We start from the raw sequence: 72,089 nt of genomic DNA, 5'->3' as shown, positions 1-72,089 counted from the left end.
AGTTGGGGTAGATGAGTCAAGGACAGAGGGCAGATGGGGGTGTTGGGGTGTTCAGGGCAGCAGGGAGAGGGGATGGAGGGGAAGATGGGTGGAGGAAGGAGGGGGAGGATTGAAGGCAGGTAGAGGGAGAACAGAGAGGAAGGAGGAGGAAGGTAGGTAGCATGGAGAGGGGGCAGGAGGAGCTGGAGTCGGGAGGGAAGAAGGAATGGGAGGATAGAGGAGTAGGATAGGGTTGGAGGATAGGGGGGGACCAGGAGGGGAGGGCTGGGGGGAGAGGGAGAACGGGGTGGGGGAGGGGAGAATGGAGAGGTATAGAGGAAGAGAAGTACAGAAGAAAAGAGGTATAAAGGAAAAAAAGTATAGAAGAAAAGAGGTGTTGAGAGAGAGATATAGAGTCTGGCCCAGCCATATCATCCCATCCCCTGGGATTGGCAGGGCTGGCACTGCCTCAGGTTGTGATTGGCTGGGCTGGCCAGGCCCTGGGGCATAAATAGCGTGCCCTGAGGGGGTGCAGGAGTTAGTTTGTTGGCGGGGCTGAGGGCAGCGGTTGGAGCTGCGTGGTCCGAGGAGCACCGCTGTGCCAGGACGGGATCCTCGCAGCAGCCGATCAGGATGTGACCCCCGTGTCTGCCTGCGCCAGCATCTGGGGGCCGGAGGTGTCCTGGGGCAGCGGTGCCAGCCGTGCCCAGTTCTTTCCTCGGCACCCTGCACGACTTGGGCGGCCAGAGGCTGGTGCAGGGCCTGGTGCAGCACAGGGGGACTGGCTGCTGCTACCAGGGGCCAGGGAGAAGCGCTTCTGTGGTTTCTGGATTTCAAGTAATGTTTAAAATATTGGGAATAAAGCTGCATTTTTTGCAGTTTTAGTATTTTATTTTGCTTTTATAAGAAATAACTATGTTTTCTTCTTTGTTGCATCGCTTCATTATTTTGCTGGATTTGTGTCATTACTGTTTACAGAAAGCAGGAGAATAATGACATCACTCTCAGCCTACAGCAAATGAAAGCAATCTTTATTCTTCAAATCCTCTTTTTATACAGTACTTTGGTACAATGAATATGACTGGTCATTCAGAGCCTACACCTCTTTGTAAAGATCCTTGCCAGTAAACTAATTAGAGAAACACCACCTGCTAACGGTTTTTCACCTCCCAAGGATTGTTTGGATTCCTCCTTAGGAAGAGTTGCTCGCTTGTCTTTCACACAGACTCTAGCAGTGCCTGAAGCCTAAATCTGACCACTGTCAGTACCCACAGCTTTGTTACATTATTTTGGTTTGTTTTTGTTTTCTTTGGCTAGATATATAATGTTAATTCAGTGAAGGTTGTAGGGCTGGTGTAACTGAATTTCTTAGAGATCACGGGCATGATGTGTTGTGGAATGAGATTTGAGCTATCCCAAACTGGGCCTCAGATTTGGGCCTGCTAGGCCTCAGATTTGGGCCTCTGTAGAAGTAGATAAGCCTGTGGCGCAGTTAGAATTTAGGTTAAGATGTGTGTATGGATTAGATAGGATAATTAGAGTAGAATTATGGTAGCTACCTTAAACTGAAATTGTTTGCATTCTTTTTTTCATGCTGAATACCAGTTAGAAAACACCTGTAACTGTAAGTTATCTGAAACTGTATATAACTGGCCATTTCGAGAATAAAGAGGAGAACGTATGATCTGACCATATTGGTTGTGCTCTTTGTTGCTCGGTCCAGCCTCCATTAATAGAGCCCTGGCAAAACCGTGGTGCCCGGAAGCAGGGACTCTTTTGTTTGCTTAGATGGAGGATTTTATTATTTTATTACGCTTTGATGCGGATTTTTTGTTTATTTCTTTTTGCTTAGATGCAGAATTTTGAATTTTTATTTTTTCATTTAAATATGAATTTCGCTTGAATGCAGTGAACAGACTCTGCGCTTGGTCTGCACAGTGTGCAAAGTTCGGACTGAATATCCGAACTGGCCACGGAGAGGTGATGAGCTAACAGAGCTGGGGGCTGGAAGCGTGACCCGTCTGCTTAACCTGGAGGGGAACAGAGGCATGCAGTGGAAAGGAGAGGTAAGGGGCCGTGCGTGAAACAAAGGAATTTAAAGTAAAAAATGGAGAAGGAGTTTCTGGCAGTGATGCAACTTCTCACGAGCATTGCCTCTAAAAGAGGCAAGAAAATAAAAGGAACTGATATAGAGTAATTAGCCCTATGGGCGAGGAAAGAAGGAAAGTTAAACCAACCATTGCTTCTTTTTAGTGAAGCAGAATGGAAAGAAATAGGTGACCTGTTGTGGGACAGCTGTTTCAGGAGGAAAGGACAGCAAGGTAGCGACAGATTTAGGTGTAACTTGGAAAAAGGTTATAAATACCTTGCAAGACTTTGCAGCCGAGCGGAGGGCGGCTCAGGAAGGGATTCAGGCTCTGGAAGGGGTGGCACTGCTGGAATACAACCAGGAGATGGCTGCTGACGACCCAAAAGAGCTGCAAAAACCATCTAGACTTGCGAGGTTTTTCGGTATTAATTCCACACATCCCGTGAAAGGAAACACGGCCCTGGTGTGCTCGTCCCTGTGCGATGTGGTAAATACAAACACGAGCCATGCGAGCCGAGCGCCAGAAGTGCTCCCGTCAGCACTCGGGGAGACTGAGAGCAGACAGGAAGCGCCCCAGTCGCCAGGCTCAGGGGCCGTGGTGAAAGATGAATAGACAGGCAGAGCCGAAGGCAGAACGGGGCCAAGACAAGTGACGCAACAGAGAGGCGGAGTTCAGGGCAGTGATGAGAGCGGGGCGACGCTGGCACCCCCTTCACCGGAAGGGAAGCCGATGATGCAGGCACATGTGACCAAAAAAAACATGGCGACTTCCAATGCCACGTCCTGGAACTCAGACCCGGTCCGGTCCGATGTTCCCACACCACCACAGCTGGCAACGATGCAGCCAGCCGCCCACCCACAAGCAACCCATTGCCCCCTGCCAGAATCTGACTCAGACGGAGAGGGTTCTGAGCCCAACGTTTGTCGTGCACTGCAGCCGCAAGAAAGATTACGGCGTTCAGATGAATTACAACAAATAACAACTAAACTTGCCGAGCTTTCCAATCGCCAAAGCCAGCTTGAACAGCAAGCAGTTGTGGCATCCAGAATTTCTCTGCAAAAAATGCAAAATCTATCAGCTTTGTCTTCCCTACAACCTGACCAGGCATTGCAGCCTGCTGCACAGCAGATGGCACTGCCTGCCACCCAACAAGATCCATTTCAAAAGCCCTGGGCTGGCGTTTTAAAAGATGCTATTTTAGATGGTGATTTTAAAGTTGCCAATTCCATTTTGCCCAGTCATCATAGAACAAAATCAGGCTCAGTGGGAGCCCCATGAATGGAAAGTGTTAAATTCAGCCAAGCAAATAATCTCAACATATGGTATTAGATCTGAAGCAGCACGAAAAATAATACAATACATTTTTACTGCTGATCTCCTTTGTCCAGCAGACTGTTCCAGCATTGCATCTTTACTATTGACACCCTCGCAGTTTCTTATTTTTGAGAGGATGGAATCCAGCCAGATATGTTGATAGGGCAAGGACCGTATGCCACAACCAATGTACAACTCACATTTCCAATTGAAATCCACCAGCTGTCTCAGGCGTTGGCCCACAAGGCTTTGCTACTGGTTCCAGACAAGAAAAATCCTGCATCATATGCGAACGTTAAGCAAGGGGCCACCGAACCATACGGTCAATTTATTGATCACTTGTCTGCAGCTTTAAAAGATGCCCAGGATTTACCCGCAGAAGTGCAGGAACATCTGTTTCTTTCCCTTGCTTTTGTAAATGCCAATGCCCGCACCAGGACTGTTTTAGCTTCCCTCCCTCAAGGCTGTGCAGTTGATCAAATGCTAGTAAGGGCAACCAGAGCAGAACAGAACAACCAAACAGCAGCATTCACAGCAGCTGTGCAAAATGCAATGCAGCAACAGGGACATATCATTGCAGCTGCATTGACCAGAAGAAATGTCAGCCATTCCAGTAACAACAGAAGACCAGCATCTGGCGTTGTTTGCTTCCGCTGTGGTGATACAGGCCATTTCAGACGAGCCTGTCAAAAGACTGTGGTGTCACAAATGTAATGCAGACACCCATGCCTCTGAAGTTTGTAGGAAGCAGGGAAACTTCAAAACCAGTGTGCTAAGACAGCACGCCAAGACACAAATCAACACCTTTACCCACAAGACCCCGAAAGTGGTTTCCTAGTTAATAACAGGCCTGCCACATGGGGAAACCTTGGCGTGGATGTAACAACAGCAGAAGTCATCTTACAAGACAAAGAAGTAACCCTGATTCCCACCAATATGCATGGACCAATGTACAGCACAATCTCTTTAGTTGGAGGTTTGTTGCTGGGAAGATGCTCCACAGGCAAACAAGGTGTATTCGTGATTCCAGGAGTCATCGATGCAGACTACACTGGACAAGGGAAAATATTGGCCTATGCTTTGCAGCCACCTGTGACCATTCCAAAAGGGAACAGAATTGCTCAAATTATCCCATTTGAAAACATTTTGCCACATCATCAACGGCCAAGAGAACCAGCTGAAAAAGAGAGAGGAGATGGAAGCTTTGGATCAACTGGCCACAATGTCCTTTTGACAATAAGCCTGAAAGATCGCCCATGCATCACAGTGAAATTACAACGTGGTAACCAGATCATCACCCTGTCACCACTTCTCGACACAGGTGAGGACATTTCCATCATCAATCAAATGTACTGGCCATCTGATTGGCCTTTGCAGTCTCCCTACACCCACGTTGTAGGAGTGGGTGGATTGAGTGTTCCCTCAATGAGTGCAGATCCTATCAGTATCATCTTTAAAGACAATCAAGTCATTGTGACTCAACCCTACGTTATGCTTTTGCCCAAAAAGCTTCAAGGATTGCTAGGCAGAGATGTGCTTTCTCAACTTGGCATGATTCTAACCACTGACCAGAATTTTCTTTGATGGCCACTGCAGAGCAACCACCCATTCTGAAGATTACCTGGTTGACTTAAACTCCTGTGTGGGTCGAGCAGTGGCCAATGACAGAAGAAAGGCTGCAAGTTACTAAACAATTAGTGCAAGAACACCTTGAAGCTGGACACATTCAGCCCTCAGTGAGTCCGTGGAACACGCCGATTTTTGTTATCCCAAAGAAATCAGGAAAATGGAGATAGTTACATGATCTCCGCAAAGCAATGAACAAATGCAGGCAATGGGTGCTTTGCAGCCAGGCCTGCCAGCACCAACTATGATACCTCAAGGGTGGAACATCGTTATCATCGATTTGAAAGACTGCTTCTTTACCATCCCGCTTCATCCACAGGACATTCAACGCTTTGCCTTCACCATGCCATCTGTCAACAGAGCAGCCCCAGCACAACTATATGAATGGACCGTATTGCCCCGGGGGGGAGAAACTCACCTACCATGTGTCAGTTGTTTGTTGATTGGGCCTTGCAACCCATTTGCCAGCATTTTTCCACTGCAATGATTTATCATTATGTCAATGATATTCTTATTGCCACCAAACAGCCATTAGCAGAAACGGATTTAAACTAGTTGATAGCACAATTGAAACATCTTGGACTGACTGTAGCCCCAGAAAAAATACAGCGGTCTGCTCCTTGGAAATATTTAGGCTGGCTGATCACAAATGCACAAATTCGTCCACAGAAGATCACTTTGCACACCAGCATTTCTACCTTGCATGATGCCCAGAGACTTTTTGGAGATCTACAGTGGGTTCGTACCCTTGTAGGAATCACCAATGATGATTTACAACCATTTTTACCATGGCTTCATGGTGGTGATGCCAGCAGCCCCAAAATTGTACCCCCAAACAGCAAAGAGCTTTAGTTCAGGTGTCAGAAAAGCTACAACGTGGTTGGAGTGCTCGCCGTATAGACGATCTTCCACTGTCACTTTTCCTTTCCAACACTGATGCCTGTCCACTGGCCATTGTCTTTCAATGGCAAAAGAAAAAGGGGGAACACCGATCTAGGTTTGATCTGACCATATTGGTTGTACTCTTCGTTGCTCAGTCCAGCCTCCATTAATAGAGCCCTGGCAAAAGGCTGGGGCTGAAACACCAGTTGCGAGGCCAGTGGAGACATAAAGCCCCAGGGTGTGGAATAAGGACCTTGGCACTAGACTCGGGCCCAAGCCTATGTGGAGCAATGGAAATGCTGGGGCTGGAGCCAGATAAATGCCATGGGAGAAGGGAATTGAGCTGCTGCTCAGGGCCTGCAGGTGGTTCCTGGGGGGTTACCAGCCCCTGCCCTGTGGTACCAAGCAGAGGCTGAGGGTGTGGGGGCTCGGAGGGCTCCAGGACCTGAGAACCAACCCAAGGACACCTTTTGGAATGGGGGAGCAGGGGCTCAGTGGCTCTTCCCAGCCCCTGATGCAGCCTGAGGGAGGTGAGGGGGCCTTTGGGCAAGTGCTGGGCTGAGATCCAGGGAGAGGGGGAAGATAGATGTTGGGCTTCAGGCTTCAAGTGTCCCCAAAGTTGGGAACCCAGTAGGTTGGGTGGTACAGCTCCTAAAGACATGGAAGTGATGACAACTAACTTGTGGCCTTTATCAACAGCTGCGAGCTGCAGTGAGTAGCAGTAGCAGCTTTTAGCTGCAGGCAGTGGGAAGCTGAGGAACTGGAGCTGAGACAGCAGAACAGGAGGAGACACAAAGATGGTAGGGTTTGGGGTGAAACCCCTGTGGGGCTGGGATAGGGAATATGGAGCTGGTATGTGAACTGCATTGCTGGAGCTGAAATCACTGTAAGAGATGGGATAGGGACTGTAGAGCTATTGCTGCAGTAAGGATTATCAGGTTGAGGCTGGAATATGGGTTCAGGAGCTGAGCTGAAACAACACAGCTAGAGCTAAAACAAAAATTGTACCTTGAGAACCAAAAGTAGCATTTATGTGCCACTGCTGGGAAGAGATGGAGGCAGAAGTGAAACAGAAGAGCTGGCAGTGAAATAAAGCTTGTGGGACTGAAGCTGAAATCACTGGGGCCGGAATGGGGACTGCAGTGCTGAAACTGCAATCACTGTTCTAAGGGGATAGTGACTGTAGATCTGGGAAGTGGCCATGGAATGGGACACAAACTGAGGGGCTGAAAATGGAATAAAGATTGCTGGGATGGGGGTGGAATGGTGTTTCTAGAGCTGGAGCTGAAACCTAGCAACGGGAGCCAAAAAAAGACCCTGTTGTCTCAACCTGGAGTAGCTATGATTGGAGGACTAGGAGAAAAGAGGATCTGGAAAAACTGAGCTGGCAGTGAAATAAAGCTCTCTGTGTGACAGCAGTGCCTGAAACACCCTCTGGCAGGTGCAGCTCCCAAACCAATGAAGGGCTGCTGTAAGGGGCCCTCAGCACCACGTGGAGCTGAGATCTGCCTGGCACCCATGGGCTCACTGCAGGGGAAGGACATCTTGCAGGGAAACTCAACACCCAAGGCCTGTTTTGGGACCACTATTGTTTCTTCTGCTTGTGTGCCCAAGGCTCTGTGTTGAAGCTGGTGGGGCAGAAGTCCTGAGCTGGAGGCAGGAACAGAGAGGGTGGGCAGGGACAAAGAATGTTTAGGTAGTGCATGGTGGGAGGTGGCCCTCTGATGCTGGGAATCATCCGTCCCACCCATACGGCACAGTGGCCTGGTCATGCCTCCCCTGAGCAGAACTTGTGGGGTCCTCTGACAGGGCGGGGGGGGGTGGGGGGTGAGAATGGTTGAGGTGAGCCAAGGCTCCCACTTACCCTCTGGGTCTGCCCACATCCCAGGGAGGAGGATCAGGAGAAAGAGGAAGAGGAGGTGAGGGGGCTCCATGGTGCATGCAGCAAGGCTGAAGAAGCAGCAGCAGTGACTGTGGGATCCCAAGCTTCAACCCAGCCCAGCAGTCACTGCGGTGGCTCTCCACCAACTGGAGAATTAATGTGTCAGAGAGGGCCCCAGAGGTCCCAAGCTGAAGGCTGGGGATGTGTGGGAGGGACAAAAGCTGAAATAAGGTCTTGAGCACAAAGTACCGTGACAGGCTGAGGCTGGGAAAAGCCCAGGCAGAAGGAGAAGGCAGGGAAAAAGGGTCCCAGGAAACAGCACTAGGAAAAAAGATATTCAAGCTAGGTTTTTCTGACTCCCTCTCCCCACCAATATTACACTGTCATACCCGTGTTCTAGTGACATGCATCGGCACCAATGCTGTGGGAATACACAAGACAAAGAGTCAAACAGACTTGATTAGCATATCTGGTTTGATAACCAAGATGCCATGGCAGGAACAAACAGAGCTTTGAAGATTACAGAAGATGGGATTAAACCTGCTTATGGGAAGAGAGAAGATTCAATCAACTTCTGCAAGCAAACAATTACTGTAAAATGCATGAGTTTTCTGTGTGATTTTAAACCTGATTATTGTAGTAGAAATTATTAACCTATCTGAAATAGGCTTTTGGGAAACCTGAGTAAAATCGAATTCTGATCACCGAATCAATCTTCCCATCTCTCAGTCAATCGCCAATAAATGCAGGTGACAATGGCTTTTGGATTTCAGACCTGAAAGGAGAAAGATGGTTTCTGTCCTCTCAACCCCTACACAGGGAGAAGGGATACTTTGGGTCCCTCCCCTCCCACTGCTGTCACCTCCAGCTAAGGCTGCTCCTGCATCACTTATCTAATTCTGGGAAGGGGCTCCCAGGGAGGAGGTGACAAGCTGTTCCACCAAGTCCTAAGCTGTCAGACACAGCTGGGGAGCCCCAACTCTGCTCTAAACACCTGGGGGTGGGCCTGGTAACTTTCCTTTCCTTCTCTTCCCACCAGCTTTGGTGAGGAATTTGGTCCCACTCCCAAAGAGCCCCCTGTGCATGGGAACAAAAATGGGGGGAGCCATCCCCCTACTCTGTCCCCACTTGCACCAGTGTCCAGTGCTGGAGGGATTATGGGGTGACCAGAGTCAGCCACTACACCACAACATCCTCAATGGACTGCTCCTCCCTGGCTCCCCCCCTCAACCTGCAAATATCTCTTCCCCTTTTTTGGGTGGTGCCTGCATTGGGGGTGAAGGCAGAACCAAAACCACAAGCAAGGGCAAGTCTGAGGGTCGCATCTCGGTAGCATCCAAACACTGAATACTTATGCTTCCATGGAGCTGTCCCAGAGAGAAGTAGGAATGCTGTGGCAGCCTGGTAGGCCCAGAAATGGCACCAACTTCCCCAGTGCTATGACACAGGAGATGTCCAGCTATGCCACCACAAGGTCCACATCCCTCCCACTAGTCCTAGACCCGGAGATTGTTTGACTGTCAGGATGGCAAAGTGCAGCCATGGGGCAGACAGGGAGGGAAGAGACAAGGGGGCTTTTGTCTCTGCAATCCTGTGAGGTGATCACTTGTCCCCATGGTCTCCCCTGAGATGACTGCTGGTCACTTCATGCTGAGCAGCTGAGAGGCCATTTGCAGCCCTCTGTCCTGTGAAGGTGCATGTGACACTACCGGTGTCTGAGTTGCTGATAGGACAGGATCAGGCACCTGGCTTGTGTGGGTGGTCACAATGTGTTCAGCCCCCTCAGAAATTCCTCCAGATGTCTCCCACTGATGCAGTGGATCTGCTTTAAAGTTCTGCTTTAGCCCTTCCACTTTTCTATTGAATGTACTTCTCACATTTGGAGTTTTTTTTCACTTCCTTTTTTTGCTCACAACTCCTTCCTCTTTCATATTGCCAGTTCTCTGGTCTGAAAATGACCCAAGGTAACGGGGGCTGTTGGTCCACACAGACCACTGGTCTTCAAGAGTCCTCTCAAGTGATCATGGTCCTCAGAGTCACCCCCAGATTACCACTGGTCCCCACAGTTTCCTCAGATGACATTGGTCCTTACAATCCTCTCAAGTAATTACTGATCCTCACATTCCCCTGCCCTAGCGGACTATAGGACTTTGAAATTCTCGTGTCGCCACTGGTCCTCAATGACCCCACAGGTGACATTGGTCCTTGCAATCTCCCCTGAAGTGAAGGCTGCAACCCCCCAAGCCCTGTCTGGGTGAGTTGCGGTGGGGTGGACAGGGATACAGTGCCTCTGGGTGGCATACTTGGGTGGGTGGGTGAGCAGCAGCAGCAACCGTTGCACTGGGCTGTGGTGAGGTGCCTTAAGAATCCTCTAAAAATGCCTGGGTGGGACATGTTATTGTAAAGTCTCTTAGGGGATGTGAGCAAACACTTGCAGACACCTCCCTGGTACCAGGTGTTTGTGGGTGTTGTGCTGTAGCATCTCTTGGGAGGTCATTTTACATGAACAGCTTTCTTCAACATGTTTCCTCACTGGTGGCACCTGCTCTCCAGGTCTGCCCAGTCCTGTGACTGCTGCAGGATGTCCCACTCTGCTTGGGAGAGGAATTGCCCCATTTGCCCTGTGGGTGCCAAAGCTGCAGGGAGGCATGCCCACGCCTAAGAGTTTCATCTGTCTGTCCCAATTCAGCAGGGGCTGGGAGAAGCTTGGTGTCACTCCTCTTGCAGCGAGGTCCTTGAGTCCTGTGATGCCCGCAGGTGACTCTGTCTGCTAGGTCTTGGGAAGGATGAAATAGGAAAGCCTTATAAATATGATTGCTTGGCAAAAGATTTTAAGAATATGAAACCTATAATCGAAGTAGAAATGAAGGCGAACTTTGAGATGTAAGATACCAAGCTGTTAGTTACTGAACAACTGGAAAACAATGGTTTAGCCGGTTGAAGGAGAATCCCTCTTGATTGAACAATACCCTTGGCAAATAAAGGGATGCCAAGGGTCCAAGGGGTGGGGAGACCCTGCCGAAGTGGCAGGGAAGAAAAAAGGGGTCTAGAAACTAGCTTTGAGTTTAAAATGTAACACGGTATGGTAATGTAGTACTTCTAATAGGCTGTATGTAGATTCTATAGGATTTGTGTCTTACTGGTTGGATGATTGTAAATTAACATATTCAAGACAAAAAGAGATGTAATGTAATGAGAACTTAAGCATCATTTCCATCTTCTTCTTCATCTTTATCCTTCTTGCTCTGTCTCTCTTGGGCACACTTCTAGCTGTGGCTGGCAGCTTTAAGCAGAGCTCCTGTACTCACGACCCTATGCAATAAACCGCATGTTTCAAGAGCTGCCTAGACTCCAGAGATATCTCGTGACCATCCCCCGAATCTCCTACAGATTGGCACCCAAAGTGGTAGAAGGCCGATTCAGCTTTTCCACCTGTTGGAGACTTCTCCGTGGACGGTAACTGAACAGACTGGTTTTAGACGCCTGAAAGACATCTTGAGCACGGAATAGCGTTGCTGGACAGCGCAAAGCTGGAGCTCTATAAAGATTTGGCCGCGGCACTCCTGAGCACAGCATGGTGTTGCTAAAGCAGCGCCTCACTGGAGCCCTACGAGGACCCTGCTGTGCAGCTGAGCACGGGCGAGCGTTGCTAGGCAGCGCCTGCACCGGAGCTCTGTGTGGAGACCCAACCCCGATGTCCCAAGCATGGGCTGCCGTTGCTAAGCAGCGCCTGAACCGGAGCTCTGAGGGGGGACCGGGACGCAGTGTCCTGAGCACAGACTGGGGTGCCTGGCCAGCACCTACACCAGAACTCTGAAGAATGAGCCTGCCTCGACAACACTGAGGTAGGCAACAAACCAGTCTAATCATGGGACAGGGTTATTCTGCCCCAGACAGAGATATCTATAAGCAACTAAACCATTTGCTCAAATCCAGCTGAAGTAATTTACCAAAACAAGAGTTAAAAGACCTCCTAGCATGGACTTAATTGAGTTGCCCAAATGCTGACTGTTCAGCCATCTTTACCAGAGATTTTTGGGACACAGTCGGTGTCCTGGGGTGACAGTGCTTTGTATCCCAATCGTGTGCTCTGTTCCCGTGCTCTCAGAGAGGTTTCATTTTGTCTAATAGCCGTGCCCCTCCCCCATTGTCAGGCTTTTTTGGCTGCTGCTGGCTGACTTGCTCGCTTGCTTGCTTTTTGCTTGCCGCTGCTGGTTTTGCCGCTTTTCGCTTTTCTGCTTTTGTTTTTTTCCCCTTCTTTCCTTCCTCCCTGAAAGGAACAGGGCAGATGAAGTTGGGACTGTTTATGGTATCGGAGACCGAGCAAACGTAGGTCAGACCACTATGATCATATCATACGTTTCTCCCTTTATTCCCGAGATGGCTGGTTAAATACAGAAGAATAGTTTACAGTAAAAGGTGCTTTTCCATTGGCAGAGGAACGTGAGCAACTACGTAAACATTTACAACTTAAGGCAGCTACGGTATTTTCTCAGTAATTGTGCTATGCTATTAACACCCATACCTTAACATATTTCCCAGTGCAAAACAAGCTTATCTTTTTCTACGTCGGGCAAACATTTGAGGCCTAACAGGCCCAGGTCTAAGGCCTAGTCTGAGGCCTGGTTTGGGATAGCTCACATCTCATTCCACAATACATTATGCCCACGATCTCTAAGAAATTCGGCTACAGTTCCCGCTCTTTCTTTTTGAGCTATCCAAACTGACGTCAAGGCACGGCTGGCTAACTTTTGAATGCATTGTATTAAACAAGGCACTATAATTAAGATAATTACGATAACAATAAGTACTATTATGCTAAAATGATTTAAATCTTTGATCCACCCAGTAAAACCCCAAGATCCAAGCCACTTGTCAAACGGAGTGTCTACAACTATAAGATTTTTCATGTTCTCCTTCAAATGCCATAACTGCTTGTAAATTGATCACGAATGATCTGAGAGGTTCATGCAGCACATGCCTTCAAATTCTTCACATCCATGCCCCTGCGATAAAAGAAGGAAGTCTATAGCGGCTTTGTTTTGGAGCACAGCATGACGAATGTCATTAACATCTTTGGCAAGCTCACTTAGCAAATTGGATGTTATATTGATCTGTTTTCCTGTCCAGCAGGCTAAATGTTTCAATTGTGTGAGAGCTTGCGCTGAAGCAACTCCTGGGGCAAAAACGGATGCTGAGATTACAGCTGCAGGTTGCCATAGGGTAACTCGATCTTTACAGTCAGGACTTAGTTGAGACATACTTCGTTTGACTCGTCGGGTCGTTTGAGACAATCCTAAAACCTGATGAATGCTAGGAGCAAATAATGTCAATGTACCGAAATAACACGGTCCTCCTATACCTTTTTGGGGCATTGCAGACCAGGCTCTATCTCCACAAATGAGAAAGATTCCTGGTGGCAGTTTCTTAGAAACACCTGTTAATGGTGTCACAGACTTAGTCCAATTGCTGCAATATTCAGTGTAATTGTAGTACAATGAGGAATGAGGAAAAAACCAAGTGCTGTCATCCTTTAGTTGTTGCTTGTTTATGATTAACAAACTTGAATTTATCATAAAATGTCCAAAAATCAAACAGTAAGTTCCTGGCACAGAGCCAAGAAGATCAAGCTTTTGAGGCTGTGCACTAATAACTTTAAGATTTTGCGCAATGACAGCAGCTTGTGCTCCTAAAACACTTTTTGAATTAATTTGAATTCGAGACCAGGCTCTGAACTCTGTCATGGAGCTCACTGGGACCCCAATTAAACAAGTTCGAAAAGGATTAGATGGTGTGGCCAAAGACAAACAAAAGGAATCTTGTTTGTTCTGGTTAGCCCATGTGACCCACATATTTTGCCTTGGGTGGATGTCAAGCACTCCTGATCCCATTTCTATTAAAACACCAATTAAAACAGACATTCTGACACCTAACATTCTGCTCATTGTTTTAGCTGTCTCTTATAAAAACTATATAAACAACACTCGTCTATTACTTAAAATTAAATCTTAACAATAGCTTATCACAACTCTAATCACAAAACTGTAATAGTACAACTATTTATTTTTGCTATAGCGATTAATTTTCAACAGTCTCTGAGTCTTCTTGAGGTGCTTCAGGTAAATCACTGCTATCACCATGGTTATTACTGCTAATTGGTATCTCTGATTGCGGACATGCACGGGTAAATCGGCTCGGCACCCAAACCGGTCCTGCTTCTCCTGCGGAAACACCCATATAGCCGCGGCCATTAAACAGCACAGGACTTAGTCCCTGCCATTCGCTGGTTTGCATATTTTTATGATATACATAAAGCCCTGGAATTGCTTGTGGTCTTCCATCTTTCACTGTCTGATGGTGGATAACAACCGCAGGCTCTTTTCTTCCTTCTGCAAATCACAAATAATTTAATGTAAACAACACTTTAGATAATCGGCTAGTTATGTCTGGTTCGTCATTCTGTTTCTGCCTTGCTAAATATTCTTTCAGCATCCGATTAGCCCTTTCTACAACGGCTTGACCAGTAGGAGAGTGAGGAATTCCAGTGGTATGCTGGACTCCCCATTTCTGCAGAAATCTAGCAACTCTCTGACCAGCATAGGCTGGACCATTGTTGGTCTTAATTTCCGCAGGCACTCCCATTACTGCAAAACAAACAGTCGTCTTTCAACATGCAAACTCTTTCTCCTGATTGTGCTGTGGCCCAGATAAATTTAGAATAGGTATCAACAGTGACATGGACATATTTCAGCCTTCCAAATTCTGGAACATGAGTTACATCCATCTGCCACAATTCCAAAGCTTTCATTTCCCTTGGGTTCCTGCCTAGATCAAGGCCGGGCCCATGATGACTACATTGAGGGCAAGCACGCACAATCCCTTGTACATCATTCATAGATATTTGAAATTGACGACGCAAGGCTCTAGCATTCTGATGAAAACTGTCATGGCTCTCACGAGCTCGCACAAAATTATTTTCAGGAGGGACATGAGCAATGCAACCGACTGCAGCATCTGCTTGTGCGTTGCCCTCTCCTAAGCCACTGCTGCACTGATGACTGCGAATGTGCATAACACAAAAGGCATGCTGACGCTGTCTCAGTATACTTCTCAACTGCAGAAACAGTTCTCCAAGTCGCTGATTTTGAGTAGTCTTGATAAGTGTGTCTTCAATTCTTTGCACGACTCCAACTACATATAAAGAGTCTGAAACAACATTGAGAGGTTCTTTGTTCCAAGTTTGTAAAGCCCAACACACTGCTCTCAGTTCAAGGGTTTGCAGGCTGTCTCCTGCTTCGCTCTGAAGTAAATGTTGCATCCACTCTTCGTGTTGTTGCCATACACACACAGCTCTTTTTATTTTTTGGCCAGCATCTGTAAAAACTGTTCTGCCTTTTACTGGTGTCAAGGAACACAAGGGTCTTTCCAGCCATTGGTAACGTGTAATTAGAGTCCACATTGGGCCTTTTGGCTGCTGGTTGTGAACCACACCTGTAAAGCCTAGCAACGCTTCTTGTAATGCGACAGAATGTCTCAGCTTCCACTCTAAATCTTCACTTCTAACAGGAATGCTGATATCTGCTGGTTCTTTCCTGTCTATTTCTATAATTCTGTCCCTACCCTTTTTTATCAGCGCAGCAAGAGCGTCTGTTCTGGTCAGGACGCGACTCTTTGGTTGTATAGGTAAAAACACCCATTCTATTACACTTGCTGTTGACTTAGACAGGCGTTCCCCCTTTTTCTTTTGCCATTGAAAAACCATGGCAAATGGACAAGCATCGGCATTAGAAAGAAAAAGTGACAGTGGAAGGTGCTCTATCCGACGAGCACTCCAACCACACTGTAACTTTTTGGACACTTGATTCAAAGCCTGTTGTTGTTCAGGGGTGCACGTTCGAGGACTGCTGGCATCACTACCATGAAGCCACGGTAGGAATGGTTGCAAATCATCATTTGTGATTCTTACAATGGTACGAACCCATTGCAAGTCCCCAAAGAGTCTCTGAGCATCATGTAAAGTAGAAATGTCAGCATGTAATTTTTTGTGGGCGAACTTGTGCACTGGTGATCAGCCAACCTAAATATTTCCAAGGAGCTGATCGTTGTATTTTCTCTGGGGCTACAGTCAGTCCACGATGTTTCAATTGTGCTATCAACCAGTTTAACTTTGTCTCTGTCAATGGCGCTTTGGTGGCAATGAGAATGTCATCAACATAATGATAAATCATTGCGCTAGAAAAATGCCGACGAACAGGTTGCAAAGCCCAACTAACAAACAATTGACACATGGTAGGTGAGTTACGACCCCCCTGGGGGAGGGTAACCCATTCATATAATTGCGCTGGGGCTGCCCTGTTGATGGATGGCACAGTGAAGGCAAAGTGTTGAGTGTCCTGTGGATGAAGTGGAATGGTGAAAAAGCAGTCCTTTAAGTCAATGATCACAGTGTTCCACCCTTGAGGGATCATAGTTGGTGCTGGCAAGCCTGGCTGCAAGGCACCCATTGCTTGCATTTGCTCATTGACCTTACGAAGATCATGCAGTAATCTCCATTTCCCTGATTTTTTGGGGATTACAAAAATTGGCGTGTTCCATGGACTCACTGAGGGCTGAATATGACCTGCTTCCAGCTGTTCTTGTACTAGCTGTTTAGTAATTTGCAGCTTCTTTTCTGTCATTGGCCACTGCTCGACCCATACAGGAGTTTCAGTCAACCAAGTGATTCTTAAAATGGGTGGCTGCTCTGCAGTGGCCATTAAGGAAAATGCTGATCAGTGGTCAGGACCATCACCATCTGGGAAAGCACATCTCTGCCTAAAAGTCTTGGAATTTTCTCTGGCATTGGCATAACATAAGGATGAGCTACAATGACTTGATTATCATTAAAGATAATGCGAATAGGGTCTGCATTCATTGAAGGGATGCTCGTGCCACCTACTCCCACTACGTGGGTGTAGGGAGACTGCAGTGGCCAATTAGTTGGCCAATGTAGTTGATTCATTATCGAAACATCTGCGCCTGTGTCGAGAAGTGGCGATCCATCAATGATCTCATCACCTCGCTGTAATTTCACTGTAATCCGTGGGCGTTCCTTCAGGCTCACTGTAACGAAAACATTGTGGCCAGTTGATCCAAAGTTCTTGTTTTCTCTTCCTGGCTCAGTGGGCTGTCTTGGAAATCGACGATTTGGCAGAATGTTTTCAAATGGAATAATTTGAGCAATTCTGCTCCCTTTCGGAATAGTCACTGGTGGCTGCGAGGCATAAGCCATTATTTTTACTTGTCCCGTATAGTCTGCATCAATGACTCCTGGAATTACAATTATACCTTGTTTACCTGTGGAGGATCTTCCTAACAGCAAACCTCCAACTAAGGAAATTGTGCTGTACATTGGTCCATAAACATCTGTAGGAATCAGGGTAACTTCCTTGTCTTGCAGGGTGACTTCTTCTGCGGTTGTTATATCTATAACGAGGCTCTCCCATGTGGAAGGTCTGTTCTTATTTAAGAAGCCATTTTTGGAATCTTGTGGGTCAAGGCACTGATTTGTGTCTTGGCGCACTGCCTTAGCGTGCTGGCTTTGAAGTTTCCCTGTTTTTTGCAAGTGTCAGTGGCGTGGGTGTCTGTATTACATTTGTGACACCACACAGTCCTTTGACACATTTGCCTAAAATGGCCTGTATCTCCACAACGGAAGTAAATGATGCTCGACGGTGATTTTTTGTTGCCATTGGAATGGCTGATGCTTTTCCCTGTCAATGCACCTGCGATATGTCATTGCTGCTGGATTGCATCCTGCATCGCTGCTGTAAAAGCTGCTGTTTGATTAGTTTGTTTTGCTCTGGCTGCTCTTACTAGCATTTCATCGACTCCACAACCTTGAGGAAGGGAGGCTAGTATAGTTTTGGTGCGTGCATTGGCATTCTCAAATGCAAGGGATCGAAATAAATGCTCTTGCACATCTGAAGGTAAACTTGGGACGTCTTTTAAAGCTGCAGATAGATGATCGATGAACTGGCTGTATGGTTCTGTAGCTCCCTGCTTAACATTGGCATATAGTGCAGGCCTTTTCTTATCTGGCACTAGCAACAAGGCTTTGTGGGCTAATGCCTGAGACAGCTGGTGTATTTCAATTGGAAAGGTTAATTGTACATTGATTGTAGCATAGGCTCCGTGGCCTGTCAGCATGTCTGGCTGTATTCCACAAAATGGGTCTCCAACTGTTTGATGTTTGTTGGCTTCTTCAGTCGCAAGGCATCTCCATTCCCTTTCAAAAATAAGAAATTGTGACCGAGTCAATAAAAGCGTAGCAATACTGCTACTATCACCGGGACAGAGGAGATCTGCTGTAAAAATATATTGTATAATGTTCTTTGCAGCCTCCGATTTAATTCCGTGCTCTGTTACAGTTTGTTTGGCAGAGTGTAACACCTTCCATTCATGCGGCTGCCATCTTGCTGTATTCTGCTCAATTAACACTGGACAGGTTATTAAATTTGCAGCTTCAAAGTCTCCATCTATCATAGCATTTCTTTTCGCTGCGGCCCAGCGCCCCTGGATCGGATCTGTTTGGTTGGCAGGCAGCGTCATCTTCTGGGCAGCAGACGGCAATGCCTGCTTGCTGTGTAATGATGAAAGGGTTTGTAAATTCTGCATTTTCTGTGAAAAATTTTTTGATGTTTCGATTGTTTGTTGCTCTAATTGACTCTGGAGATTAGACAGTTCAGCAAGTTTAGCTATTATTTGCTGTAGTTCATCTGCTCTCTGCGTCTTTTTTGGTGATTGAGGCATGTGGTGATCGTCAGGCTCACAAGCTTCTCCGTCAGAGTCGGACTCTGGCAGGGGGAAATGGGATGCTGGTGGATGGGTGATGGGTCTTGCCGATGCAGGCTGCGGAGGCGCAGGGGTCTCAGATTGAATTAAATTTACGTTCTCGGAGTCCAGCATGGGCGCATCCATCTTTGTTGTAATGATGTGTGATGACGTCAGTTCCTTTTCCTGTGAGGAGGAATCTAACACCGCCCTGCTTCCAGCACCGACCTGAGATCCGCCTCCTTGCTGCATCACTTGCGCCCTCCCTGCTCTGCCTTCGGCCCCACCTGCCTTCTCATCTTTCACTCTGCCCCTTGAGTCTGGTGGCAGCAGCACTCCCTGCTTGCTCTCACTCGCTCCAGGCAGCGACAAAGGCATTTCCTGTCCCCAACTCACATTGCCCGCCACATCCACAACGTCACGCAGGGAGGAACAAAGGGGGGCTGCATTCCCTTTCACGGGATGCCTAGAACTGATCCCAAAGAATCTGGCCACCCTGGATGCTTTCTTTGGTTCCTTTATGTCGGACTGGACAACTCGTGGGTCTGAAGGACAAGGAGCTGCTCCCTCTATGGCTAAAATCGCAGCTTGAGCAGCTCTTCGCTCTGCAGCGAACGTTTGCAAGGTATTTATGATTTTTTTCCAAATTACACCTAATTCTGACCAGATCTTTTCTTCTTTCCCTTGCAAGACTACACAGTCCCAAAGCAAGTCGCCTATTTCCTTCCACTCTGTTTCACTAAACAAAAGCGAAGGCTGATTTAATTTCCCTTTCCTCTGAGCCCATTGGGTCAGCTGATTTATATCAGAATCCTTTATCTTTTCGCCCCTTTTAGAGGCAATGGTGGCTAACAGCTGCACAGCAGCCTGAAATTCACGATCCATCTTTTTAAAGTCTTTTGTTCCAAACTGCGAATGTTGCTTACTTTCCTTCCCCACAGCGTGGCGCTGCAAGCCTTCAGGTGAAATCGGGCAACAAACGCTCTCCGATACCAGCCTTGTAAGTTAAGGAATGACTGTTTGTCCCGTCTGAATTGAACCCAGGCACACAAACGGACTTCCAGAACAGCAAGGACTTCAATAATCCACATTTAAGTGCAAAAACATCTCCATTGAAGGAAAAAGCAAAAACACTCCATTTAAGGAAAAATAAAAAAGCAAAAACTCTCCATTGAAGGAATCACCATTGAAGGTATCACCATTAAAGGTATCACCATCAAAGGTATGACCATTGAAGGTAAAAAAAAAAAACAGGTCCCAAATTCGGGCTCCAGATGAAGTTGGGACTGTTTATGGTATCGGAGACTGAGCAAACGTAGGTCAGACCACTATGATCATATCATACGTTTCTCCCTTTATTCCCGAGATGGCTGGTTAAATACAGAAGAATAGTTTACAGTAAAAGGTGCTTTTCCATTGGCAGAGGAACGTGAGCAACTACGTAAACATTTACAACTTAAGGCAGCTACGGTATTTTCTCAGTAATTGTGCTATGCTATTAACACCCATACCTTAACACATTTCCCAGTGCAAAACAAGCTTATCTTTTTCTACGTCGGGCAAACGTTTGAGGCCTAACAGGCCCAGGTCTAAGGCCTAGTCTGAGGCCTGGTTTGGGATAGCTCACATCTCATTCCACAATACATTATGCCCGCGATCTCTAAGAAATTCGGCTACAGGCATATGCCTTTATTAATATTCAGCTCTTTAATAAAGTGATCAGCTCATTATTGAAGTCATCAGCAGGATTGCAGAGTCTGATCGGAGTTTTCCATGCTGCTGCAGCCATGCGAAGGAGCAGGTACTGTCTCAGTGGATGCTGAGTCCTTGTTCCCATAGAAACACCTGGCAGTTCTCTCTGGTCAAGCATCAGAAGGCAGAGCAGTGGCAGTCAGCTCTTTGCCCTCAGGGAAAAGTTTCAAGAGTTTCCCATTCTCTGCCTAAGTCAATTCAGCTAGCCAGTTCCCATTGTATCTAAGCTCCTCATAGGTTATGGTGAATCTTCAAACCAGGCCAGGGGGTGCATCTACTTCTTGCTCGGCTAGGGCACTATCTAATTCTCCTCTGACACACCTAGCTTCTTGTCTTGGGGTGCAGTTTCTCCAAAAAAACCTCTCCCAGGATTCACAGGGGCAGTTTTATTTGCATATAAAAATGCATATGCATTGGTCCTGGTCGAAGCAGAGGTATCCCAAAGCAGAGGTATCCCGGCTGAGGTAGTTACAGCAAACAATGGCTGGGCCATCAAGGCCAGAGCCACTCCTTTTCACATTTTAATGTGGTAGAAGAATGCTGCCTTTCCCTTTGGGGCAGCTTCCCTCTGTCTTCAAACTTGATAGGGTGTGGGGGTTACAACCAGGAAAAACCCCCATTCCTCCAAAAGGCTGGGTGAAAGCACAAATTGGGAGTAGGGGGGCTGCACTCCCAGAGCTCTTTTAACATGCCAATGCGTGCTCTGCGCTTTCCCCGGGGGGGACTGGGCGACCATCCACCACAGGGCCAGGACAGGGGCAGCCCAGCCCCTCCCATCCGGGAAGCTTGTTCTTAACAAATCCCTCTTCTATTTCTTTGATCGGGCTGAAGCCCGCATCAATTTACAGTGTCTTACTGGGCGTTCTCTTAGTAGATAATGGTTCGGCTTTTTCTTGACAGTTAATTTTAGGTCTCTTGGTCCCTCAATTGCTGTCTATGTAGAAGAGGTGGCAGGTGGTCCTGTTGGGTCTAGTCCGGCATCAGGGGGTGGTACTGGTCTTGTAACTCCGGTATCGTGGGTCTGACTTCTCTCTGGAGTTCGCACTGCAGTCTGTGTGGTGAGCAACACCTGGAAGGGACTTTCACATTTGGGGTTAATTAATACTCAATCTCTGGGAATGGTATCCAGGGGGGAAATTCAGACTTTCTTTTTGAGACTTTCTAGTGTTTTCTTTCAAGTTTTAGATTTAAAGAATTACAGAATCATTAGGCTGAAAGGGACTTCTAGGATCAAGTCTAACTACTTAAACTATGGCACTAAGTGTCACATCTAGTCCCTTCTTACACACATCTAGGGATGGTGACTTTACTACTTCTCTACGCAGAAAAAATTTTGGCACGGCTTAAGACTGTGTCTTCTTGTTCTATCAGTTTCTGCTTGAAGAATCAGACTAACTCTCACCTTACTATAACTACCTTTCAGGGAGTTGTAGAGTGATAAGGTTACTTCTGAATCTCTTTTTCTCTAGGCTAAACAACTTCAGCTCTTCCAGCTAGTATTTATAGGGCTAGTGTTCCAAGCTTCTCACTAGCTTTGTTGCTTTCTTTTGACACTCTTTGAGGGGCTCGGAATTGGACACAATACTCAAGGTGTGGCCTCACTAATGCTATGTGCAAGGAAAGGATGACTTTTCTGCTCCTGCTGGCCACACTGTTCTTGATAGAGCTCCCGATACTGCTGGCTCATATTTAGTTGGTTATCAACTAGCACTTTCAGGTCTCTTTCTGCTTGGGTACTGTCCAGCCACACTACCTTCGACTTGAAAAGTTGCAGGGGGTTATTGTGGCTAAAATTCAAAACCTGGGATTTGGAATTACTAAATGTTATCTTATTGTATTTCGCTTATCTATCTAATCATTTTAGGTTTCTCTACAGAGTCTTCTTACTCTCTAACAGATGGACACGTGCTCTCAACTTAGTGTCGTCTGTAAATTTACTAATGAAGGACTCAATACTTTCATCTGTGTTATTAATAAATATAATAAATAGAACTGGCTTCAGCACAGACTTTTGAGGGATACGACACCACTGGTGGCTGGTTGCTTGCTGGATGCAGCACTATTCATTACTACTCTTTGGGCTTGGATATCTAGCCAGTTCTTAACTTAGCAAAGAGTGTTCTTGTATAAGCTGTGGGAAAGTGTCAAAGACTGCTGAAGTCTAAATAGACAACATAAACAACTTTTCTTGTATTTAGCAGGCGGGCCATCTGGTCATAAAAGGAGGCTAGTGGGGTCGAACACTACTTACTTCTCTTAAGCTCATGCTGGCTGGGTCTGATACTCTGTCTATCTCATCAGTGCTGCACAATAGCTCTCAGTATAAACTGCTTTATTATCTTACTTGGTACTTTGGTCAGGCTAACTGGCTTATAATTACTAGGCTCTTCTCTACTTTTTATGAATGTGAATTATATCGCCTAGGTCTCAGTCATCTAGAACTTCACTAGTGAGTTGGGACTGTTGGTGGATGATGGAGAGTGGCTTTGCAAACTTATCTGTCAGCTCTCTTATCTCTGGGATGGCTTTCATGTCAGTGGGCATTGAAGCAAATTCTACTTCTCTGACTACTTTGTTTTTGATAACAGGAGGACTATTCTGTTAACACTATCTACTGACTCAGTATGACAACAGTCTTGAAGACAAGCTGTCTTCTCACTAAAGACAGCAGCAAAATAAAGCATAAAGCACTTCTGCTTTCTCTTCGTTTGCAGTTACTAAGTTTTTTTTTCCTTTGAATCGTTCTAGATTGGCTAGGGTTTCTCTAGGGAGAAACTGCATAGGGTGATTAATTCTAAGTCACTTGTGTTCATTATTTTAGAGTCAGTCAACTACTGTTAAGTCTTCTGGCTTAGCAATTTTTCTTTTGCAGGATCAACCTTTGGGCTTCTTTTATTAGGGTAGCTGTTACTGCAACTGTTTGCAGGCACGTTGGCCATCTCTTAACTACTGGGTCTAGTAGTTTTGAGAGGTAGACCATAGACCTTGATTCTCACTATCAGGGATCTATAGTCTCTCATGCTTTGCTTTCTTTCTTCTTGGTTTGGATTTTAGCTGGTGTCTATTAAGGTCATCTTATGGTCTTTTGGAGGCCACAGTCTTTTTTTTTTTTTTTTTTTTTTTTTTTATATCTTTATTTTTGCCATCTGGACTATCTGGGCTTCTTCTGGAGTGAACAGAATTATTAGAATAGAGTTCAACTCTCTCTAGGAATAACTATTTGGCCTCAGAAGCTGGTCTAGCTGGTTAGACATTCCAACAGGGTCTTCTACTAAACCCTCCCTCTTTCTTAGAGTCCTGGACTTCAGGGGCTGTCAAAGGTGCATTTATAAACTTAATCTTTTTAATTAATCTCTAGGAACTTTTCTAAGGGGAAAGACCTTCTCTGTTCTCGGTGCTTTGGATCAGGTATTGTAATATAGCTCTTCTTCTAAAACACCAGGTAGAGGGAGTAGTAGTGGAGACAGAGGCTAAGAGAAACACTGGGCAGGGGTTGTTTCCACTCCCAAGTGGGGGAAGTGAGGGTATCACAATTGGTGAAGGGGAACTGTTGGAGAGGTTAAGGAAAAGACTGGAGGTACAGCTGGGGTAGGAGGGAGAGTTTGCATATTTTCACATTTTCATTACTTATAGTTTTCTAGTCAGCAGGCTGCATAAGATAGTTGTTTTACATCAGGGTCTTCTTGGGCTTAGAGATGTTGGTTTAACTGGTTACACATTTACTGAATTCGAGTCTTACACTATGACTACTCTCTTAGTAATTTTAATCTCAGCTATATTCTTTTTCTATAATATGTCATCTTAACTTTATCTGGACTCTTCGTAGTCTTTTAAGGATCTTATTGGTCTGACAATTGCTCCAGGGGCCTGTTAGGGAGAATCTTCTTTACTGTCCTTTTGGAAGGGTCTGCTTGTTTACTATAACATCATCTCAGTTTTTAGGCCTTAAAATAAAAGGAAAAACAAAGTACCTTAACAGTGCCTCAGTCTGAACTGGAATATTCTGATGGGCAATCTAAACTTTAAGATAACTAAAGCTTGTCTGATCTCTCACAACTAAACATTCTGAATCTCTTCGCTGAACTTTAAAGGGTCAGAATCTAATTTCTTGGCACCCCACTCTTGACACTTTTTCTTCTGTCTCTTTTAAAACTCTCTCTCTTGGCTATGACACTACTATGACTCACACCCGTTGTTTTCTGCTGAGGGTATCTCTCTCTTACTTTTTGACTTAAGTCTGAACTTCTTGCTAGGCTTTCTAGGCTTGGACCCCTGCTGAGTCTTGTTTGAACTCTTTAACTTCACAAGGCTTAGGAGGCTTGAACTCCCTGCCGGGGTGAGGTTGAATGTCCTGTTCATCCTCACACCTGAACTCCAGCCAAGCCCCCCTTGCCCCCTAGGCTTAGGAGACTCGAACTCCCTGCCGGGGTGAGGTCGAACTTCCTGCTGAGCCTCACACCTTAACTCCGGCCAAGCCTCCCCTTGCCCCCTAGGCTTAGGAGACTTGAACTCCCTGCCAGGCTGAGGTCGAACGTCCTGCCGAGCCTCGTACCCGAACTCAGGCCGAGTCCCCTTTGCCTCCCTTTTTGTTTATCAGGCTGGTCTTTTTGTCTGCCTTTTTTTTTTTGCTCATAAACCTTGCTTGCCTTCTTGCTTGCCTGTCTGCTTTCTTGTCTGTTTGCTCACCTTTATGCCTGTTTTCCTGCTTGCTAATGATATCTTACTTGCTTGCCGGGATATGCTTAAACTCTCTTGGGGACAGCCCGCCTCCTGGGACATCGTGCCCTATGCTGCCAGGGACTTCCCACTTGCCCTGTCAGGGATCTTCCTTGCCTGCCTATAAGGGCATCTTCCCCTGCCCGAGACTTTCTACCTGCCCTGCCGGGTGCTTTTTCTCCCCTGCCTACTGGGGCATCTTGTTTTGCTATGCCGGGGACATTACCTTGCACCTGCTCTGCCCGGGATCATCCCTCGCCTGCCTAATGGGGCATTCTGCTGTGCCAGGCATCTTCTTTCACTTGCTTTCTGGAGCAGCTGTGCCAGAGACCCCTCACCTGCCCTGCTGGGGATCTCTTCTCATCTGCCTTCTTGGGCAGCCCTGCCAGGGACCTCTCACCTGCTCTGCCGAGGATCCTACCTCACACCTCAAGAGCCTTTGCAGGCTCGATGGGGCCCTCCCCCAAGGAGGCACCTCAGTCACTCTTCTATGCCATTCGCTTCCTGCCCGTTCTCGGCCGGCACCCTCTTGGGAGACCGGAAACACGATACTAGGGGGTCCACTTTCGCTCTGGGGGTCTGAGCTGCCGGCCCCCATCTTACTCAAGCACTCATTCACTCGCCTCCCATTTCCGCCACGGATTTATCTCACCCATCTGGTGTTTTTCTGTGTTGCTTGGTCTCATGCTGATCCCAGGGCCAATCCAGCACTTATCCCAGGGCCGATCCAGCGCTGATCCCAGGGCCGATCCAGCGTTCTTCTGTGTTGCTTGGTCCCACGCTGATGCCAAGATCTGGGGGTAGCCAGCAGTTCCCAAGGATCCCTCGAAGCAGATGATCATCCTCTTCGGGAGTGGTCCTTTGTGGGCGTGGCTATCCCGGACAAGTCCCCAATTGAAAAGAACAGGGCATATGCCTTTATTAATATTCAGCTCTTTATTAAAGTGATCAGCTCATTATTGAAGTCATCAGCAGGATTGCAGAGTCTGATCGGAGTTTTCCATGCTGCTGCAGCCATGCGAAGGAGCAGGTACTGTCTCAGTGGATGCTGAGTCCTTGTTCCCATAGAAACAGCTGGCAGTTCTCTCTGGTCAACCATCAGAAGGCAGAGCAGTGGCAGTCAGCTCTTTGCCCTCAGGGAAAAGTTTCAAGAGTTTCCTATTCTCTGCCTAAGTCAATTCAGCTAGCCAGTTCTCATTGTATCTAAGCTCCTCATAGGTTATGGTGAATCTTCAAACCAGGCCAGGGGGTGCATCTACTTCTTGCTCGGCTAGGGCACTATCTAATTCTCTTCTGACACATCTAGCTTCTTGTCTTGGGGTGCAGTTTCTCCAAAAAAACTCTCCCAGGATTCACAGGGGCAGTTTTATTTGCATATAAAAATGCATATGCATTGGTCCTGGTCGAAGCAGAGGTATCCCGGCTGAGGTAGTTACAGCAAACAATGGCTGGGCCATCAAGGCCAGAGCCACTCCTTTTCACATTTTAATGTGGTAGAAGAATGCTGCCTTTCCCTTTGGGGCAGCTTCCCTCTGTCTTCAAACTTGATAGGGTGTGGGGGTTACAACCAGGAAAAACCCCCATTCCTCCAAAAGGCTGGGTGAAAGCATAAATTGGGAGGAGGGGGGCTGCACTCCCAGAGCTCTTTTAACATGCCAATGCGTGCTCTGTGCTTTCCCCGGGGGGGACTGGGCAACCATCCACCACGGGGCCAGGACAGGGGCAGCCCAGCCCCTCCCATCCGGGAAGCTTGTTCATAACACTCCCCTCCCTGAAGACATTCGAACCTGCTCCGGACCTGAAAGTCAAGGACACCCCCCCCGCCCCTCCCACTCTAGCAGTCTGCATCTGCAAGAGAAGCTTGGCGCCCTCCCCAGCAGACACTGCCCGAGTTTGTTCATCCTCTCTTGGATCGGTGAAAATATTTGTTGTCATCTGGGGCTGTTTTTTCCTTGTGTTGGGGAGTGGGGTTTTTTGTTTCTTAATAAACAGGGTTTTTCCACTTTTCCTCCAAGGAAATTCTTCCTGAACCCGGTGGTGGGGGGAGGAGTTTTGGGGGTTTGTTTTCTAAAGGGCTCCTTTGGAGATTTTCCCCTAATTTGTCCTAAACCAGGAGAGTCAGTGTTAAACTTTTTAATAATATCTCCTGCCGAGACATGTCTGCCGCACAGCTGGTTCCAGCTTGCAGGGCGCTAGTAGAGATATTTGCTGCTAGGTCACTGCCCTCGGTTCCCGCGCTGCCGAGCCCCCTTTCCCCCGCTGGTCTGCAACACGGCACGCCCCCCTCTACCCGGCCGGCCCCCGCCACCCCACCTGACCCCATGGCCCCTCCCTCCGTCCCAATTCCCCCAGCCCCCGCGGACCTGTCGGCCCCTACGGGCCAGTTAGAACCCGCTGCCCTGGCCCCTGTGGACTCGCCCCTGGTTTAAGCCCTGCCCCTCGTGGATGCCCCTGCAGGTATGCCATCACTGCGGACCCGCCCCTCGTAGCGGCCCCTGTGAGCCTGACTTTCACGCCCTCCGCTGCCCTGCCCACCGCTACCGCCCCTACAGTCACTCCGACTACCGTCACCGCGGCCCCGCCCCCCACTGCCGTGCCTGCGGTCCAGCCCACCGCTATAGCCGCTCCGCAATGCCTGCCTGCTGCCGTTGTTTCAGCATCCCCGCTCACCCTCCCCACCCCCGCTGTTAGAAATGAGATGCTTGACAAGGCCAATATATCAAGCAGCAATTTAATAATTAATTAATTAACATGGTAAAGTGTAAGCAAAGACAGCACACTGGGTACAGTGGTAGGGGTTTCCCTTCCGACTGCACACCGATTGCTGGACTTGTTGGGATTTTATTTGCTATATTCATACATATTCATAAGCTTTCTCAGCAGTTTCCTTTTCTAGTTTTAACATCACTATTCAATACTTAACACTCATAAATTCATATTTTGTCTTGTACAATTCTATAGGCTATTGTGATCTATTTTGATATTTCAATATTCTAGGATGTACTTCCAGGATATGTTTTCTAAGTGGCGGGGTCCAGCTTCCAGATGTGGGGTCCAACTTCTATTTTCTCGGTCTATCAATCTTTGATAGTCATGTTCAGTTTTCCTTTTTCAGGAACTATAAATCAGCTGAAGTCTTTCTTTTGTGTCCAGGATGTTTTCCCACCTTCTGTGAAAGGCCTGGGCCCCCTTCTTATTTCCTTCTTTTGTCTAAAAGTCTTTTTACATTCTAAAACTACAGTTAAAAATTCTTTAATACAAAGCAAGCTTCTAAAGTTACAATTAAAAGACACTTATTACAGAATAACTTGAGACTTAGAATAGGTAATTGCAAGCAAAAGATGTATTCAAAAACTTCTTTCCATGCTTTCCTCGGTTGTTTATTAGAACTCATCTTTATAACTGTCCCATGTCCATGTTCCACAATTACAATTACACAGATTTTCTTCATTTCCCTGACATGAAACACAACTTTGTATTTCACACCGTCACGGCGCCCATGGCAGCAGCGGTCCCGTCTTCATCCATCGTTGTTGCGGCTCCACCGCCTCCTGCCACTGCCACATCTGCGATGCCAAACACGCCTGCTGGGGAGCCGCTGCTGCCCCCAGCCCCTCCCGTGGCACTCCCAGTAGTCACAGCTCCACTACCGATGCTTGGTGGCGACATCCCATGCCGTGCCGTGCTGCTTCCACCACAGCCTCCCAGTCCCAAGCTGCCGCACACCGCGGCTCCACCACCTCCCACCCCATCCGTCCCAGCAGCCATGCTGATGACTGCATCCCTGCCGTCCACCATGAAGCCATGTAACCCTTGGCTGCCCATGCTAGCCATGCATGCGCACCGGCCGATGCCCCTAGACCAGCAATATTGCTCGACGCAGCGACAGCAAATCATCACTCCGCTTCCGGGACTCACCGAAAAGCAGCTGCATCCCTCCGCCGCCCACGTGACCCCGCAATGCCGCCACCACCGGTTCCAACTATCCCCCCACAGCAGCCGCTGCCAAGTTCCGTCTCCCTGCAACTGACTCCAGCCCTGTTACAGCTGTGTCCTGCCACGTCGCTTCCGCCGCCACAGCCAATGCAGCTGCAGCAGCCATGCCCACCCAGCCCGATACCGCTGCTGCCACCGACCAACACCGGATTGCCGCCACAGCCCCGTGCCCACCCCACTGAGCTGCTGCTTTCCACACCCCTGGCACAAGTTCGACCGGGCTGCATCACAATTACTCCGCACCATCACCACCATCCATACAAACTGCCGACCGAGGAGGGGGAGAGAATCCCCTGCTGCAGCTGCTGTAATAAATATAGGGGAGACAGGGAATTACTTTGCCCTCGCCAATGGGACTAAGCCTTTGATTCCAATAGAAGGGAATTCAGAAAAACAACTAACTTTGTTCCCAACCAGCGTTCCCCCAGTGTTTGGAAAAAAAATCCTCAACCCAAAATGACATACTGAGCCCTGAAAATTTGCCAGCATTAATCCCTAAATTAGAAAATCCCCCAAACAGTTTTGATAATTTTCAATTAACAGATTGGCATGAAGTAAGACGCCAGATTTGCGAAGAAGAAAGTCTAAATCCTTTAGCTATGCCTGTGCTAGTTAGTCAGCAGCCCGGTGGTCCCAAAACATGGGCTGCTATCCCAACTCATGAGATTAAAGAACTGAGAAAAGCAGAGACAGTGGTATTTGCTCCCCATACTTTAAACAACTGTTGAGGAGTACCCTGGAAGGGCACACACACCAAATGACTGTAAAAATCTTGCTAGTTTAATTCTTACAGATTCACAATATATGCTATGGGAACTCAAATGGAGAAGAGTGCTTACAGAAGTATTAGCAACCTACAAGCAGAGCACTGATGCAGAGCTTCATACTGTCACTATGTCTAAATTGACTGGTCATCACCCTGATGACCAAAACGATACTCAGGTGAACTTGCCCAGAATAGTATTTGATGATATTAAGAAAATGGCTCGCAGAGCCTTTTTGCAGATTCAGCCTGCAGGGACTTTTGAAAAAGCTTATAATCTGATTAGCCAAGACTTGTCCGAACCATTTACCACATTTGTGGACAGAGTAATACAAGCGGCAGAAAGGCAATGTGGCGATGATATAGTCTGCCCAATAATGATACAAGACATCATTGAAAACAATGCCAATGCAGAATGTAAAAGAGTAATGAAAGCCCTGGGAAAAGAAAGACCCACAGTGCCTGAAATGATTGATGCCTGTAACAAAATTGGAAGCCCACAGCAAGTGGCAACTATCCAAGCAAATGAAGAAGCTCGAGACCAAAAAGTTACTGAAATCCTAACTGCCTTGCACCTAAACTCCCAGAAACAAAGCAACACTATGGCTATTATCCCAGCTGCTGTAACTCCAGGACCTTGTTACTTCTGTAAAAAAACCTGGCCATATCATGAAAAATTGCCCAGAAAACAAAATAGGTGCACAAGTACCAGATTGCTGCTCTACCTGCAAGAGGGGAAAACATTTTGACTGGCAGTGTTGCTCTAAAATTAATATTAATAGGAACCACACTTAAAAAAACTTGAAGGTTTTTGTTTTTCCCGGTGCTTCAGTCCTTCCCGGCTGCCTTAGGTGTTCCTGGATAGGGAGTACAGTTAAGTATCTCCTGTCCAAGTACCTCAGGCGAAGCTCCCAGGCACAGGCAATACTTAGCAAGCTTAGTTATCGGATTCCAGCTCTTTGCAGTGTTCAGCTCTTTGCAGTGACTTTCAGCTCTAGTGATATTCAGCTCATAAGCTTGCTAAGTGCCTTGGCAGATGCAGGGAGAGAGAGAAGAAGCGCTGTATGGAGTTCCACAGATGAATCTTTATTGGCATCCTCTGTGAATGGTTTCAGGGACAGCTCTTCTACTGAGCTGGGCAAAAGTGGGGTTTATATAGGGTACCAAGGTTTTGAGAAATGGTCCACTGGTATGAGTTGGGGTAGAAAGTGACCTATTGTCTTACAGGGAGATAAGAGAGGGTCCGAGAGCAGGAGAGGGGTTATTTGGCCTAGTCACCATGACTAGGCATTTCTTTGCCTTTAGGCAACTGACCGCCAGAGAGGCCTGTCAGGCCTCACGGCTGCAACAAAGGTGAGCGTGCAACGCCATCGCATGACAAAGCAAGTAATGGCATCCCAAACACCCGAGGCAAAATTTATGAATGCCCCGACGCCAGGGCACTCCGCTACGTTGCCAGCCGAATCCCAAGTAATGACCCAGATCTGCTACTCCCAGGGTCCTGGTGTACTTTGGCTATCTCCAAACCAACAAGCTTTTTGAAATACAATGGCTATGAGTATATTTCAATAGATATTAAAGGGACTTCACAAAAAAGACAAGACTTTTTAGTTGTTGGTAAAGAAAGAAATAGCATCCTGGGACTGCTTGTTTTGCCCTGTGTAATGTCTGTTAACTGCCATGAAGAATTACTAGTGCTAGCCAATGCCTGCTATCCCCCACTGCATATTCCACCTAAAATGCCTATAGATACTGCTATAGCACTGCCAATGGGGACTACAGATCAAATGCCACCACTCTGGTTTTCAGTTGCTCCTGAAAATCCTGAAGTTCTATGGGTTCAACATATAAGTAAACAATGACCGATGATAACTTGTGAATTGTCAAATAATGGGGTACGAGTTCATATTAAGGGAATGATTGACACGGGAGTGGATGTTTCCATTGTCTGCTATTATAGCTAGCCAACAGATTGGAAGTTAGTAACTCCCTCAGGCACCCTCACAGGCATCGGAGGTGTCACTCTGTGCTTGCAAAGAGAATCTGTAATCAGTATTACAGGACCGCAAGAGAAGAAGGCATTGATCCGCCCCTATGTAGTGCAGAAACCAATCACAGTGTGGGGAAGATATTTGCTTTCGGAATGGGGAGCCAAAATTGAGATGGGTTTTTTGTAGGGGCAGCTGAAGCACTCAGTACCTTAAAACTGACCTGGAAGACTGACACCCGTGTCTGGGTCGACCAGTGGCCCCTGCAAGATAATAAGCTGAGTGCCCTCAGAAAGCTAGTAGCTGAACAACTACAAAAAGGCCACATTAAACCCACTAGCAGTCCTTGGAACTCACCCCTGTTTGGAATCTGTAAGACAACTTCTGACACATGGCGATTGCTACATGATCTCAAAGATCAATGCAGTAATTGAGAATGTGGGCCCTCTCCAACCTGGCCTGCCTAACCTTTCCATGATCCCAAGAGATTGGCCACTTGTAATTATTGATCTAAAAGACTGTTTCTTCAACATCCCACAGCATCCAGAGGATGTCTGGATGTCTCTTGTGTATCTCTGAATTGAGTTAGCCTTGCAATTGGCAACGCCCAGAACTTAGTTAAAGCAGAAAAAGCTGCTGTGAAGGCAGTGGGAGGGAATGGGAACTGTTGGCTCCCTTCTGAGCTAAGCTTCTTTGTGCAGGATGGAGTTCCTGGACTCTGATTCCTCCATCTGCTGGTGTTTTCTGAAATGAGAGGAGGACAGCTGGATGCTCCATGGCAGAGACCTTGTGGGAATGCAGACAGCATTTGTCAGGGCCAAAGTAAGAGCTTTGCTGCTCAGTGCAGAAATCCCCTGGGCATTTCCTCCCTTCCTCTCTCATGGCCGCTCCATAGGGCAGACAGGGACTCACCTTTGTCTCCACATCCAACGCACCACCATGGCAGCTATGGCCATGGCTGCAAGCAGCCCAGCCATGAGCCCTGTGATCAGCACCACTTCTGAGTTCCCTGGGAAACATAAGGAGAAGCTGCCATGAATTTTCTGGGGTTTGCTCCATCTTGTGGGGCAGAGTGGCTCAGGACCCCCATCTCATCCCCATGGGTGGCACCTACCCCATGGGATGAGAAGCCTGGTGGCCAGGCTGTGGTGGTGCACATGGCAGATATAGCTGTGCCCATCACAGGGGGCCAGGGCCAGGACACTGTGGAGCTGGTAGATGAGGTCAGCGTTGAGCAGGATGGTGCTGGTGTTGAGCACCAGGCCCAGAGGCACCTCCTGGCCATCCCGCAGCCAGGCCACGCTGATGGGAAGGGGGTAGAAGCCAGTGATGTGGCAAATGAGTAGCAGCTGGTCAAGGCTGGGGGTGCGGGCAAAGACTGTGGCCACAGGCAGCTCTGGGGAATGAGAGCAAAGGGGTGGGGCAAGCCCTGGTGGGGCACGGATGGGCCCCAGTGTGGGAGTGGCTGTTGCAAGGTCAGGGTGGTCTCACCTTGTCTCTCCAGAGCTGCCCTCCCATAGTGCAGGAGGATCTTCATCTCATCAACACAAGTATCACTGAAGATCATTTCCACCAGTTCACTCAAGGTGGTGTTCTGGAGAAATGACTGGACATACCATGAAAACTTGGTGTCCTGGGAGTGGGTCCAGGTGGCATTTTTTGTGTTGAAGCTGAGGAAATCCTAACCATTGTAACCCACATAGGCAAAAGCCTGGGAAGTTCTGTTGGGGTACAGCATGCAGCCTGCCATGCACTGAGCCACAAAGGGGTCTGATGGAGCAGAGAGGAGACAGAGGTTGCATGAGGGGCTGGGATTGCCTCCCTGCAGCCATGGTCAGTGTCTCCTATAAAGCACCAGCACTGTCAGATCCTTCCCCACTTCCAAGCTGCTTTTCAGAAAGGGGATGCAGTGAAGACTGGGTACTCACAGGGGACATCCCTTAGCATGGCCCCTTCTTGATCATATGGTTGAACTGCTGCAAATAGGTCTTAAGCGGGTTCTCAGTGGTGTCCCAGTCAGCTCGGGGCAGGGCTGAGTGCACCCAGGGCTGGCAGAAGTGGATGGAGCACATGTGTTTATCAAGAGAACCAAGTTTGATATCTTCCAGGAGGCCCAGCCCCTCCGTGTCTGCAAACGAGGTGTTAGGGAAGGTGGTGGTCTGGAGCAACCGGATAGTGAAGGTCCTTACATGAGACAAGGCTTGACAGGGAGGAGATGGGACGGGGAAAAGAGGGCTGAGGAAAGTGGAAGAGCTGAGGGATGGGTCCTTGCAGTTGCAGGGATCTGTGGCCCACCCGTAAGCCCCTTACAGCCTGTCCTGGGTTGAAAAATGTAACCAAAAATGTGTATTCTATTTTCATCTGTGGAAGTCGGTTGGCAGATATTGTTCTTTATCTCTTGTAACTCTAGGGGTAGAAAGAGGGCAGATGCCTTCTGTTAATGGGACACCTGATAACACCAGATAAGGCAGTGCCTCCTTATCTCTTCCTCCACCCATCCGCCTCCAAGGGACATCACCTGTGAATGGGCCATTTAAGGCCTCTCACATGACTGATAACATTACCTCATTCCATTGTGAGATGCTCCACCCAGCAGGAGGAGCCAAAGCCTTTCCACCAGGATAAAACCAGCAATCCCAAACACCAAGGTAGCCTGTTTCCACTGGATTCCCAGAGGACAATTGGACTCTTGTTTTGAGGATCTTCTCTATTTCAATGGGCCCCAACTGTCACTCTGGGAGGACTTACTTTGGACTGCTTCCAAGACCCTGACCAACAGGGTGTAAGGTTTGCATTCTGACTCTGTCAGTGGTCCTTTGTACTATTGCATGTCTTATTTTATTTTTATTTTATTTTTATCTTTCTTGTTGTTTGTTCTTCTCTCTCTATTAAATTATATTTCTGACTTGAAGTCTCACTGGTTTTGCTTTCAAACCAGCACATAGGCTTTGCAGCCCCAGTTCCCATCCCCTGCACCCACCTGGAGTGGCTGCATCCCTGCTGGGGAGAAGGTGTGGAGCCAGAGGACACGGAGGAGTGAGGAAGCAAGTGCCCAAGGTGAGTGTGGAGCAGGAAGCCTCTCTCCTATGGAGTCCCATGGAGGTAGATGTGCATGAGCCAGGGGTCCCACTTACCCTCCAGGTTTGCCCATGCCAGAGAGGAGGAAGAGGTAGAGGAGGAGGGAGAGAAGGCAGCAGCAAGGGGACTGCATAGTTCCACCAGTGAGGCCCAGAGTGTGCAGCAGTGGGTGCAACAGCAGGAAGAATACACTGTTGAGAGATGTGGCCTCAGATGTCTCCTCAGGCTGGCTCTGCCTGGGCAGCTTTGCTGGTGCTAATGGCCCTGGCAGCCAATAGGGCTGGCACTGAGGTTTAGGGGAAGGCTCTGAGGTTCCCACATGGAGTGAGCTGGGGCATCCTGAGTATGGCTGTGAGTGCTGGGGGAATTTGATGGTTAGCAAGGTCATTCCATTGCATGCAGGAGCGGCCCCTCATAGATGCAGTAGCACCTTGACAATCAGGGTGATGTGGGTGAACTGAGTCCTCAGTTCTACTCCCGTCAGGTGGATGTGTCACTTGGCCGTGCGCTGCATCCATTGCCCTGATAGGAATGTCCCTTGTGCCTGGTATATCTGGCCCTGCATAGAACACACACTGCCATCTGCTCTGAGCTGCCAGGTGGGTTCACAACAACATGGCTGTTTTTCCCACAGGGCCTCATGCCTGGCCTCTCTGTGCCCCCAGGCTGTGCACTGGTCCCATGCCTCTTTGTCACCTCCCGACCATCCCACAGCCAGGCCACCCTGATGGACCACAGGTACATAAGCCAGTGATGTGGCAAGCCTGCATGAGAGCTGGGCCATGGCATTGGAAAGTTCTGAGGGGTAAGAGAGTGAATGAGAAAAGCTGATGGTAATATTCCTTGACCCCTCAGCACTGCTGGTATCATCCTGGGGAAGGGACTTCCCAGAGTTGAGGTGATGAGCACTTCCAGCCTGGACCACAGCTGTTGGGTCAGGGATGGCTGCAGGAACAGCTGGTGGAAGCAGTCCTCCAGGAACTCTTCTTGGGGTGCAAGAAGTGAAGGGACTACAGCAGCTATAGTGTGGTGGTCCCCAAGGGGAAAGATAGGCTGCAGGGCCTGGAAAGGACTGTTTCCCACTGACAGTCATCAGACTCCTGGAGCAGTGGCAGTTGGCTGGACAGGATCTTCAAGCTGGGATGGGGCTGGGGCCCTATCATTAAGCCCATTCCAGGGAGTTGCAGTGGATATGCAGCTTCCCCCTTTCCACAGAGCTCTATCCATGCCATGGGGCCTGGGAGCTGCCTCTCTGGTTCCGTGCACCCCATGGTGTAGGGGAGCCTGAACTCTGCCCTAAACACCCCCACAGGGGAGGGCCTTAAGATCGGCTGCAGCCTGGCAACTCTCCTTCCCACTAGCTTTGGTGAGTGACACAGCCGGTAAAATCCCAGCTAGCTCTGACTCCCAGCTGTGCCAAGAGCCATTCCAAAATCTGCCAGCAGGTTCAGGTAACGGTGCAGAACAAGGCTGTTCTTCTACGGTAAACAGGTGTTGCAGTGTCTAGGCTTTGGAGCAAGGACTAGAGAAGACTCTTTTTCATACGATTTTTCAGAGACCTTTGTTCCCCAAGAGTGGGGCACGAAAAAGGGCAAAGAATAAATCCCGCGCCCGCTTTTAAACCCGAGAGGTGGGGGGTGTGGAACAAGCAGGTGATTGGTCCCAGGACAGATGGACAGGGGTTTTTCCATAACATAGGACAGGGTCAGGGGAAAGATGGACAGCTGATCGAAGCTTCTAGGGACAGGGCAAGGGTAGAAGAGGTACAAAAAAGGGGGACATGCCTGGGCAGCACCCAACACTTTGAGCAGGGGGAAACAGGGAAGAACCACTGAAATACAGAACTATAAGAGCTTAACAAAAACCCACTGCCACAGGTGAGGAATCCAGTCCCCCTCCCCAAGAGCCCCCTGTGCATGGGAACAAAATTTGGGGGAGCCATCCCCCTGCTCTGTCCCCACTGGCACCAGTGTCCAGTGCTGGAGGGATCATGGGGTGACCAGAGACAGCCTTGCCCTCACAATGTCCCATACCCACTGCTCCTCCCTCCTGCAGTTTCTCTCCCCCTTTCCTGGGGGTGCCCATTTTGAGGGCAAAGGCAGAGCTGAAACCACAGCTGCGGGCAAATCTGAGGTGGGGTGCCCTGATAACAACCAAACACAACAGGGGCAGAGGTATCCATTTTGGTATGTGACCCTTCCAAGCACAACTGGACCGGATATCACCACTCCATGTCACCATTTTTGGTGTCTCCAGCTGTAGGGACATGGGGAAGGCCCATATAGGGCTGCTGCAGGCTGAGCTCCAGCACCCCATGACACTGAGTCAGACATGGGGACAAAGGGACACCAAACCCCTTCTTTTCCATGGAGCTGTCCCAGAGAGAAGTAGGGATGCTGTGGTGGCCTAGTAGGCCCAGAAATGGCACCAACTTCCCCATCAGCATGACACAGTGAGACACTAATTTTGAAGATTTGAGAAAAGCTAAGGTTATAGTTAACAATAGATGTTGCTGATTTAGCTGAAATGAATAGATAAACTTTGCTGAAATCAGTTAAAAGTTAGAGGATGGTTAAAAGAAACCAGATTTAATATAAGCTACCCTGGATCTAATAACTCATTGCTTGTCAAACAGAGAAACTAATCAATACAACACCAGAGCTCCTGTTTCCAGAAACCCACTGAAATAGTCCTGGAAAACAGGAAACAGGGAGTTCTACCATCTATTAATCACATCTGCATTGAAAAGGTTGAAAGTTTAGAACGAGGAAGACTGGTTTTACTTCCTCCTTTTGGTGACCACTCCTCACAAAAGGACCACCGACCCATTTCAGGGAACAATCTACGCATGCTTAATAGCCTTGTTGTCAATTAGCATACAAAGCGGAGAAGAGGAAGTGACAAGGGTATGAAGATGCATTTGTATTTTGTGTATTCAACGTTTTTGTAAATAAAAGGCTTTGTAATTACCTGTGATTTTTGCAGTGCACATAAGGGAGCTCTCCCACGCACGGCCCGGCATCACAGTAAACATACACTTTCTAACTTTAACTGTTAGAGAGTTTTTTGCCTGTCACAGTTGGATATGGATATTACATCGATATTCATATTTTAATAAATCAACAGGGGATGTCCAGCTATGCCACCACAAGGTCCACATACCTCCCACTAGTCCTAGACCCTGAGGAGAGTGTTTGGCTGTCAGGATGGCAAAGCGCAGCCATGGGGCAGCCAGGGAGAGAAGAGACAAGGGGGCTTTTGTCTCTGCAGTCCTGTGAGGTGATCACTTGTCCTCATTGCCTCCCCTGAGATGACTGCTGGTCACTTCATGCTGAGCAGCTGAGAGGCCATTTGCAGCCCTCTGTCCTGTGAAGGTGCATGTGACAAAACTCAACATGCAGTCCCCTGTAGGTCAAGATGAGGTCCAGTGTACACAATCCACTTATATCTACTCATATTTCATTTCTCCTTACTGGTGGAAATAAGTAAGGAGAATAGGTACAGAATTGCTAAATCCCAAAAACTCCACAGGAACAAAGACAAACTCAAAGTTGAGGGGTGCTCCCCCCTTTCAAGATGGCATCTGCCATGGGCAACCCTGTTTAGGGAGACAAAGGGAAAATAGAGTCAGCCTTCCTCCCTACTTATCCCTCCATCAGCAAAGGCTGCTGGCACATTCTGGCAGGTGGTTCTCAGAAAACATGGAGAGATTTTGCCTTTGTCGTGGCAGAGAACAGCAAGGCAAGGCAAGGCAAGGCAAGGCAAGGCAAGGCAAGGCAAGGCAAGGCAAGGCAAGGCAAGGCAAGGCAAGGCAAGGCAAGGCAAGGCAAGGCAAGGCAAGGCAAGGCAAGGCAAGGCAAGGCAAGGCAAAGCAGCTGGGCTGGGGTGACTTGGTGCCTTCTTGCCTCAGCTGGGCACTGCTAGCAAGTTATGGGCAACTCAGCCTGGAGCAAGGCCACTCTTCTTTCTGGCACAGTGCTGCTGACAGGCACTCCTGGAATTTGCATTGAGGCAGTGCAAGATGCAAAAGAGGAACAAAAGGGAGGGGGAGAGTAACAGAATTTCTTAGAGAACATGGACATGACATATTATGGAATGAGGTTTGAGCTATCCCAAACTGGGCCCCAGGTTTGGGCCTGTGTAGAAGTAGATAAGCCTGTGGCGCAGTTAAAATTTAGATTAAGGTGTGTGTATGTGTTAGGATAGTTGTAGTGAAATTATGGTAGCTACCTTAAACTGAAATTGTTTGCATTCTTTTTTCACACTGAATACCAATTTGAAAACACCTGTAAGTGTAAATTATCTGAAACTATATATAACCGGCCATTTTGGAGAATAAAGGGGAGAATGTATGATTTCACCATATTGGTTGTGCTCTGCGTTTCTCAGTCCAGCTTCCATGTAATTAATAAAGGCCCTGATTTCTTTCTGGCACCTGACCAGGAACTTCTTTTGTTCTCTTAAATGCAGTTTGTTTTCACTTAAATGCGGTTTGGGGGTTTTTTTTTGCTTAAATGCGGTGTTTTTTTACTTAAATGAGGGGTTTTGAAATTTTTTTTCGTTTAAATATGGTTTTCACTTCAATACAGTTTTGAATTTTCCCTTAAATGTGGTGAAAAGTCTCTGCGCTTTTTTCTGAAACATGAATGAAGTTTGGACCAAATTCTCCGAACCGGACATGGAGCTGTGGCAAGCTCACAGAGCTGGAAGCTGGAGCCTGATCCGCCTGCTTTTACTGGGAGAGAAACAGTGACACGCATTGGAAAGGAGAGGTAAGTGGCCATGGTGTGAAACAAAGGAATCAAAAGTAAAAAATGGAGGAGTTCCACACCGCAACACAGCTTCTTGCAAGTATTATCTCTAAAGGAGGCAAAAAAATAAAAGCAACTGACTTAGACCAATTAGCCCTATGGGCAAGAAAGAAAGGAAAATTAAGTCAACCATTGTTTCTTTTTAGTAAAGCAGAATGGAAGGAAATAGGCGAAATGCTATGGGATCTAGCCATTTCGCGGGGAAAAGAAAGTAAGCTAGCAACAGAGCTGGGCATGGTTTGAAAAAAAGTTGTAAATACTTTGCAAGTGTTTTCGGCCGAGCGAAAAGCAGCCCAGGCAGCAATTCAAGCTCTTGAGGGGGTGGCCGTTGAACCAAATGAACTGCAGAGATAATCTAATGTTGCAAGGTTTTTTGGTATTAGTTCCACACATACAGTTAAGGGAAAAGCTGCCCCCGTTTGCTCCACACTGCGGGATGTAGCAGATTCTGTCTCAAATCACATGGGTCGAACACCAGAAGTTCCCCCGCCAGCGATCGGAGAGACTGAGAGCAAACAGAAAGCGTGGCAGTCACCAGACTCTGGAGGCGTGGTGAAAGATGAGGACACAGGCGGGGCCAAAGGCAGAGTGGGGCCGGCACAAGAGACAAAACAAAGGGGAAGAGTTCAGGGTGGTGACGTGAGCAGGGTGGCGCCAGCCCCCCCCCTCACCGGAAGGCAGAGAGATGATGCAGGTGCACATGACCCAAACCACCAAAACAAACATGGCGACTTTCAGTGCCTCTCCAAGAATCCTGGACGTGGTCTGGCCCAAAGCTGCAGTGCCACAACCAGTAATGGTGCAGCCAGCCGGCCACACACAGCAAATCACGGCAGCCCGGTGCCCTCTCCCTGAGTTGGAATCAGATGGCGAGAGCTCTGAATCCCATTTTCACCATGCGCCACAGCCGCAGAGAAAATTACAGTGTTCAGATGAATTGCAAAAAATATAAGCCAAGCTTGCTGAGCTGTCAACTTGCCAAAGTTAACTTGAAAAGCAAACAGCTGTGTCAACCCAAATTTCTCCACAAAAAACTGTAAAATCTGTCAGCTTTGTCTTCTTTTCACTCTGACCCATCAATTTCCGCCTTCTGCACAGCAGATGGCACTTCCATCCACCCAACAAAACCCAATTCAGAGGCGCTGGGCAAGGGGTTTAGAAGATGCAGTTTTAGAAGGAGATTTCAAAGTAGCCAACTCTGTTGCTTGACCAGTCATTATAGAACAGAATCAGGCTCGATGGGAGCCCCACAGTTGGAAAGTATTAAGTTCAGCTAAGCAAACAGTTTGTACTTATGGGGTCAGATCAGAAGTGGCAAAAAACGTAATTCAGTACATCTTCACAGCCGATGTACTTTGCCCAGCAGACTGTTCCAGCATTGCATCTCTACTGTTAACACCCTCACAGTTTCTCATTTTTGAAAGAGAGTGGAAACCTTTAGCAACTGGAAAAGCAAATAAACATCAAGTGTTGGGAGATCCATTTTATGAGCTCCAGCCAGATACGCTGACAGGACAAGGACTGTACGCTACAACCAATGTTCAACTCACTTTTCCAATTGAAATCCATAAGATGTCTCAAGCACTGGCCCACAAAGCTTTAATTTTACTTCCAGATAAGAAAAAATGCATCATATGCTAACATTAGACAAGGGGCAACGGAACCATATGGGCAAATTATTTACAGGCTCTCAGCTGCTTTGAAGGATGCAAAAGATGTACCCACAGAAGTACAAGAACATCTGTTTCGTTCCCTTGCCTTTGAAAATGCCAATTCACGTACCAGGACTGTTTTAGCTTCTCTCCCTCAAGGTTGTGCAGTTGATGAAATGCTAGTAAGAGATACCAGAGCTGAACAAAACAACCAAACAGCAGCGTTCACAGTAGCCATGCAAAACACGATGCAGCAACAGGGTCACATCATTGCAACTGCGTTGACCAGAAGAAATGTCAACCATCCCAGCAACAACAGAAAACCAACACCTGGCATTGTCTATTTTCAGTGTGGTGATACAGGCCATTTCAGACAGGCCTGTCAAAAGACTGTATGGTGTCACAAATGCAGTCTTGACACCCATGCTTCTGAAGTTTGTCGGAGGCAGGGAAACTTCAAAGGCAGTGGGCCAAGGCAGCGTGCCAGCACACAAATCAATGCCTTGACCCAGAAGACACCGAGAGTGGTTTCCTAGTTAAAAACAAGCCAACCACGTGGGTAAGCCTGGGCGTGGCTGTAACAAGAGCAGAAGAAGTCACCTTGCAAGATAAGGAAGTGACCCTGATTCCAACCAATGTGTATGGTCCAATGTACAGCACAATTTCTTTAGTTGGAGGTTTGTTGCTTGGAAGATCCTCCACAAGCAGACAAGGTGTAATCGTGATTCCAGGAGTCATCGACGCAGATTACACTGGACAAGTGAAAATAATGGCTTATGCTTTGCAACCACCTGTGACAATTCCAAGAGGAAGCAAATCTGCTCAAATTACAGCATTTGAAAACATTTTACCACATCGTCAATGACCAAGAGAACCAACTGAAAAGAGAAGAGGGAAGCTTTGGGTCAATGGGCCATGATGGCTTTTTCACAACAGACCTGAAAGATCACCCATGCAAAACAGTGCATGTACAGCTTGGTTCCCACTGCATCACCTTGAAAGTACTGCTTGACACTGGAGCAGACATTTCCATTGTCAATCAAATGTACTGGCTATCTGATTGGCCTTTGAAGTCTCCCTACACCCACGTTGTAAGAGTTCGTGGAATGAGAGTTGCATCAATAAGCACAGATCCTATCAGCATCATCTTTGAAGACAATCAAGTCATCGTGACTCAACCCTACATTATGCCCAGAGAGCTTCCAGGACTGCTAGGCAGAGATGTGCCTTCTCAACTTGGCATGGTTTTAACCAGTGACCAGCATTTTCTTTGATGGCCACTGCAGAGCAGCCACCCATTCTGAAGATTACCTTGTTGACTGAAACCCCTGTTTGGGCCGAGCAGTGGCCAATGACAGAAGAAAGGCTGCAAATTACTAAACAACTAGTACAAGAACAACTCTAAGCTGGACACATTCGGCTCTCTGCGAGTCCGTGGAACACGCCAATTTTTGTTATTCCAAAGAAATCCGGAAAATGGAGACTGTTACAAGATCTCTGAAAGGTCAATGAACAAATGCAGGTGATAGGTGCTTTGTAGCCTGGCCTGCCAGCACCAACTATGATACCTCAACGATGGAACACTGTTGTCATCGATTTGAAAGACTGCTTCTTCACAATCCCTCTTCATCCACAAGACACTCAACGCTTTGCCTTCACTGTGCAATCTGTCAACAGAGCAGCCCCAGCAAAACGATATGAATGGACCGTTCTTCCTCAGGGTGGCCAAAATTCCCCCACCATGTGTCAATTGTTTGTTGATAGGGCCTTGCAACCAATTCATCAGCAGTTTTCCAGCGCGATGATTTATCATTATGTTGATGACATTCTTATTGCCACCAAACAGCCATTGGCAGAAACAGATTTAGGCTGGTTGATTTCACAATTGAAGCATCGTGGACTGACTGTAGCTCCAGAAAAAATACAGCGATCAGCTCCTTGGAAATATTTAGGTTGGCTGATCACAGATGCCCAGATTCACCCACAGAAGGTCACTTTACACACCAACATTTCCACCTTGCATGATGCTCAAAGACTTTTTGGGGACCTGCAGTGAGTTCGTGGAATTGTGGGAATCACCAATGATGACTTGCAACCATTTTTACCATGGCTTCATGGTGGAAATGCCAACAGCCCCCGAGATTGTACCCCCAAACAGCATAGAGCTTTGATTCAGGTGTCAGAAAAGCTTCAATGTAGTTGGAGTGCTCACCATATGGAATATCTTCCACTGTCACTCTTCCTTTCCAGCACCAATGCCTGTCCACTTGCCATTGTTTTTCAATGGCAGAAGAAAAAGGGGGAACACAGATCTAAGTTTTGCTCAACCACAAGTTTACTAGAATGGGTGTTTTTACCTGTGCGACCAAAGAGCCGTGTCATGACCAGAACAGATGCCCTTGCTGCGTTAATAAAAAAGGGCAGAGACAGAATTGTAGAGATAGATGGAAAGGAGCCAGCAGATATCAGTGTTCCTGTGAGAAGTGAAGATTTAGAGTGGAAGCTGAGACATTCTGTTGCAATGCAAGAAGCGTTGGGTTTCACAGGTGTGGTTCACAACCAGTAACCAAAAGGCCTGATGTGGACTCTAGCCAAGCACTACAAATAGCTAGAGAGACCTTTGTGTTCCTTGAGACCAGCTGAAGGAAGAACAGTTTTTACTGATGCCAGTCGAAAAACAAAAAAGGCTGTGTGTGTGTGGCAACAGCAAGGAGAATGGATGCAACATTTAATTAAGAATGAAGCGGGAGACAGTCTGCAAACCCTTGAAGTGAGAGCAGTGTGCTGGGCTTTGCAAACCTGGAACAAAGAACCACTCAGTGTTGTTTCAGACTCTCTATATGTAGTTGGAGTTGTACAAAGAATTGAAGATGCGCTCATCATGAAAACCCAGAATCAACACCTTGGAGAACTGTTTTTGCAATTACGAGGTGTGCTGAATCAGCGTCAGCATGCTTTCTGTGTCATGCACATTCGCAGGCATCATTGCAACAGTGGATTAGGAGAAGGCAATGCACGAGCAGATGCTGCAGTCAGTTGCCTTGTCCATGTCCCTCCACAAAACAAATTTGTGAGGGCTCGTGACAGTCACGAAACATTCCATCAAAATGCTAGGGCCCTGCACCGACAATTCCAGATTCCTCTGAATGATGCACAAGGGATTGTGCATGCCTGCCCTCAATGTAGTCATCATGGGCCTTGGCCTTGGCCTGGGCACAAACCCAAGGGGGATGAAAGCTTTAGAATTGTGGCAGATGAATGTAACTCATGTTCCAGAATTTGGGAGATTGAAATATGTCCATGTCACTGCTGATACCTATTCTAAATTTATTTGGGCCACAGCACAACCAGGAGAAAAAGCCTTGCATGTGTAAAGACACCTATGTGCCTGGGTGTGCCCGTGGAAATTAAGACCGACATAGGTCCAGCCTATGTCGGTCAGCGAATTGCTAAATTTATGCAGAAGTAGGGAATCAAACATACCACCAGAATCCCTCACTCTCCCACTGGTCAAGCTATTGTAGAAAGAACCAATCATACCCTGAAAGAACATTTAGTGAAGCAAAAACAGAATGATGACACTGATGTAGCTTGTCGATTATCTAAAGTGTTGTTCACTTTAATCTATTTGTGCTTAGCAGAAGGAAGAGAAGAGCCTGCAGTTGTGATACATCACAATGCAGTGAAAGAGGGAAGACCACAGGCAATTCCAGGACTTTATGTTTATCACAAGAGCATGCGAACGGGTGAATGGCAAGGACAGAGTCCTGTGCTGTTTAATGGTCATGGTTATATGTGTGTTTCTACAGGAGAAGCAGGACCTGTTTGGGTGCCAAGCCAATTTACCCGTGCATGTCCCCAGTCAGAGATAACAGCTAACAGTGATAACCACGGTGACAGAAGCGACTTACCTGGAACACCTTGTGACCACCCTGAATCCGCTGAAAACTGACTTTTTAAATCAGAAAAATAGTTGTATAGTCATAGTTATAAGATTAGGTTTAGTGATAAGTTGTTTTAAGTATTTAGAGTTAAGTAATAATCAGTTATTGTTTGTTTTTTCCCTTTTTTTGTAGTAGAACTGAAAGAGGCAACCAAAAAGATGAGCAGAATGTTGCGAATTGGAATGTTTGTTTTAATTAGTGTTTTAGTAGAAAGAGGATCAGGAATGCTTGAGATCTACCCAAGACAAAATATGTGAGTCACTTGGGCCAATCGAACTAGACAAGATTAATTTTGCTTGTCTTTAACTACACCATCAAATCCTTTTCAGACTTGTTTGATTGGAGTCCCAATAGACTCCATGACAGTGTTCAGAACTTGGTCTCAAGTCAAAACTGATCCAAAGAGTGTTTTGGGAACACAAGCTGTTGGCATTGCACAAAATCTTAGAGTTGCTAATACTGAGCCCCAAGAACTCGAACTTCTGGGTTCTGTGCCAGGAAACTACTGTTTAATTTTGGACACTTTGTTATGAATTCAAGTTTGTTGATTGTGGACAAAAGGCAACTGAAAAATGGCAACACTTGTCTGTCTCCCAGGTCCCCATTGTATTATAATTATATTGAGTACTGTAACAATTGGACTGAGTCTGTGACACCGTTGAAAGATATTGCAAGAAAATTGCCACTGGGGATCTTTCTCATTTGTGGAGATAGAGCCTGGTCTGCACTTCCCCAAGAAGCTGTAGAAAGTCCATGTTATTTCGGCAAATTGACATTGTTTACTCCCAGCATTCTTTAAGTTTTGGGGCTGTCTCAGAAGACCTGACGAGACAAATGCAGTGTGTCTCAACTAAGCCTCAATTGTAAAGATCAGGTAGAGTTATGGAAACCTGCAGCTTTAATATCGGCATCATTCCTTGCCCCAGGAGTTGCTTCGGCACAAGCTCTCACACAGTTGAAAAACTTAGCCTGCTGGACAGGAAAACAAATTAATATAACATCTAATATGCTAAGTGAGCTTGCTAAGGATGTTAACGACATCCATCATGCAGTTCTTCAAAACAGAGCCACAGTTGTCTTTCTCCTTTTGGGTCAAGGGCATGGATGTGAAGAGTTTGAAGGCATGTGCTGTATGAACTTGTCAGACCATTCTGAATGGATTTACAAACAGCTGTCACAGCTGAGAAGCAACATGAAAAAACTTGTAGTTGTTGACCCTCCATTTGACAAATGGCTCAATTCATGGGGTCTCACTGGGTGGATCAAAGATTTGATCCATTTTGGTGTTGTGATTTTTATCGTTATTATAGTTATTTTAATTATTGTGCCTTGTTTGTTACATTGTATGCAAAAATTTACCAGCAATGCCTTAGAATCAGTTTGGATAGCTCAGAAAGAAAAAGGGGGAATTGTAACAGAATTTCTTGGATAACATGGACATAACATTATGGAATGAGGTTTGAGCTATCCCAAACTGGGCCCCAGGTTTGGGCCTGTGTAGAAGTAGATAAGCCTGTGGCGCAGTTAAAATTTAGATTAAGGTGTGTGTATGTGTTAGATAGGATAGTTGTAGTGAAATTATGGTAGCTGCCTTAAACTGAAATTGTTTGCATTCTTTTTTCACACTGAGTACCAATTTGAAAACACCTGTAACTGTAAATTATCTGAAACTATATATAACCGGCCATTTCGGAGAATAAAGGGGAGAACGTACGATTTCACCATATTGGTTGTGCTCTGCGTTTCTCAGTCCAACTTCCATGTAATTAACAGAGGCCCTGATTTCAGGGGAAAAAGAAAAATCACCATAAAAACCCAAAGCAGATTCTGCCTTGAGCAAAGATCACAAGGCAAGAGGGATCTGCCTGAGGCACACTGACTTTGAAAAGGGACCCCAGCAACCCCTGTCCCTTGAGTGTCAACGTCCAGCCATGGTGCTGAATCTTAAAAAGACAGTAACAATTTTGGGCACAGATAGACATGGACTACAATAACATCTTGGGTTACCCAGGACACATACTCATTTGAAGTAGACCATTTTGGCTTCCTTCCTGCCCTTTCCAAGGCTCAGCTTTCCCTCAGACTTCTCTCCTCCTGCTCAATACAGCTGCAAGTCTGTAACACTCGATGCCACTAGCCACACACAGGGTACAGGGTCTGTGCACAGTGTGGCCTCTTGCTTTGCCTGTGCTCCCACCTGGCTTCTCTGCAGATTGCAGCCCCTTCAGGGGTGGGAGGGGGTGTCCCTGGCTGTCAGGTGACCTCCCATCCTGCTGCCCACTCCCACTCCCTCAGGGGGACAGGGGAGAAAGTCACAAAGGCAAATGTGAGAAAACACTCATGGGTCAAGATACAGATGGTTTAACAAAGGAAAAACTCTCTCAGGAAACCCTTCATCACCTAACACTGTGGCCAAGTGTTGAGGGTTAGATTTGCCTCTTTTTTCACTTACAGAATTTTTTCCCATAAGTTTCTAAGAAACCCTAATGACAGTACTTAACCAGAACAAAGAGAGTAGTTGAAGGACATGGCAGCACAAGGCTACACCTATTGTTTTAAAGTCTCTGAGAGTGTCCCTCAGAGGGGAGAGATAACTCGAGCTTTGAGAAAGGTAAAAAGACAGAGCTGGGGGAGGGGGGCTCACTCTTGCTCTCAGCATCGAGGAAGACAGTCAAGCTCCCCCTCGCTGCTGGAAGAGTTCACGGCCATCACTCTGCCTCTGCCTCGTCCTAGGAAATCTACCCTCATCTGCTTGTGTACCCGGGAATCCTGAGCTCGTTTTCTCCAGCCCTCCCCCCCACTGCTGCTGCTTCTTCAAAGCTTTGAGGCTCTCCTGCTACTCTGTAGCCCAGCACTGCCAAGCCCTGCCGGGACACCCCCTGCTGCTCCAGCTACCAGCGCAGAGGTTCTCATCTCATCCACCAGCCCGGGACTTTCCACCATTTCACCTCAGCCTCTCGGAGTCCTGCAGGGGCACCGAGATCAAACTGCCCCAGGCTTTTTTGTGAAAGAAAGCCCTCAAAGTTCTTAGTTCTGTTTATTATTAATGCTGTAGTTGTTGTTTGTTTGTTTTGTCATATATACTAGCAAAGAACTGTTATTCCTAGCCCCATACCTCTGTCTAAAAGCCCCTTTAATTTTCTAAATTAGAATAATTTAGAGAGAGAAGATTCGAATTCTCCATCTCTAAAGAAGTCCTTCCCCCTTCCTATCAGATACCTCTCTTTCAAACCAAGACACCAAGCCTGGCAGGGTACTCTGGAGGCCATTGGGCCCAGGCCCTTGCCCAAGCAGAATCACCTACAGCCAGCTGCCCAGCTCAGGGGGTGGTTCAAGAATGATAGATCATTTAAAAAGGATAAGCATGGTGGCAAAAAGCTGCCTGAGTGTGGCCTTGGCATGACTGAAACCTTCAATTCCAACCTCACCCCATTACGTACTGAATGCATAAATAATTGTCCAAGTTGTAGTGTAGTGGCAATATCTAGTGTAAAATATTTATTCATAATTTTGACCTTTTTAATGCTGTGAAGCATAGTACTTGAGTCCATCTAATACTAGAAACCGCTGCTTCTTCTTGAAGGGAAAGAGTGTCTTCTGCATGCGTAAGTCTGATTAAAATAATACAGAATTCCAAGCTGATGCTTGTTTTATTAGCATACCACATAACATGAAATTCACAATTTGTGACACTTAAGGATCAAAATCTTAAAGTTTCTTGCTCTATTGCAAAACCTCTAAGATCTGAAGAAAAACCCAACATGTTCTAACCCAACATCTTCAGAATGTTACTTGGAAAACGTTAGCAAAGTAGAATTTAATTTAAAGCATTTAACAGTTAAGACAAGCAATGTGAAAAGCTGAATTACAGAAGAAACAGTGCAACCCAATATTCATACTACAAATCTACCTTTCCACAACAATTAGTATTTCCAGGTAATTTTTTTTCCACCAAAAAGATGTTGTAGTGACAAAAAGATCATGCTGAGGAAACAATAACAAGAAGGGCACATTAGACTTAAAATACTTCTCTGAAAATTGGGAAAAAGCTAATTTCTGTCCAACAGAAAGACACAATGCCAGTACAAAACAATACAGAGGGAAACTGAAAAAATAGAGGAAACAATGAATAACTTGTGTGCTAATGGTCTGGTCTCAGTCATTAAAGGAATGGCACACATTACAATTAACAAGGAGTTTTATTTTTTAAAAAACTAACAAAAAGCAGCTGCCAATATCCAGCTGGTGCTGTGCAGTGATGGACGGCCCTCATAGGATCCAGCCTCGGCAGCGTGGAGAACTCCTTTGGGCAGTCAGCAGGTGTCTGCACAGTGACCCTGGTTTCCATTTAGAATGGTACCTTTGGGAGTCAGAGTTACAAAATCCAGGTTTGCTCAGTGGCCTAATAAAGGTCACATGCACCTTAATGGGGCTGAAGGTCCATCTGGGAAGATCCTTTTAGCTGGCTCTTCTCAGCTGAGAAAAGCCGCTTTGTATAAGGACTGTGATGGAGGTTCAGTGATCCTCTCTCATCAGGAATTTTTCCCAAAGACAGTTCAGAAGAGGAACATTTAGTGGGAATTCTGCCCCTTAGCATGAAATAAAATGACATCTCTTTTTTTTTTTGCCATGGAAGACTTTGGTTTAACCACAGAAAAGATGTATCCATCTTTCACAATGATGGAGAGCAACCTGGCACTGCCAGAATCAGCCTTTGACACAGGCTTGGACAGAGCCAGGACTGCCTCTGCTCATCAGTGCAGGATTAGTACCTTCTCCAGAACTGTGAAAGACCTTTCTGACTTCACGTTTCCTTTGTTTCCTGTTTGGCCCATTTGCTGCAGCAGCTGCACTGCACCCTCAGCCTGAATGGCTACTCTTTTTTGTTCAAGGGCAAATTCCACAGGTTCCCCTGTAAGAAAGAGCAGCAAGAACAAAACCACAACCTTGCTCTCTACACACTCCCTGCCTCCCCAGAGGAAAGAAACTCAGTGGAATCCAGGAATTCCTTACTCACAGGAACTCAGTTGGTCACAGTCTTTCGTAAGGGATGCTGGGCTAAACTCAAGCTCATTTGCTTTGGAGAAATTCTAAAAGGAAAAGGAACCCAAGAACTGTTAAATAATGCTAAATTCTATTGCACAGAGATTTTTGTTAGCTTGCTTCCTGAAAATATTAAAAAGCAAGATCTAAACTCATTGTGTGGTTTCATTTGGGGATTTTTTTTTCTGCTACGAGGACTTGCTTTACCAAGGTATTTTTTACACGTCCCTCATCAGGACATAACATAAAGCTGTAATTCATTTAGAAGACTTTAGCATACCAGACAGTGAACTAATAGTAGCTATGGAATAGGCAGAGATTTCAAAAAAACATGAACAGGAGAGCTGTGGGAAACTACAGCTCCTGGAAAGTGCAGGCCCCTGGACATTAGCCCTTCTAAGACATAGTCCTGGGACACAGACTTAACTCAGAAGGGACAAAAATGAAAAGTGCCATAAGCAAGAGGTGATGTTGCAGTGCACTAAGTAGTTCATTTTTGTTATTATATTGCACTGGGCAGTTTGTTGTATTTGCACACAAAAGTAGTTTTGTTATATTTTGCACATGGTCTGTTCTGCACCCCCTCTGGGTTTTGGTATCCCCTATTCAATTCCTCCCCATGCCCCCTCCCCTTCCCGGGGTCGTTTCCCATTGGATGTAGTTCCTCCCCCTCTCCCTGCCCCCTTTTCCTTGGGCATAAAACCGGGCCTGCCCCGTGCTTTTTCTTTGCTGCTCAGGAGGTGAGTTCTACAATAAAACAGTGAGACCGTGGTCCTGAGGAGGAAGAGCGCTTCTGTCTTTTGCCTTTGGTCCATTATCGGTGTAACACTCTGGGGTCTAGAGCTAGCCAGGATTTGACCCCAGAAGCCTGGGACCTTTGACAAGTTGGCCCCCCAACATGGGGCCTCCCATTTGGTCTGAGACCCCATGCTGTAGCTGGATTTCCACTAGTGGATTTTGGAAGCTTTTGGAAAGTCGACTGCCCTGGTTGTGACTGTTGCCTTTTGCACGACACACCGACCAGGGAGGAGACGACAAATTCGTCTAAAGCCCAAGACGAATCGGTTCCAAGACCAAGGACTCCTTTGCAGCAGTTCTGACCAGCTGAGGTCTCGAGAGAAGGGGTGAGTACTGTTTGCCGGAAACCCCAAAGGGACCCCCAAGTGCATGGGGGTGATGGAGCACAGAACTCCGGCTATGGGCAAGGGTGGCCCCATGTGGGTTGGGGGTTTTGGCGTGGGGGGTAGCAGCGGGTCCCAGGCACGGCCGGGGGAGGCACAGGCAAAAGTGGGTGAGTGTTTTTTGCCGGCAGAGGCAGCACAGACCTGTGGATTTTGCATTTTCCCCGGCTCCAACAGCCAGGTGCTGTAGCAGCGTCGGTAAAAGCCACGGGCTTCTTCACAGATGAGTTTCTTCCTCTTACCTCAAAGTGGAGGGGAGGAGAAACTGTGAACCATTTCCTAAGTCTGGTTGTTGTGTTTTCAGTTTTGGTTTGTATTTGCTGCAATCAGAGGTAGATTGAAACTGTGCAGATTGGATTTTAACATCAAAAATGGGTTCTAAGTTCTCTGCAAAGGAAAGAGGCATTTATTCCCAAACCCTAGATACCTTAAATGGTGGGAATGTTAAAATCTCTAAGGGGAAATTAAAGCCATTCACTCGGTGATTGTCTTTAAACCTGCCTCAGTTTACCTAGCAGAATGTAAATTCTGTCTCTGCCTGGGACAAAGTTGGAGGACTGTTGACATCTAGAGTAGAAAAAGGAGACAAAATAGCATCTACGTTTATCCTGGTGTTCCTCTTAATTTGTAAAGAATTAATTAAAAAAGAGATGGAAAAACAGCCACTGCAAACCCCCTTTCTCCCTAATTTCTGTACCCCTTCTCCCATTCCCTCTGCCCCTGAGCTGAGAGAGACACACAGGACAGCCTGAGAAATGCAGAGAGCCTGGCATGAGAGCCACTGTCCCCCTGGTCCTCTGTGTTGCTGTTCCCTGAGATTCTCCTCGGGGTTGCTGTTCCCCCAGGTATATAGGGCTCGTGGGATTTTCTCGCCAGAAAGGTCCCACGCCAGAGCCAGAGAGGACAAACTGAGTCCACCAGCCCGTGTTTCCAAGGTTGTTTATTCTTTCATTATCTCTTAGTTCTTTCTCAGCTCTGCAAGGCGTCCCCAGCAGAGCAGGACACGCGGCAGACTGCCCGGATCAGAGGGTCCCGGATGTTTTGTACTGTTTCCCTGGTCCAACCACCGTCCAAAACGTACTTTTTATTGACAAAATCTCACCAATACTTACTACCTATGTTAACATGTCATTTCTACTCTAAACCAATCCTTGTGATACAAGTCAGCAGAAAATGGGGGATGAGAACAAGAACAAGGAGTGTTGTAGTTTAAAATTTTGGGGGGTCCCCGGGGAGTGCCCCCTGGAGACCCCCGGGTCCTAGGGTCGTGGGTGTTCCCGTGCTGGCAGGCAAAGAGACTTCAGACGCCGGTGGGGTGCTGATGAGATGAGGGTTTATTCAGAGCCTCACTCCAGGCAGGGAGCATGGTCCTGCTGGAGTGGGCAAAGGGAAGGGGAGAGGGGGAAGGGGGGAGAGGGAAGGGGAGCCTCCGGAGGCCTCCAGGGGGAAGAAGGGCAAACAGGGCGAACCTTCTGCGTTTGGGTACTTAACACAGAGGTTCAAAGTGGGCGCAGTAACATTCTCCAGCCAAGTTACAGATACACGATAGTGCAGGGAGGGTACAGACTTGGGATAAACCATACATTTTCCAGGGGTGAGCCAGAGCAAACCATTTCCATAAAATGCAATCCCACAAAGGATGATAGGACCACTCCCTAATTCCTCCATCTTGCCTCTTCAAGCCCATATACTAAAAATCCTAGATTCTACATTTACACTCTGTGATAAAGTAACTACTAATTTTGAATTCTTTCGGCTTGTGATTCTTCATACAATGTGGGTATTCTCTCCCATGGACAGGGATCAGAAGCAGTGTCCTCCTGGGCTCTGTGTGAGGCTGGTTGACCCCCTTGTACAGATCCCAGACCCCCCTGTCCGCTCTCCAAACCCTCCAGGGTGGCCAGAGGGATGTCCTGGACTCTGACATCTCCCCCTCCTGTTTGCACCAAGAAACACTTCTCTGACAACTCTGTTCATAGTCTGCCGTATCCATTGAAGCAAACAAGGCACAAACATCAGAAGAATCACAAGCCTCAACAGGAAAAACACAAATACTTTCAAAAGTTCCCTCTACCACGATGAAAGGTTAAACAAATTGAACACTCCATCCATCCAAGGCCCAATTTTCATATCAAGTTGGTTCACACCCTTTTTCCAATTGTCTTATGTTCTCATGATATCTCCTCAAACTCACGCACTCGTGTCCCAGCATCAGCAATGAATAATCAATTGCTGTTCTGTTTTCATCTCACACTCAATATCAGTTAACAAATCATTGAGTGCAAGAGAAGGGGCATGGGCATACTTGTTCCACCAACAGCTCCTTTGACCCAATTGTGACAAGATCATCCCTGATGCTATCCGCATTGCCATCACAACTTGGATCATATTGTTCAACAGATCTTTCCTCTCTTGCTCTTCTATCAATGTCACCCAGGTGTTAACAAAGAAAGTCTCCCATTGCTGCATGGACCACCCTTGACATCTGCAGAGATCACACACTAAATCCTGTCTTCACAAATGAAAAAGATCCCTTGTGGCAATTGCATTGGAACCTAGCTTGATAGTTTATCTGACATCTCAGTGTAGTTACACCAAGATGATGCACTTTCACAAATCATATGATTTGGAGTGACGTCTATGATGTTATCTCTTTTGTGTCACTCCAGGAGAAACCAAACTTTTTGCAAAAATTCTTTTTTGCTGAACCAAAGATTTATCATTCCCGAGGTTCACAAAGAACCACAGAAAAGAATTTCATTTGAACATCCCATTTGTCCACTAGTTCGAAAATGAACTGTGAAATTGCTGGAGGGATGTCCTCTGGGATGGACTGCCTGCTCGATCACCTGCCTGCTAACAAACTCATAAAACATATTGGAAAGAATTTCCCTGATCTTGAGTATATCAAATGAAAGATATTCAACTCTGATGCATTGGCCAGAGTTTCCCAATCATTCTCCCTTGATTGAATCATGGGCGAAACCACCCCACTGCCTAAGGCAATCGGTGAGAACACAAGGCTCAAGTATGACACTTGATTGAACTGCATGTTCAAAGGCCTCACTCTCTGTGGGAATCTCTGAAATGCAACACCACTCAAGTCCTAAAAGAAATCCCAAGTTCCAAAATCTTTTGCATGCCAAATGAAGAGATGTCCACAGTCTTTACACCAGTTCACATCTGCGTGCTCGCTTCTCCGTTTCCGGGACCAGCGTCTGATGCCGTTGACTTTGGCAGAGGTTCTCATGCCTTGCTGACACTCATTTTCAGCTCCTGTGAAAACACAAGCACAACCCCTGCCCCAAGCCTTCTATTTGAATGGTTTTCCAATCCATCCTGTCTCTGGGTTTTTGCTCGAGACTAAAGGATTCTCTTCAAATTTCTCTTCAAGTTCCACTTGATGCTCAGTGAAGTGGACTCTACAAAAGAACTTGTCAAAAGTTTAAAACATACTAAATTTTCCTCAACGTTCAGGATTCTGCTTAAATTCCCACTCACCATTCCTCTCCTCTCCTTCTGAACCATGAAGGTTATCTCAATTTTTTGGAGATATAAAACATGACATGAGTACTATAAAACATGACAAAAGACTTCAATGAAAAGAATGCTCAACACAAAGAAAAAAATCGGCATACCAATGAAAATGAAGCTTAATTATCAAAACATTTTTGCCATCACCTCAGAGACTGCAAACTGCTGAAACACTTTCCTTCAGTGAAGATCCTGATACCCTTTCCTGGGCAAGGACATCAGGTTTCACCTCAAAGTTGATTCAGCTGTTATATTAATAGGATCAAATTGCCAAGTCAAGATAACTTGCATATTATTTTTTGGAGCCGAAACCTCTGGGCTTTGTTGGCAAACAACATCCGTCCAAGTTAAAATCGGAATCTGGCCAGGACCCAAACCTCAAGTTGGAATGATGCTCTTTAATATATCTTTTAAATAAAACCTCTAACAACAATGAACATAAAATGCTCAAAATACAACAAACTGCCATAACATTTTTACGCAAAAGAAACACTTAAAACTTAGGATGAAAAATTGATCAGATCACTCAGGAATTCATCTTTTCTAGAACTTTTCTTGAAAACAGTTGAGTACCAATTGGAACAATCACAGGATCAAGAGCTGATGGAAGCATCATCAGTGATGCTTCAGGTATCTCTCTCCAAGACCTTCTGAAAAATACCTAAAAATTTAACAAACTGAAATGCAGTGCCTCTACTCATACAAGACATACCAAAACAAGCCCAAAATCTCATTCCAAAAGAAATGCATAACACAGTTAAAAAATCAAATGAAACTTCAAAACTACATGCAGTCTGGAAAATATTGTATAAAACATACAAAATTGATTACAAAAGAAACACACCATATACTCAAAATGAAGCTTAAGAAAAAATTCTTATTTGCACTTAACAATACAACTACATTTTTCAACAACAGTATTTACGAAAACCTTAAATGGCTAAATAACAAATAGAAAAATTCAAAAATGACAAATGCCTTTTTAAAAAACCTTATAAACAAATGATAGATGATAAAAACTTAACTGTAAAATCAGTTTAAAAGTACTTTCTATTTTTATATATATTTTCACACTATATAATCAATATATCAATACTTAACATTTCAACAAATTATATTTCAAGACTCATAGGCTTAAGAATTCAAAATGAAACACAAAAGACTGAAACAATTCACAAATAACAATAAAATCAACCTTATTTATCAATATTCCATCATCGTAATTTCAATTGAAACTGTTTCATTTTATCCTTCCCGGAGCTTCTCAAGATCAGTTCAATCCTGGCTGCCGTATGTATTTCTTGGATAGGGGGTGCCGCTAAGTACCTCCTGTCCAAGTACCTCAGGCGAAGCTCCCAGGCACAGGCAATACTTAGCAGCTCAGCTATCAGTCATTTCAGCTCTTTGCAGTGTTAGCTCTATTAGCGATTTTCAGCTTATGAGCTTGCTAAGTGCCTTGGCAGACGCAGGGAGAGAGAGGAGAAGCGCTGTATGGAGTTCCACAGATGAATCTTTATTGGCATCCTCTGCAAAGGGTTTTAGCGACAGCTCTTCTACTGAGCTGGGCAAAAGTGGGGTTTTTATAGGGTACCAAGGTTTTGAGAAATGGTCCAATGGTATGAGTCAGGGTAGAAAGTGACCTATTGTCTTACAGGGAGATAAGAGAGGGTCCGAGAGCAGAAGAGAGGTTATTTGGCCTAGTCACCATGACTAGGCATTTCTTTGCCTTTAGGCAACTGACCGCCAGAGAGGCCTGTCAGGCCTCATGGCTGCAACATTTCATTTCTGAAAAGAAATAACTAAACTTTGCAAATTCGACATACTTTTTATAATCTTTTAAATAACTTTTTAAATCAAACAACACTTAAATTCAACATAAACAAATCTTGATTAAAAAACTACAACTTGCAGTAACCTATCCTGGTTTGAGGGGAAGTGAGTTTTTTCAAGAGGCTGTGGTCAAACCAATCAGTGGTCAGGTTTGAATATTGGCATTTTTAGTGGCCACTGAGAGGTTGGACACGCCTCCGAGGACACAAGGGATTAAAAGCAAGGACTCTCAGAAGGCCTGGCTCTTTTTGGGCTCCGGTTTCAGCAGGGAAACATCTTTGCCTCCTCCCCTGTTCAGCTTTAGGCTGAGCGGGGGAGGGGAGCCACATGGCCAGGCTGAGAGGAACCACGCGGCTGAGCTGAAGTAAGCTGGGGCCCCAAGGGGGAAAGAGAGTGGACAGGACTGGAGCTGAGCTGGCCCCATCCAGGATGGAGGGGTGGAAAACTGTAGAGGTGCCTTCTGTCCCCCCCCCCCCGCCTCCGGGAGAAGATGCCCAGCTGCGTGTGAGAGTTGCCGAGCCTGGGAGTGCCTGAGCTCGCAGCCCTGCCGAGAGCCAGAAACTGTTAACCCTTCCTTGGCAGAAAGAAACTTTTTCCCAGACATTGATTCTCATGGCTAGTGGTTTCCGAAGAGAAAGAGAAACAGCCTGGGACCAAGATGATAAAGTTAGAAGATGAAAAGAATCCTGGATGGGCAAAGAATGAGAGGAGTGGCTTTCTGAGCTGGACTTTTCTTGCATAATGTTAGGCATAGACTGAACTCAAGTCTCTTTTGACCATAAACTGCATTTGGGTGGATGCAGCTGCCTCTGCTTTTGCTACAGTGACTGGCACTTTAAGAGTGGAGTGAACAGAGAAGAGAGGGGGAGGGTGTGGTGGCACCCTCTGCCCTCAGGGGAGACCTGCTCTTGGAACCCTCGGCCCCAGGGGAAAAAGGGGGAAAGCTCGGCATGCAAGCATCCTTAAAAGAGCCCTATAGCAGCCTTAGGCCATGGACAGTGGTGAGAGCGCTGGACATGGAAAAGAGGGTGTCACCACGGCAACTTCTCCGAGTGGTGCCACGGGTGACATGGAAACACATAAGGCATGGACCCATGTTTTCTGAAGAGCAGTCTGTGGTGCGAGAGAGGCTCCTCTCTCCCTTGCTGAATTGAAGATTAGTTTTTTTGAGTGGTGATTGATTTAAAACCCAAGGGTTTGGTCTATGGAGGGTAACATGTAGGGAGTGGGAATTGGGGGAGGAGAAGAAATGTTCTGGGAAGGTTTCATTTCTGTTTTGTGTGTGTGTTTAGAGTTTTCCTTTCTATTTCTGTTCCTATGTAATGTAATAAAGTTTTGTTCTCTGTTTTACAAGTTTTAGGCCTGCTCTGCTCTGTTCTTGACCACATCTCACAGTAGCTCATTAGGAAAAACACTCATGGGTGCATTAACATCTGGCCAGTACTAACCCCTTGACATTCTTTAACCTTATAAAATCCATATACAGCAAATCAATAAAATATAAAGTCATTACTAATTAAACTTCATGAAACTTAAATATAAACTTTAACTCATCAGGGCCCAAACTTGAAATAAACTATAAAAATATATGATTAATAATATGTAACTCAAACTCAAACTTAAACCACACAAAAATTGATCTCAACAACACTAAAATGTGGAAACATGACTCAAACTTACAGCGAAAAACTCTGGGTAAAAACTCATTTCCATTTCATCTTCTATTTTATCTTCTTTATAAGAGGATGTCCCTTTCTCACATTGTGTTTCCCACACAATGATGGATTACTCCACAACAAAGGGACGAATGATTGTATTTTCTTCTTCTGGTCCTTTTTTATGATGTCCACTGTTGCAGCCATGAGGCCTGACAGGCCTCTCTGGCGGTCAGTTGCCTAAAGGCAAAGAAATGCCTAGTCATGGTGACTAGGCCAAATAACCCCTCTCCTGCTCTCGGACCCTCTCTTATCTCCCTGTAAGACAATAGGTCACTTTCTACCCCGACTCATACCATTGGACCATTTCTCAAAACCTTGGTACCCTATAAAAACCCCACTTTTGCCCAGCTCAGTAGAAGAGCTGTCGCTAAAACCCTTTGCAGAGGATGCCAATAAAGATTCATCTGTGGAACTCCATACTGCGCTTCTCCTCTCTCTCCCTGCGTCTGCCAAGGCGCTTAGCAAGCTTATAAGCTGAAAATCGCTAATAGAGCTAACACTGCAAAGAGCTGTCACTGTAGAGCTGAAATCACTGATAGCTAAGCTTTCTAAGTATTGCCTGAGCCTGGGAGCTTCGCCTGAGGTACTTGGACAGGAGGTACTTAACAGTACTCCCTATCCAGGAACACTTAAGGCAGCCGGGATCAGACTGAAGCACAGGGAAAAAATAAAAAGTGGCGCACCGAATTGGATCAAAGCCCAGCAGACCAGCCTTCATTGAGAACAGTAACTGCCTTGGTTCGCTACAGCCTTCTGAAGATTACTTCTCTGTTATAGAAGAATCTACCTGCAGAGGCCGTCTGACGACCCTCTTAATCCAGCCCTGAGGAGTCAGACATTGGCAGACCACCCTACCAGCAGTCTTTTGACACACATTCAGCTGAAGAGTAAGTATATGACAGCCTTTTTTGTGTGCTTCTTTACTTAGGTCTTTTTCTTTTCCTTTTTTTTTTTCTCTTTTTTTTTCTCTTTTTTTTTCTGCTGGGAGGGGAATGGGAACCACATTAGAATGGGATCAAAAAATAGTAAATTAAAATGATCCCAGAACGAGAGAGACTTATATTCACAAATCTTAGAAATTCTATCCCTTAACAACCCTTCTTTCTCTAAAACTAAATTCTCAAAAACTAACTTGAATAAGTTTATAAAATGGATTATTTCCCAGTTTCCAAATACTAATACACACTCTATTACTTTAGATTCTTTTTGGGACTCAGTGGGGATAAAAATATACACTTCCCAAATTAATGGAGACTTCTCTGTTACACGATTTCTACCCATTTTTCATAATACTACCAAAGTAGTAGAACAAAAAATTATTAAGAACTCTCAAACTCTACCTGTGGAGAGCATTCCACCTTATCTCTCCTGCCAGACACTGTCCTTTCAAATGATAATCTTCTCCCTCTCTCTCCAAACTCTGGCCGCCACAGGGGTGTAGGGCCCAAATGCGCCGTGCCCGCCGGTCCTGCCCCGTTCCGGCCCTGCGCCCCCAGGACCCCCGGGACCACCGCTGCCCCCGGCACCCCCAAGCCCTCTCCGCAAGCCCCCCGCCGCTCGGTCCCCCTTCCTATGGTCGCTCCACCTTCAGCCGTCCCCCCGGGGATGGAGAACACTAACTCCGTGCTGTCCACACCTCCACCCTCCGCGCTGCCCCCATCCCCCTCCCTTGCATTGCTCCCAAACCCCTCCCTCCGTGCCTGCAAAGCCCACGGAGCCCGCTTATCTCACGTGTTGACAGCACCGTGCCCCCACGGTACCTCCAAATGTAACTGTGCCTGTTCCTATCAAGGCTGCCCCCCGCCATCCCACCCCCCTGCTACTCCCTTATCCCCAGACCCTGCAGCAACAAAACCCTTACGGCTCCCTAAAAAGCACTTCTGAGACACCTCATGGTAGCATACTGCTTTTACACGCCCCTCAACCCTGTCCCAACTGCACTTCTTGTAGCCACGTCTTGCCACCCTCTCTCCAGCACCCCACACCCCTGCAAAATCTCACTCCAAAACGCCAGAAAAAGTACTCTTCATCTGAGGACAGTAGTGACAGTGACTCCAGTTCTGATGCAGACGACATTGATCCATGGGCTGTAATTAAATTGCAAGCCACTCAAGCAGGGGACTAGGAGCTGGCTCAGAAAATATCTGCCTTCCCCATAACTTATATAAAGGGAAAAAAGAGGTGGTGCCTCCACTAGAATAATGTGGGAACCTAACAAAAACAGAGTTCATAGAACTTGGAAAAGTGGCCAAAGAACACGGCAGAAGTTCACATATTTTTTAAAATTTCCTAGAAGCTATCTTCTCAGCACGTTTTAATACCCCATGATGTTAAGAATATTGCCCACTGCCTCCTATCCCCGACAGAATACATGCTATGGGAAAGGCATTGGAAAAAACAATTAAAAATATTATCAGACATACACTAAAGATGCTAATAGGCCAAATTATACAGTTGAACAGATGGCTGGAGAAGGGAATTTGCAGAAACCCTCAGGTCAAGCTAAAACTATCTGAGGCAGGACCTGGCTATTGCAGCTAAGACCTCCTTACTTCTTACCCCAGATGACTCAATCCCTACCCTACACTTCTCTAATATTAAACAAGGAGTAGATGAAAGCTTTATCAAATTTGTGGACAGAATTAAAGATGCTCTGGATAAACAGATAGAGAGCATAGAGGCAAGAAAAGAACTGTTATGCAAACTTGCCATGAGCAATGCTAATGAACAATGTAAAACTATTCTGAGATCCTTACCCTTGGATACAGAACCTACCATAGAACAAATGGTGGAAAGCTGTACACGTCACCTCTCCACTGAAAACACAGTGGCCCAAGCAGTTGCTAAGGGTATTGCAGAAGGAGTTTCTGGTGCGTTTGCAGTAGTGACTTCCTAAGACCAGACCCGCTGCTTTCACTGTGGAGACTTTGGACATTTTATAAAGGACTATCCAGATAGGTCACCTACCCAAATCCCCTGTAACTCCTACCAAAGACCCCAAAATCGGCAGCGCTTCCAGCAGCGTTCGGGAAACCACCAGCGGAGCGTGGTCAGGCTCCACACCAAGACAACAAATCAAAAGCCATGCAGACCCAACCATGCATCATTCCAGGAGATGCCACGTCACATGAAGGGGATCCAACATATAGAGCAATACAGACGGGAACCTGGCACCAGCTGGTAACTGCTTTATCCATTGACTTTAATAAAAGAGATGTTTATCGTGTCCCCACTAGCAAGTATGGGCCAAAAGGTGGTGATACCTTTAATGTCCCGGATGAAATTTTTGTTTTTCCAGCAGTACAAACAGTGCACCCTGGTCAAGAAATCTTGGTCCAGCTGTGCTGCACAGACTTACCATTTTTTCTTTTAAAGGGAACTCCAATTGCACAAGCCTTTCTACTCCCAAAAAATCACAAGGAACAGCTTCCTCTCAAACCTATGGCAATGTGGGCACTAGTTTTGGGACCTAATAAGCCTACCATCGAGTGTGGCCTATCCTGCAAAGGGGAGAAAATCCACCGACTAGGGCTGCTGGACTTGGGCGCCAACGTGAGCCTCATTGCCCGCCCAGAATGGCCAGCAAACTGGGAACTAGAACCGGTACCAGGTATGATTTCAGGGATCGGTGGAGCTACAGTGTCCATGCGAAGCAAGCACAATGTCCTCATCGAAGGGCCTGAAGGCAAGTTGGCAACTATCTGCCCATTTGTGGTAAGGGCCCCCATCACCCTTTGGGGAAGGGATGTTCTATCCCAATGGGGAGCTTCCCTACACATTCCCAGTCGGGATTTCTAATTGGGGCCACTGAAGAGCGCGCCCTACCAGATACCCCTCAGCTCACCTGGAAATGCCAAACCCTGATCTGGATGGAACAGTGGCCCCTCCCTAAAGTAAAACTGCGTGCACTACAAGCCCTTGTAGAAGAACAGCTTGCCAAAGGTCACATCGTTGAGACCACCAGCCCTTGGAACTCCCCAGTCTTTGTACTGCAAAAGCCTGGAACGGACAGGTGGAGGCTCCTCCAGGACCTGCCTAAAATCAATGAGGTAATTGAGGACATGGGCCCCCTTCAGCCTGGACTGCCTTCACCATCAATGCTGCCCCAAGACTGGACACTTGCCATCATAGATATTAAAGACTGCTTCTTCAGCATTCCGCTGCACCCCCAGGATGCTCCACGGGTTGCTTTTTTTGTCCCCTCTCTTAACAGAGAGGCTCCACTCAAAAGATATCATTGGCTTTTTCTTCCCCAAGGTCTAAAAGTCTCAATGATGATATGCCAGTGGTATGTTGCTCATGTTTTGTCTCCCATTCGGAGTCTATTTCCAGATGCAATCATCGACCACTATATGGATGATATCCTGGTCTGTGCATCAGACAAAGCCTACCTAGACAAAGCAGTTACAAAGACCAGTGAAACCATAGAAAAAGCAGGGTTCAAGATCCGTGAAGACAAAATACATCAACCCATGGACTTACCTTGGATTCTAGATCCGTGAAAGGACCATCGTACCCCAGCAGCTCGTCATCCGAGACTACCCAAAAGCCCTGAGAGACTTACACAGTCTGTGTGGATCCATCAATTGGGTACGTCCCCTGCTAGGAATTACAACAGAGGACCTTGCTCCTCTATTCAACCTTCTCCGTGGCAGCGGAGACCTGGACTCTCCACGCACTCTCAAAACAGAAGTCCGAGATGCCATCACCAAAGTCCAAGAAGCCCTATCTTCACGCCGAGCCCATCGCTTCGAGCCTAGCCTGCCTTTCCACTTTGTCATTCTAGGATAAGCACCCCGGTTCCATGGACTGATTTTCCAATGGATACTCAGCTTTGAGACTCTTTATTGATACTTGAATGGATCTTTACAAACAACCAACCTTCAAAGAAAATTACCATCTTCCAAGAAATCATGACTCATTCTCAGGGTTGAATTCCCTGAGATTCTCCTCGGGGTTGCTGTTCCCCAAGGTATTAAGGTTTTCCCCCAGGGTTGCTGCTTCCTGGGAGTTTCCTCGGGGTTGCTGTTCCCCGAGGTAATAAGGTTTTCAGTCTTCTCTTTGCCCTAGGTGTTTCACACCGAAGCCAGAGACGACAAGTTGAGTCCAGCAGTCTGTGTTATCAAGGCTGTTTATTCTTAATTATCTATCAGTTCTTGTCCAGCTTTGCAAGGCGTCCCCAGCAAAGCAAGACACGCGGCTGGACTGGGCGGATCAGAGAACCCTGCACCTTATGTACAGTACCCTTGACCCAACCACTGTCCAAGACGTACTTTTTACTTACAAAATTTTACCAATACCTACTACCTATGCTAACATGTCAATTCTACTCTAAACCAGTCTCTAAAATCCAACTCAGCACAAGATGGGGGACGAGAGCAAGAACAAGGAGCACAGGGGCCACTCCCCAATTCCTCCATCTTGTCTCTTCAGCCCCATATACTAAGAATCCTAATTTCTATATTTATATTCTATAATAAACCAGCTACTACTTATTTTAAATTCTTAGGGTTTGTGATTCTTCCTGCATGTGAGTATTCACTCCCATGGACAGGAATCAGAGTCAGTGTCTTCCTGGGCTCTGTGTGAGTCTGACTGACCCCCCTGTACAGATCCCAGACCCCCCTGTCTGGTCTCCAAACCCTCCAGGGCGGCCAGAGGGATATCCTGGACTCCAACAGCTCATCTAATAAAAAAGGCCAGAACTTGCCTCCCTTCTCTCGCAGGGTGTGACTTCACATGCATATACTTGCCATTAACCAGTGGAGACCTGGAGCATTTGCTTCAGAACAATGAAAATCTCCAGTATGCCCTAGATAGCTATACAGGCCAAATTTCCATCCATGTCCCAAAACATAAACTCTTTAATATAACCTTTAATCTGACCCCAAAATTAGTACAGAGTAGAACACCTCTCAAAGCTCTAACAGTCTTTACAGACGGCTCTGGGTAATCCCACAAGTCTGTAATGACATGGAAAGACCCTAAGACCCAAAAATGGGAATCTGATGTCCAAATTGTGGAGGCATCTCCACAGATTGCAGAGTTAGCAGCTGTTGTCAGAGCCTTTGAGAAATTCAAAAACGAACCCTTTAATCTTGTTACAGACTTTTCATATGTATCAGGTATAGCTATGAGGGCAGAACAAGCCCTTCTCAAAGACGTTTCCAATCCAAAGTTACACCAATTGATTTCTGCATTAACACGCTTAATCTCCCACAGAAAGCAACCTTACCATGTAATGCATGTGAGGTCACACACTGACCTCCCAGGTATCATTGCAGAAGGGAACAGGAAAGCAGACGCATTGGCCATGGCAACAGAGACTGCTAACATCCCTGACATTTTTGCCCAGGCAAAGCTGTCACATGCATTTTATCATCAAAATGCAGCTGCCCTTATCAGAATGTTCTAGCTCTCAAAAGATCAAGCAAAAGCTATTGTTGCCACTTGCCCAAACTGCCAAAGCTACCAGATACCATCTATGGGGACAGGAGTCAATCCCCGAGGACTTAACAGCTGCCAGCTGTGGCAGACAGATGTCACTCACTTCCCACCTTTTGGAAGGTCAAAGTACGTGCACATATCAGTTGACACATTTTCTGGAGCAGTATTTGCATCATCTCATCCAGGAGAGACTACACAGCATGCCATAAAGCACTTTTTCCTTGCCTTCACTACCCTGGGAGTACCAAAACAGATCAAAACAGATAATGGACCTGCCTATGTCTCTCGTTGTCGGGGTTGATGTTCCCTGAGATTCTCCTCGGGGCGGCCGTTCCCCCAGGAGGTGTAATCTTCTCCCAGGGTTGCTGTTCCCTGGGTATTTTCCTGGGGTTGCTGTTCCCCAAGATAATAAGGTTTTCTGTCTTCTCTTTGCCCTGAGCGTTTCACACCAAAGGCAGAGACGACACTGTGAGTCCAGCAGCTCAAGTTATCAAGGTTGTTTATTTCATATTATCTAACAGTTCTTGTTCGGCTTTGCAAGGCGTCCCCAGCAAAGCAAGACACGCCGTTGGACTGGCGCTGGGCTGCCCTGGACTGGGCTGCCGCTGGACTGGCTGCCGCTGGACTGGCTGCCGCTGGACTGGGGCGGATCAGAGAGCCCGTACCTTATGTACCGAATCCCCGACCCAACCACAGTCCAAGACGTATTTATTGTTTACAGAACATTACCAATACTAACTTGCTACGCTAACATGTCAGTTCTATTCTAAACCAATCTCTAAAGTCCAAATCAGCAAAAGATGGGGGATGAGAACAAGAACAAGGAAACTAGGGGCCACTCCCCAATTCCTCCATCTTGTCCTCTCAGCCCCGTATACTATGAATCCTAATCTCTATAACAAACTACTATCTACTTCAAAATTCTTAGGATCTGCGATTCTTTCTTCATGTGAGCATTCACTTCCATGGATAGAAGCTAGAATCAGAGTCCTTCTGGGCTCTGTGGGAGGCTGGCTGACCCCCTTGTACAGATCCCAGACCCCCCTGTACAGCCCCCTTATACTCCAGGGCTGTCAGAGGGATCCTCTGGACTCCAACATCTCGTAAGTTAAAAGAGTTCTTCAGTGAGTGGGGAATAGAACACAAGAAAGGCGTACCTGCAAATCCCACAGGACAATCCATCATAGAGAGAACACATCAAACCCTCAAAAGAGTCCTCAATCAGCAGCAAAGAGAAACAAAAATCGGATCTCCAGGTGAAAGACTATGCAAGGCTCTGTACATCATCAACTTCCTAAATGGTGCAACATCAGAGCCTGACCCCCCAGTACTTCGCTACTTCGCAAATACCACCCAAGCAAAGCTTGCTGAGAAACCACCTGTGCTAGTGAAGGACCCAGAGACATCAAATTTCTGGGCCTTTCCAGTTAATTACTTGGGGTAGAGGATATGCATGCATTTCACTATCATCTGGCCCAGGATGGTACCCAGGAAAAAACATAAAACCATACCTAAGCACTATAAACACTACTCAATCAAACACTGACAAGAATTCCTCTGAGTCAAATACAAGACCGCCACAAAACCAGACAAGTTCTGCCTGGAGACGAAGGCATCGCCGAATGTCCACAAACCAAAGAAAAGACTGTCCCATCACATGACAACAAATGAAACAGAAAAGATGAACAACATTCTGCTGCATCAGTCAAGCCATAAGGCAGACATAGCCTGAACACAAAATTGTTCTATGAATTACATATTATTACCTCCCTTTTTTTTTTAATTTTACCCTAAAGATCCCTATTATTCCCTTTCTCAACTCTTACCAAAAACCCCTAACCTCACACCCACTTACCCATCCCTTGCTTATATATATATATATATATATATATATATATAAATTAAAAAAAAAAGGGGGGGGGGGTGTTGGGTGTTGACCGGAACGCAAAAACAACAACACAGAGGCAGAGGTCTGCAGTGGAAAGCTGCTCCCCAGAAAAAGGGACCCAGCCTGTTTATTTCTTTTCATTTTATAATTTTGTGGGTCTGGTAGTGGATTGGCTTCTGGGGTTAATACTCCTTCACCCCACTGGCCAGATCAGCTGTCAACCAACATTATTTTCAGGCTAGAAATATGTAAGCAAAGGACAGTGAACAAAAACAAGAAAGGTTGTTTATGTTCCAAAGTGTGAGAAAGTGAAAAACCGACCCTTAATATTGTAAAGTAACTAAAGAACTGACTCCATCTTATAAGCAAGTAGAAGGCTATACAAAATCTCAGAAAAACCAGGGCAACAAGGGGGGAAGGAACAGAGGAAAGGAATGAGGGGAAAAAACCCTAACTCTCCCCTCCCATCATAAAAGATAACAAATTTTGCTTATATTCCATATCAGAAGCCCCATCACTGTCCAGAGATGAAAACTGATGCTCTCCTCACTTCTGCTTGGATGCTCTTCACCGGACCGTATGCCTTCGGCTGGATTAGCCCACAGCCTAGCCATAATATTTGGGTAACCTTAGCAAAAACATTGAAACAGGATAACATGTGCTTATCCACGGGCAGTGCTGATAACCCACTTTCCACATGTCTAGTAGGGATTCCTTTCATAGCAGATGACTGGCCCGTCTATAATTCAGAGCTCCTCCGCACCACAGGTAAGAGACTCAACGCGGTAGATACTTGGGATGAGTGGGCAAAAATGTTGCCTAATGCTCTAGAGGAACCCCAAAAATTGGACTTGCTGGGGTCCACCAAAGCAGCATACTGTATCAAATTTTACTTTAGACGTCCAAAGAATAATGGGCCACAAATTGACCAGGTGAAAAACACATGCAGAAAAGACATATCACCCATTAACAAAGCTTATAACTATCCAGATTGGTGCAATTACACCACTCGCGTGATATCTGTATCCTCTCTCCATCCCAAAGTACTACCCAAAGGAACGTTTCTCATCTGTGGTGACCGAATGTGGGCTGGGATCCCCTCACACCTCCAGGGAGGTCCCTGTAGCCTTGGGAGACTTTCTACCCTCACGCCAAATATTACCTTGTTACATAATTGGAAAAAAAGTGAAGCAAATCACCACAAAAGATCCTATATGGAATTTGATAAAAATTGCAATCCCAAATTATAGAATTGGAATAAACCAAAAAGAATTGCTGTCTCCCTATTCTTACCATGAGTAGCTGCAGCTAAGGCCCTTGGTGAAATAAATCACCTAGGGTGCTGACTTAGTAAGCAAGCCAAGGCTACATCTGCTGCCCTGAGCGATCTTTTAAAAGATGAGGAAACCACAAGACATGCATCTCTCCAGAGCCGTGCAGTGACTGATTTTCTGCTGCTCGCCCACGGACACGGATGCCAAGACTTCAAAGGGATGTGCTGCTTCAATCTCTCATCATGCTCAGAATCCATCCACTCAAACATCCAGAAACTGAGGGAACTTGTGAAGGACTGAAAAATAGAAAAGAACCCAGACTGGGTCAATGACCGTTTTGGTCAATGGGGATTAACAGGATGGGTTGCATCTTTTGTTAAAGGAATTCTGTGGATTTTCATTGTAATTGTCATTGTATTAGCTATGTTCTCATGCCTTGTCCATTGCTTTAAAAGAACTATTGGGAACGCCTTTTTATTAAATACAGAAAGTGGAATTGTTGCAGCCATGAGGCCTGAGAGGCCTCTCTGGCGGTCAGTTGCCTAAAGGCAAAGAAATGCCTAGTCATGGTGACTAGGCCAAATAACCCCTCTCCTGCTCTCGGACCCTCTCTTATCTCCCTGTAAGACAATAGGTCACTTTCTACCCCAACTCATACCAGTGGACCACTTCTCAAAACCTCGGTACCCTATAAAAACCCCACTTTTTCCCCAGCTCAGTAGAAGAGCTGTCGCTGAAACCCTTCACGGAGGATGCCAATAAAGATTCATCTGTGGAACTTCATACTGCGCTTCTCCTCTCTCTCCCTGCGTCTGCCAAGGCGCTTAGCAAGCTTATAAGCTGAAAATCGCTAATAGAGCTAACACTGCAAAGAGCTGTCACTGCAGAGCTGAAATCACTGATAGCTAAGCTTTCTAAGTATTGCCTGAGCCTGGGAGCTTCGCCTGAGGTACTTGGACAGGAGGTACTTAACAGTACTCCCTATCCAGGAACACTTAAGGCAGCCGGGATCGGACTGAAGCACTGGGAAAAATAAAAGTCCACGTGCTCTTCTGTTGAAACACTTGTTGAAGTGCTTTGAGAATTCCTTACTCCTGGGCTCGGGGCATCCTTTCAAGCTGTTTTCTTCAGTCGCTGGCCTGCACTGAGGTGATGTGCTGAGATGTTTCCACTTTGCTGTATGCCTTCACCATCTCTGCCAGAGAGGGTCGACCAGGCATTGCACTGATGATGCATCTACATTCTGCATTGGCATTTGAAAATGCAAGGAATTTAAGCAGGTGTAGCTTTGCTATTTCATTGTTCACTTTTCTCCAGTCTCTGAGCACACTGTGATCCGATTGCTCCCATCTTAGATTTGCATCCTGTAAATCATAAGTCACTGGTAACACGATATTTTCCATGCTTTGTTATATCAAAGCTCTTTTTCTTTCAATGCTTTCTTTTTGATTTCTTTCCAGTCTGTTGTGATTCTTTCATCCTGTGAATCTGCACAAATGTGATTCAGTTGCTGTTGCCATGATGCTGTTTCTTCCATTTTCGAGCTTGCTGCCATTTCTGGCTTTTAGTCCTCTCCTGGATGAGGAGTGGAAATTGTAAATCTTTTTTCTCCCTCCTGTATGAGGACCAGGAAATTGCTTTCTCTGTGCTGCACATAATACCTATGTGACACAGTGAAAGGAAATCAGGGCTGAAATCGCTGCTGACCCAGCAGGTAGCCTTGGTACAAATGTGTAGGGATTATTTGCAGAGGATTCAGAAAGGGTGTGGCTACCTTGTGCTGGAAGGGGTAATTGAGGGAAATGCATTGCTAAATTCTGATAAAATTCCAGAGCAGAGTCTTTCAACTGAAGGAATAATTGCTTTAAAAAATCTTTTGAAAATAAAGATGATTGTGATTGAGTGGAAAAAGAAGCTTGTGCTGCAGTCCAAAAATCATGTGGAGTTTGAACTGACTTGCTGTCATCAACGATGAATGTTTGCTGCTGTTTCTGGGCTAGAATATCTTGAACTTTGTTGTCTTCAGGAGTTGATGAAAGCTTTCTTTGTTGTTGTTGTTTTTGTTGTTGAAGCTGTGAAAGTGGTCTGCCTGGAGATCCAAAGCAATGTTGCTGTTCTGCCACTGCATGGCGCTGTCGCTGAACCAACTGGGTTCAGCATTTGCTAGCCTGGTTAGCTAGGCCGTTCTGATTGAACTGAGGGATTTGGGGTTGATGAAAACATTGAGGGGGTCCCTGGCACGGCTGACTCCGTGCCAATGTGATGCAATGGACATGTTTGTGAAAAATTCTTTGCCCTGATCACAGCAGCTTAATGTGTTGCTGCGTGTTTCTTATAAATCTTGAACACTGTCTGTTGCCGTGACACATCTTCCCCCTCTCCTGGCTGAGGATCAGAAAACTGCAATCCTTGTGTAGTATGCTTAGAAAAAGCTGCAATTTTGCAATAGTGCCACTCGTCTAGCGCCGGCTGGGTGCTGCGAGCATGTTTGCTGTGTTGCTTTAACTGTTGCAGCGCATTGGCATTGCTGCATAATTGCTTTTAATTTCGGTCATGCATTGAGGTTTCTGCGGGAGGATCCCACTGTCTAATCACTGCTGTGAGGAGACGGAATGGGCAGAGCCTAGCCCTGCTTGGGTTTGCTGCAGAGGGGTTTGGGGAGGGGCGGCGCCCAGAGGGAAATCCCACCCTGGCCCTGCCTCGCCCCTGTCTGCACTGTCATGGGGATGTGGAAAAAAACACCTCAGGAGTGGCCACACCCCTCCTCTGCCTGCTCTGACATGGCAGAGCCCGAAGCGATGCCCTCTCCCCTATCTCTCCCGAGGTCCTCCCCGCCCTGATCTGCGCTGGTGCTCAGTACAAATCCCACCGGCACCCGTGCATCCTGGATTCGCGCCGCCTGTGCTGGACTGGTGCCCCCGGTCCCTGCCTCGCTTTCCACGGTCTGCGTCATCACCGTGCATCCTTCCCATGCCGCAGACCAGAGTGGTGTCTGCAGCTGTCTCTCTTCTCCCTCCACCACCGTCCCACTATCTGCGGAACAGCGCTGCATGTCTGCAAACAGTTGCTCCCTGCGGTCTGTGTCCCACCTGTGCAGGGCGTCCCCCAACTGCCCCTGCATACACTTTGCATGGCTGCATGGCTTGGTTTGGAGTGGCTGATGTGCTGCACACTCCCGCTCTCCAGCCGGTGGATGATCGCTGCCTGCTCTCCCTCCGCTGCCTCCCCCCTCCTCTCTGCCTCTCCAGCTTGGGGGAGTTGGGGGGGGGGCTGAAGGGACATGGAGGCGGGGTCTATGTTGCATGCTCCTTCCTGGGGCACGCGCATCGTGGCAGGGGGACGAGCCTCAAAAAAAAGGCAAGATCCATATCCTCCTGTTTGGTAGGGTGGATAAATTGTTCCAGCCTTCTCGGGACCAGTGATAGGGTGAGTGGGGACCGTGAGGACTCTGGGAAACCTAGGGAAAGCTGTGCCTGTTGAGATTTCCCTCCCATATCTCCTGTAGGAGTCAAGTGTGCTGGCTGACGCTTGGGATTCGCCCCTGTAATAAACGCTAATCACTCGCTTTTGGGATTTTTGGAAATTTAATTAAAATAAAAATGGTTATTAAAAAAATAGTAATACAAATACAATAATAAAGGTTAAACAATTTAGAGTAGGACAATTTATGAGACAATAATAACAAAGAGACCAGCCCGGCCTGGGCCTCCCCCTCTCTAGACAAAAGCCAGCTAGGAGAAGGCCCGTTAGAGAGAAATCTTTCTCTTTTTGAGGACCTCCTTCATGATTATGCATACTTTATTTAAAACAAACCTGTTTTCCTGGTTCTTGTCAAAAATCCTCTGCTAATCTCTCTTGGCGTCTCCCAGTCTGAGTCTGGCTGGGAAAG

At 46.6% G+C, this 72,089-nt stretch overlaps 1 pseudogene; it reads right to left on the bottom strand.

The window, feature by feature from the left end:
* Positions 1–32,483: 32,483 nt before the first annotated feature.
* On the bottom strand, positions 32,484–71,153 carry LOC134565146 (T-cell surface glycoprotein CD1b-3-like; annotated as a pseudogene).
* Between the last annotated feature and the right edge of the window lie 936 nt (positions 71,154–72,089).

This window comes from Prinia subflava (genome assembly GCF_021018805.1).
Source record: "Prinia subflava isolate CZ2003 ecotype Zambia chromosome W unlocalized genomic scaffold, Cam_Psub_1.2 scaffold_36_NEW, whole genome shotgun sequence".
NCBI classification, from domain to species: Eukaryota; Metazoa; Chordata; class Aves; order Passeriformes; family Cisticolidae; genus Prinia; species Prinia subflava.
The sequence above is the reverse complement of the archived record's forward strand: the minus strand, read 5'-3'. Positions and strand labels throughout refer to the sequence as shown.